The sequence below is a fragment of the Phaseolus vulgaris genome, chromosome 3, assembly GCF_051622355.1.
Source record: "Phaseolus vulgaris cultivar YP4 chromosome 3, ASM5162235v1, whole genome shotgun sequence".
NCBI classification, from domain to species: Eukaryota; Viridiplantae; Streptophyta; class Magnoliopsida; order Fabales; family Fabaceae; genus Phaseolus; species Phaseolus vulgaris.
In genome coordinates this window covers 43,239,344-43,311,432 of record NC_143500.1, presented here as the reverse complement: position 1 = coordinate 43,311,432, position 72,089 = coordinate 43,239,344, and the positions used below count along the sequence as shown (strand labels likewise).

General features: G+C 32.2%; 6 protein-coding genes and 1 pseudogene across 10 annotated transcripts; 4 read left to right on the top strand and 3 right to left on the bottom strand.

Moving 5' to 3' along the window:
* The first annotated feature begins 5,541 nt into the window (after positions 1-5,541).
* On the top strand, positions 5,542-9,636 carry LOC137807814 (hydroxyproline O-galactosyltransferase GALT6). 4 transcript variants are annotated; one of them, XM_068608625.2, is made up of 7 exons: positions 5,542-6,374; positions 7,117-7,355; positions 7,432-7,722; positions 7,802-7,930; positions 8,013-8,186; positions 8,876-8,983; positions 9,104-9,636. In XM_068608625.2, the coding sequence occupies exons 1-7, from the start codon at positions 5,714-5,716 to the stop codon at positions 9,311-9,313; spliced, it is 1,812 nt and encodes a 603-aa protein (XP_068464726.2). In that variant the 5' UTR covers positions 5,542-5,713; the 3' UTR covers positions 9,314-9,636. The 4 variants fall into 4 exon arrangements, with proteins under 4 accessions (XP_068464726.2, XP_068464727.2, XP_090155656.1 ...); XM_090299530.1 differs by having other exon boundaries at positions 5,604-6,384; XM_068608626.2 differs by lacking the exon at positions 8,876-8,983 and having other exon boundaries at positions 5,587-6,374.
* An 8,395-nt stretch (positions 9,637-18,031) lies between these two features.
* Positions 18,032-20,065, top strand: LOC137807816 (AAA-ATPase ASD, mitochondrial). Its single transcript, XM_068608627.2, has one exon. The coding sequence runs from the start codon at positions 18,238-18,240 to the stop codon at positions 19,759-19,761; it is 1,524 nt and encodes a 507-aa protein (XP_068464728.2). The 5' UTR covers positions 18,032-18,237; the 3' UTR covers positions 19,762-20,065.
* A 7,058-nt stretch (positions 20,066-27,123) lies between these two features.
* On the bottom strand, positions 27,124-34,791 carry LOC137807813 (DDT domain-containing protein DDR4). The gene is made up of 12 exons (XM_068608624.2): positions 34,086-34,791; positions 33,892-34,002; positions 32,257-32,343; positions 32,125-32,162; positions 31,964-32,045; positions 31,221-31,327; positions 30,952-31,117; positions 30,084-30,176; positions 29,819-29,942; positions 28,600-28,642; positions 28,292-28,477; positions 27,124-28,208 (listed from the first exon to the last, which is right to left on the bottom strand). The coding sequence occupies exons 1-12, from the start codon at positions 34,416-34,418 to the stop codon at positions 27,467-27,469; spliced, it is 2,112 nt and encodes a 703-aa protein (XP_068464725.2). The 5' UTR covers positions 34,419-34,791; the 3' UTR covers positions 27,124-27,466.
* A 2,649-nt stretch (positions 34,792-37,440) lies between these two features.
* Positions 37,441-41,216, bottom strand: LOC137807812 (HIPL1 protein). 2 transcript variants are annotated; one of them, XM_068608623.2, is made up of 7 exons: positions 40,924-41,216; positions 40,670-40,827; positions 39,490-40,296; positions 39,199-39,412; positions 38,757-38,935; positions 38,256-38,497; positions 37,441-37,976 (listed from the first exon to the last, which is right to left on the bottom strand). In XM_068608623.2, exons 1-7 carry the CDS (start codon positions 41,012-41,014, stop codon positions 37,580-37,582), a joined length of 2,088 nt encoding a protein of 695 aa, XP_068464724.2. In that variant the 5' UTR covers positions 41,015-41,216; the 3' UTR covers positions 37,441-37,579. The 2 variants fall into 2 exon arrangements, with proteins under 2 accessions (XP_068464724.2, XP_090155658.1); XM_090299532.1 differs by having other exon boundaries at positions 39,513-40,296; positions 40,924-41,159.
* A 5,445-nt stretch (positions 41,217-46,661) lies between these two features.
* ELF5 (proline-rich family protein) lies at positions 46,662-52,397 on the bottom strand. The gene is made up of 9 exons (XM_068608622.2): positions 51,975-52,397; positions 51,513-51,606; positions 50,711-50,796; positions 49,729-49,778; positions 49,572-49,641; positions 49,369-49,450; positions 48,847-49,259; positions 47,677-48,210; positions 46,662-47,011 (listed from the first exon to the last, which is right to left on the bottom strand). Exons 1-9 carry the CDS (start codon positions 52,053-52,055, stop codon positions 46,793-46,795), a joined length of 1,629 nt encoding a protein of 542 aa, XP_068464723.1. The 5' UTR covers positions 52,056-52,397; the 3' UTR covers positions 46,662-46,792.
* Positions 52,398-56,208: 3,811 nt separating this feature from the next.
* On the top strand, positions 56,209-66,994 carry LOC137807810 (zinc finger protein BRUTUS-like At1g18910). The gene is made up of 13 exons (XM_068608621.2): positions 56,209-56,260; positions 56,367-56,740; positions 58,537-58,755; positions 60,368-60,562; positions 60,638-60,969; positions 61,130-61,361; positions 61,757-63,444; positions 64,143-64,361; positions 64,485-64,619; positions 66,089-66,323; positions 66,405-66,464; positions 66,601-66,672; positions 66,761-66,994. Exons 2-13 carry the CDS (start codon positions 56,459-56,461, stop codon positions 66,860-66,862), a joined length of 3,771 nt encoding a protein of 1,256 aa, XP_068464722.2. The 5' UTR covers positions 56,209-56,260; positions 56,367-56,458; the 3' UTR covers positions 66,863-66,994.
* A 1,592-nt stretch (positions 66,995-68,586) lies between these two features.
* LOC150028856 (uncharacterized) lies at positions 68,587-69,220 on the top strand (annotated as a pseudogene).
* Positions 69,221-72,089: the final 2,869 nt, after the last annotated feature.

The following is a 72,089-nucleotide window of genomic DNA, read 5'->3' as shown; positions in this document are numbered from 1 at the left end:
GAAGAGAATGTGTGTGCTTTGACTAATTTAAGATTTATTAATAGATAATCTTTTTATTTGTATAATAGACTACCATCTAGTTTTTTTTTATAATTTTTATGAATAAGTATAATCTACCTATGTATCGTTTTTGTTAACATATGAGTTTTGGTCTAGTCTCCATATTTTTGTATTTTTTTTAATAATACTTTTAACATTATAGTTAAGTCTAACAAAAAATATAAACATTTATAAATTCAAACTTTAAAATATTATTCAATTGTTAAAAATTTTATATCAATTATTTTATTTTGTTCATTTGATTTGAAAAAAATACCTTAAACAAAAAGAACTAATAATTAGTATAAAGGTATTATTATTTTTCAAATAGTCATAACCCTACCATGAATGGAGAAAGCTGAAAATAATAGTAACTTATCCTAGAATAATTTAAACTCTTTTTATTTAACCTACTATTCAGAAGAATTTAAGTAAGATCAATTCAAGAGTTTAGTGTGAATCTGTTTTTAAAAATAATAATTATAATTAAAATATTATTATTTTAATTAAAAAATATATTAATTTATTGAAGAGCATATGTTTTGTAACATCTGGCAATCATATTACATTACACTTTAAAAAAAATTAAAATTTATCAAATTAATATATATATATATATTTTTTCTCAACCTATTTTTATTGAGAAATTTCTTACAACAATCACATAAACACACTAAAAATAAAAATAGTAAGCTAATATTTTAAAATTTCACATATATACATATATTAAATTATATACTTAAAAATTCATAATTTATACAAATCATTCAAATTTGATTCATTAAACATATATTAAAATTAGGTGTCTAACTCTCAACTCAATTGGTTATCTCTCATATAATAAATAAATCACAGACATTTGATTCATTTGATTTTAGTATTGGAAAACATGTGCATTGAATTAAACTCAAATATTTGCACATGTTATACTACTTTCATTAAGTTGTCATCATGATAAGATTACATAGTAAAAACACAATCTAATACAAATTCATAAGACCTACAAGACACAATTTCTTTTCACACTATAGACTAGGTCATAGGAATATTTTTCGACTCTCACCACATAATATTTTTCTCTATATGAGTCCAATATCAGTAGAGTCAGAATATCTTATACAAAATTTTAATTTAATACGCAACCTAAAAATTTCACACATAATATTCCATCATTGAAAATAACAATATTAATAATTCATCATATGAAACTCATCACACAAACATAACTCTTAAATATATATATAATTAATATTAATATTCCATTTACAAATATAATTAACATCACATTCAAATTAATTAAAGAGATAAATAAATAAACAAAATAAATTTTCTTCCTTGAGAGAAAAAATCTTAGCTTGAGCAAAATTGAAGTAGGGAGCAAATATTGATTTTATGCTTTATTTTTCTTGAGTGAAAAACTGTCGTTTGAGAAAAAATTAACAAAAATATCCTTCAAACTTTTACAAAATACAACTTAAAAGATACTATAATTTACACAAATGTAAGTTGCACTCCATATTAACTAGGGAAAAATGACTATTCTCATAAAATTTGATATTTAAAACACAGTTTAACAATCTTTATAATTTAACATGTAAACATTTATTCCCCATCTCAATATCTCAACCATGAATATTGAATCCAAAGTAATATAAAAAAATATCTATTAACCAAAAACTCAAATAAGATTATACTCTGTTGAATATATTTTTAAACAAAAACATAAATCCAGCATATAAATTAAAATAATTGTGATACATTCACATCCATATTATATACCCTACCTAATATCAAAACATAAATAACTCATCTTACTTATTAAAACTTAAAACTTGTTTAGATTTAATATCAAATTTCCAACTTCTTCTATCACACAAAAGCTTCAAATTCTAAAACAAAATACTTGTTATCACAAACTCTGATATATGTAAGGATGAACAAAATTTTAAAAAATCTAAAAAGAAGATAGAAAAGAGAAAGAGGAAGTAGTACTGGTGTCATGATTTTTATAAAACAAAATTTAAATAATTAATTTTATTTATTTATAAATTTCATACTTAAATGATAAAATATTTATAAATCTCAGTTATACTGTAACACCCCCATAATTTACATATAACTATTAAAAGTTCTACCAGTTTCTATACAAACTTAGAAGTTTTTCAAAACATTCCCAATACATGATTAGGATTTATAGAAATACAAATATTTACATATCCACAACTCAAAATAAAACTTTGAAACCTCTAAAGCTTTCGTGTACATAGTACAGTCATCGCAGTTCAAACACAAAAAAAAAACAAGAGTAAGGTAGTAAAAATATAATTTTATAATATACACAATTAAATCAAAAGAGAAAACTAAATTACATGATCAATTTCTCAAATTTCTTCAAATCTCAACAATAAACCATCACATAAATTTCACATGGATCTACACATCCAGAATATTCAACAAACAACGTCTTTCGGAAGACCCGTATTAAGTAAGTCCTACCAGAGACTAACACCTGATCCAAAGATTACCAGTGAATCCAACAGAAAGGATCAGAGTAAGTTCAATACAACCCAAGCCGTGCATCTCATATGTCACGGTGTGCATGAACTCCCCAATCAGCTTCTCACCACCTGATATCTTAGTCTATGTGACTTAGATCATCAGTGAAGCTCGGAGATCTCTGTTACCACATAGACATCAATAGTTAATACACAGCAAACATCAGTCCATACATTATCCCAAATGTATGAATTCAATTTCATACCATTCTGTCATACAATGTCATTCAAAAAGTGATTCATAATATTCAAAAGTCTATTTGACATAAAAAAATAACACTTTAATACTAAATCATCAAAATATAATATTTTTACAAACTTAAATAATATACAAACAAACAATCCAATATATAAACACACAACATCCCTCCAAGAAAAATTGAATATTGGTACCACGTCCCTTCCGCATTAAGATCTTCTATCTTAGGGTGCTATTAAAAAATAAATTTAGCTTCCCTTATCTCAATTGCTTGCTTTTCAAGCAACTTTTAGAATTTTATTCCCCACAGTCTGGATAAACTTCAAGATTTACGGGCCTAATGCAAATTATCCAAACAGAACAAAAATTCAGTATATAGTAGAATAAGTTGAGAGGGTTAAACTTCTCAACTGAACCCACCAATATTGATGACTAAATTCTAAGGAAAAACAGATAACAAAAGAGATTTAGAGTAAAAATGAACTTACTCTGTTTAAAAATATGATCGGGTATAAATGTTCCTTAACTCGCCAGCTACAACGTGGTATAATGAGATTCTAAAATAGATGAAATATGAAGTGAGAAATTAAGAGAGAAGGGAGATGAGAGAAGTTGGTAGAACGAGAGAAAGTGATTTTGAAAAAAGAAGAAGAAAGAACGTGTGGGGTGTGGGGAAAAATGCTTTCTGTTTTTTTTAAAAAAAAGTGTTGTTACATATACCACTTATTCGCTTAAATTGAGAAGTTTACTTTTTTTTCCAATAGTTTTACCTATTTAAGAAATACCATTACTAAAATAAATTATTAAATATTCACAAATTAATTATTATTTTTTGATAGAGATGATAAGCCACTTCCTTTAAGTATTTAATGCATTAAAACTTCAAATGAATAATTAAGATGAACTAACTTTATGTTAATTGATTTACACGCGTGGTAATTAAAAAAATACGTGGTTGATAAAAGTTGAACACGAAGTATACTATACTCCTTCCAAATTCGCAGTTAAATATCAAAATTACAATTAAGAGTCTAACTTTTGTGCATGATCAATGTGATATTTTCTTATTGTTAGTTTACAGAAAACGTAATAGTTTTTTAAGAAATTATTAGAAAATCATTATTATTGTTTTGTTTTTATGTCCTTGTATAATCTAAAACTGATATAAAATAATTGGTTGAATATATGCTTTAAGTTAATATAATCATTGTATTTTCTCATTTTAGTCCAATAAATGTTGTGCTACTTTTAAATCTTTGTCAGTATTTTCTTTTTCTATCATATTATTAACTATAAATAATTTGATTAAAAATAGAAAATGGTAATTGAAACAATTAGTTTACTTTTAAGTACATTATTCAACAAGGCAATATAATTACTATTTTTATAAATAAGATAAATATTTATAACCTTTTTAATTTTTAATTTATTATGAACTATAATTTTTATAGTTACTTTAAGAATAATGATATATATATATATTATTTTAAAATATTATTTAATAAGATTATTATATATATATAAATATTTTATTTTGTAATAACATATTTATTATTTTACACCTATAGAAAGATTAGTGATCAAATATATTAGCACATTATGAATACAATTATTTATATTGACTTTAAATTATATAAAGATAAAAAAGTCATGATTATTTTCAACATAAATTTTAATATTTATTATAAAAATATATTTTATTTTTTGAAGATAAAATCTTTGTTTATGACATCATAAAATAAATAATTTTACAATCATTTGAAAATTTTAATATCAAAATTAATATAGAGAAAATGAATTATAAGCATATAAATAATTATAATTATTTTAAATAAAAATCAATATAAAATATCGAATAAACATATAAATAATATATATATATATATATATATATATATATATATATATATATAATCATCTTATTTATATTAAATAAATAATGTATTACTTAATAAAAATATATACTTAAAAAGTTATTTCAATATTTTTACTAGATTAATTAATATTTTTAATTTTACCGTTAAAATAATTATGATTTATGATATGGAGTAAAAACTAAAAATTATAATTAAATCAACGAATAGTTTTGTGAAGAACTTAAAAGAATCGAAGTCATCTTTCCATAGCTAAAAATATATTTAAGCATATTATATAATATAAACTATAATTTATAAATATATAATAATTAAAAATAGAAATACTAATAAAATATTCTAGTAGTAATGAGTATTATATACAAATAATAGTGAATGATTTTTAGTGTGTTATGGTGTTGAAATATTTAAGTAATTTATTGTGTGTTGGCGTAATAAGGTATGTTAAATTATTTTTAGTATATAAATAATTTATATATGCATTTTTAACTTTTTAATTTAAAAATATAATTAAAAATAAAATAAAATATGAAATATATATATAAGAATATTATTATTATATTGCATAAAATGCATTATTTATTAAAAATAATAAAGCTAAGAGAATTGAGTTAGTGAGATATTTCTTTTTGCATTTATTAAATTATAATTATTACTTTAAAGTCATACATATTATTTGTTAGTTAAAAGTATAAAAATAATTTATGTAATAATTTAATCATAAACTGTTATATGCACTGAAATTATTAACTTTATAATAATTATTTTAATATTACGCCAATACAAATTATTTTAATATTTATATTTGTTTTTTATTTGTATAAACAGTTTAAATAAAAATGAAGTAATTAATTTCTATTATTTGTAGATTAACAGCGGATTTATTGCGAAGGAGAGAAGATTTCGTTAAATCTCATGGAAAGTGGCCTGAAAATGTGGCAGGAAAATACTAAAGTTCAGATTATGATATTGTAATGCCAAGAATAGGAAGAACGACGTCGTCGTCACCAATCTGAAATCGATCATCTCAGGCGCCAAAACCAGAGATGAAAAGAGGGAGAATAGGCAAGTTAGATACTTTTTTCACATTCACCAGACAACGATCCACTCAGATTCTCATCGTTCTTGCGCTCTTCTACGCTCTCTTCGTCTCCGTCGAGATCCCCTTCGTCTTCAGAACCGTTCAAGAACAACCGTCTCGCCTCCCGCCACTCGTTCGCCACCCAAACGGCGTCGTCTCCGGTTTGATCCTAAACGACGCCACATTCGATTCCTTCCTCTACCAATCCGCCTGCCGCGTCGGCAGGGAGCTTTGGGCCGAACTTAAATCAGGCAACGCGCAGGCCCCCGTTTCCAAGCCCGACAACAGATCCAGGCCCTGCCCCGAGTCCATATGGGTATCCGGGCCCGAGTTTTTGGGCCGAGGGAGTTCGATGGTGATTCCCTGTGGGCTCACGTTAGGGTCCCATGTAACGGTGGTTGGGGAGCCGTTAAGAGCGCAACGGAAGGCGTGTCAGTTTGTGATGGAGTTGCAGGGGCTGAAGACGGTGGAGGGTGAAGAACCACCTAGGGTCTTACATCTGAATCCTAGGTTGAGAGGGGATTGGAGTGGGAAGCCTGTGATTGAACTCAACACGTGTTACCGCATGCAATGGGGTACTGCAATACGCTGTGATGGTTGGAAATCCAGAGCTGGTGAAGATACTGGTAAGAAAAAGTATGTTTTATTCATTATGGTTGTGATGTATGAAACACTTTACTTTAATTTGCTTTCTATACATGGATACTTTACCAACACGTATATATGAAGTATTTAGTTTATTGAAAATCCAATGTTGCTTCATTTGAGACTATAAGCATGTAATTTTCCGGACTTAAATATAAACAAAAAAGTACCTAGTTTTACATTAATTAAGAATGCTAGTTAAATTCATATAATTTCTTGATTTCATATAAAAAGCAATTGCCTATAATCATATTTAAATTAATTGAAACTTACTTATATTTCAATTCACCAAACCGGAACATTTTGCTTATATTTGTGTCAAGGGAGTATATATTTTACAGATATAGGAGCATTGTCCCATCCAAGAATGAAAATTGCTCTCATTATGAGTGATTAGAACATTAAGTCTGATACTATTCTTGACTATATACAGTAGGAACTGATTTATAATCACAATGATTTTTAATTTTGTTTTTGAGTAATGTCGAAGATGTTCTTTATTTGAATTAGATATTTGCAATTATATGTTTATTATGTTTTATGAATTTTTATACATAGAGAGAGACACACACACAGATATGTTATATGTGTCGTATGATCGTATCCCATAATTTTTTAGAACTATTGTTGTATTTGATACTATTGTACCTGATACATTTATTGTAAATATGCATCATAGGTTGTGATTGTGCTGAATTGAGTTGTTACATGTGTTTGATACAGTTGATGGGTTGGTGAAATGTGACAAGTGGATTAGGGCTGATGATGATGACAGGCATGCAGTGGAGACCAAGGTACAGTGGTGGCTGAAGAGATTGATTGGTCGGACAAAACGAGTAACAGTTGATTGGCCATTTCCATTTTCTGTGAACAAGCTATTTGTTCTTACTGTCAGTGCTGGGTTGGAGGGCTACCATGTTAATGTTGATGGGAGGCATGTCACCTCTTTTCCTTATCGCACTGTGGGTAATCAATGTCCTTCAACTTCGTAGTTTGAAGTGGGTTTTACATAATGATGATCTGTTTTGATATGAACAGGGCTTTACTCTTGAGGATGCCACTGGTCTTACTTTGAGCGGGGACATTAATGTCCATTCTGTATTTGCTGCTTCTTTGCCTTCGGTGCATCCCAACATTTCCCCGCAGCAGCAGCTTGAATTTTCAACCAGATGGCGTGCCCCAAATCTTCCTCCGTTTGGCGTGGAATTGTTCGTTGGGATACTTTCAGCTGGAAACCATTTTGCTGAGCGGATGGCTGTGAGGAAGTCATGGATGCAGCATAGCTTTATCAAATCTTCGAAAGTGGTTGCTCGCTTCTTTGTAGCACTGGTACTGTGAACAAATTTGTCAATTTTTTGGTCATTTTGTTGGTTCTTGAGATTTCTTAACAGTTGAATGGTTTTAACAGCACCCGAAGAAGGAAATTAACGTGGAGTTGAAGAAGGAAGCAGAATATTTTGGTGATATTGTTATAGTTCCTTACATGGATAACTATGACCTTGTTGTGCTGAAAACGGTGGCCATATGTGAGTACGGGGTAAGTTGATTGTTTAAAAAGCTTCCTGTTTAAAAGCGAAATAGTTGAAGTTAATGTATGAGACGGCTTGTACTGTTCACAGGTTCGCACAGTTTCTGCGGAGTATATCATGAAGGGAGATGATGACACTTTTGTAAAAGTTGATGATGTTATGACTCAAGCCAGGAATGTTCCATATTCTACGAGCTTTTATATAGGGAACATCAATTACCGCCACACACCCTTGCGCCGTGGTAAATGGGCCGTAACATATGAGGTAAGCAAAAACCTGTTGGCTGCTGCACTGCTTTTACCTTAGTTGAGGAGTGAGCATTGTATGGGAATTTTTTTTATGAATTAGTTTGTTATAATACAGCAAAGTGTCTGTATTTGATCCAAAGAGTGTATGATCTGTGCTTGAGCATTGGTTTCTTAAGGCACAATTAAGCAAAAGCTCAATACGAAATTAAGAGTATGTTTGGATACAAAGTTTGAAGTGTTTTTAAGAGTTTGTTCATCGGAAAAAGCTTTCCAACTATTGTGGATAAGCTCTCAAAGGCACTTTTAGTTTGTATTCCAACAGACTCTAAAATAACTTCATTTAGTATTGGCTCCACTTATTATTATTTAAATATTGTGCAACCTTTTGATTGGTTGTGCTTACACAATAATTATTTCATGAAGATTGCTATTCTTCCCTCTCTCCAGTCAGTCATCAGGTCTCCATAGCATATAGTTAAGCACCTAGTTGCAGCACCATATTGTCAGTTATCTTAATTTTATGGGTTGGAGGCCACGATCCCTAACTGAACATAACATACACAGCATTCAGCGAAAAGCTTTATTGTGTATTCCGAGCTCTTACTGTAATAGGCTGTGATTGATTTAACAATGGTTCTTACTTCCTCATTGTTTTGTCATATCTAGCTTCTTGCTGGTGATAATTTTGTTGTCTTCTGCTTTTAGGAGTGGCCAGAAGAGGAATACCCCCCGTATGCTAACGGACCGGGTTATATTTTGTCTTCTGATATTGCAAGCTACATTTTATCTGAATTTGAGGTGCATAAATTAAGGGTTAGTATTCTAATATCATTGCACATTTTCTGCGTTGTCCTGTAATGTCTCGAGTGTCTTCATGGTAGGCATTTGCTGTGTGTAGTGGTTGAAGTTGTCAGTGTTTACTTTTTTGTGCAGTTGTTTAAAATGGAAGATGTGAGTATGGGAATGTGGGTACAACAATTTAACAGAACAAAACCAGTGTACTATTTGCATAGCTTGATGTTCTGCCAGTTTGGTTGTGTGGAAGGCTATATCACAGCCCATTACCAATCGCCTAGGCAGATGATGTGCCTGTGGGATAAATTGCAGATGCAGAGATTTCCTGAGTGCTGCAACATGAGATAACGTTGACGTATAGGTGGGCCATCTTTGAATTCTGCGAGGAGGAACAAAGAAAAGTTTTGCAGTCATAGCTTAGATTCAATATTGTATATATAGTGTTTTGGTTAGTTAACTGTAGTCCTGTATAAATGTGGCATTTTAAATTTCATTATTTATTTGGGCGAATTCCATTCTTTAGGTTACTCGATTTTATCATCTTCCCTTTCGAGTTGTTTCAGCATGGGATTGGATTGGAAGATCAACGTGAGGTTGAGTGAGTGGGGATATCATTTTTAGGAGTGCGGGAACAAGTTCTCACATTTTTTATATCTTACTTTTTTTTCACATTTTTTTGTTTATTATTAGAATATTTCATCTTTCTCATACTCGGAGTTGCTCCAGGGGTATTTATGTAAAGCAGGTCTTAATATCTTCATTGTTCTTAAAACGACTTGTAAAATAAAATTAGATGTATATTAGTAATATTAATTTCTCAATAAAAAATACACTTCAAAACCTTTTTGGATACGGATTTACTAAATTAAACAGCAATTGTAGAACATTTGCGTTTGCATTAACTGATAGCAGCTAAATATTATTTCCCTAGTTTATTTTACATAAAGAACATTTGAATTTTTTCCTTCTAACTATAAAAGCATAACACCACGTTAAGCATATTTATTGTTAAAATTTTTATATATTTAATTCATTGTTTAATTCATTAAATAGTAATAATATTATTACTATTAATCATATATATGTTTAATATTATTACTAAATAGTAATAATACTTTAACGGTACATCTACGCATGACCTGTTTATTAAACTATTAATCATATAAGTCAGATTCCTAGTCTTAAGTTAAAAAAATGATTCATTAAATTATGAATAATATTATTAGATATAATCACTTAAATAGTTTAATTCGATGACTATTTTTAGAGTAGAATTTAAATGATGATGTTCTTGATTAAAATTAAGTAATTTAGGTAGGTATTGAAGAAATATGTATTTGCTTTTTATATATGGAAATGGAGGTAGTGCTTAACATAAAGGTATTTGGCATATAATAAAATAAATTGTTTAGGATGAGGCAATGATGGAGGGGTTTGAGTGGTATGGTCATGTTTTAAGATTGTCATTAACCCATGAGAATTTTGTGACACGATAGTTTAGCCTAGCAACAGTCATATAAACACTCATCTTTGTCCACCATCATCTTTTTTATTCACAATTTTCTTGTCTTCTTTCCAATTTTTTATGGTTCCAGTTACTAGTCACTTACTAACGTTTCCATGTCCTCCATATCCACTCTTCATCATGGCTCTCATGACGTTGATAACATTTAAGATGGATTTTTTTTAGATAACTAAAAAGTCCTACCTCTCCAGTAATCCCAATTCTGATATTTAGTAAAATATAAATCGTTGTCTAATTATAATATTTTCAAAAAATTTAAATTATTAAATTCGAGGGACTATATAAAATATACTGTTAAAAAAATTAAATATGAATCTAAGTCTCACATTGATTAAAAATTAAAAAATTAGATGCAGTATAAAAATAAGACTTACAAATCTATTACTTTAAGGTTTTGAATTGGGGTGGATGTGAATCTCATATTGTGAGTTTGGATGTTACGAGAGATTTTGATTTGTATTGGTTAACAAAGAGTAGACCAATGAGATACTCAAATGCTTATAAACCTCTTTTGTGTATGATTGTGAAGGAACAAGTAATACTTTCCTATTTCTGTAATTATTAGATTTAAAGAAGAAATTGGTTTGAGTGTGACATATAGTGGAATAAGGTGGTAGAACAACACATTTCACATTTCAAAAACTAATAAATATTAATGAAGATTCTATTACAACATAAAATAAGGTAGTCTTTTAAGTTATCTTATTATAAGGGGTTAAACTTATGGTTTGGGACGAAACCTCAATGACTTATATACATTGTTTTCAAGTTGGTAATAGAATATTGAAGGATATATTCTTCGATTTTCAAACATGATGATTCATGTGAGGACATTTTTGTGTGTGTTAATGAGTGTGTAAAATAATTGATAAATTATAAATAAATAAGTATGTTGAAACTTTAACTTACTATATATTTTAAACAGTGTATGTATTGAAATGATTGGTGTAGTTAGTAAAAAGTACTTGGACTTGAGTTGTTGAGATTTTAATTTTTGGGTCAAGAGTAGTTAAGAATAAAAAAGAAACAGATCAAGGAGTGGACTTAGGAAAGGGTGGTGTGTCTTTAGCAATCTGGAAGAGGCTCTCTTCTACATAAAAAGAAAAACTGAATTGTCCCTTTATAGTCTCACTCTTTGTCGATCTGATTATTTCTTAGGCACATTCTCCCTGCACCCAACATATTTTAACTGGCACCCAATCACCTATTAGTAAAAGATAAATTTATCCTTAATAAATTTCAGAATAGTTTAATTGTGATATGCACCCAATTTCCTGCCCCAACCCTATTCTTCTCTTCTTCCATTCCATTGTGCATGAAGCAGTGCCGCAACCACCGTGAGCCACCTTCTTCTCCATTCTTCTGCAACCACCGTGACCTTCATTATCGCAGGCAGAGCAACAGAGCTTCTGAAGTTGAAGGTACGACATGCCTACGGATATTTTGATTCGTAATTTTGTATTGCATTCTGCATAAATTTATCTGTAACCCATTACTGCATTCCAGATATTTTTATCCGTAGGTGATTAGTGGCTTCCGAATTTTTTTATCCGTAAGTAAGTTGTGACTTGTGGATATTTTTATCCATAAGTGAGTTGTGACTTGCGGATATTTTTATCCGTAAGTGAGCTGTGAGGTTTTTTTGCAACTCAAAGCAAAGCTTCACACATCCTCTTTTGCAGCTCTAAGCAAAGCTTCACACATCCATGAACTTCCTCTTCCTCACCATTCAATGTTTCCATAAGTGAAGAAGACAAGGGCATTGTAGGATTTTTAAAAATATGTCAGGTGCCAGTCACAATTGATCAGGTGCAGGAAGCAATTGCCTATTTCTTATTGTTGTCGCTATTGTCGTTGTTGTTATCCTTGTTTTTCTGTTGTGTCATAGATGGATTTAAGAAAAAAAAATGTTTTAAATTGTGTTATCTATAATTCATATCTTACATAGAAAAAGAACTTCAAGATTGTGTAATTCAGATGATTCTTCTAAATTACACAAACTAAAAATCAAAATATGACTTATAAATTATACAATTTAAAAAACTCTCAAATTACACAATAATATTTTTATGAAAAATGACTTTAGATTGAACCATCCATACTTTTTTTTATTTTGGATGGTATAATTTAAAAATTAAAAAAATTATAGATTTCAAAAATGAAAAATGATTTCTATATTATACAAGTTGAAAACTCTTTCTTCTCATTAAATTTTTTTCTCGATTTTACAATTTTTATTTATTTTTGAATTGCACAACATTAAAAAAAAATTATATATAAAAAAAAATATTTTTACTTGTATAGATTGTATCATCCAAAAGTCATTCTTAATTAACTAAAAAAATTAAGAATTTTCATAGGTGCATACGACCCTTTCTCTTTTCCCTAGGGTCCCTAAAACCACTTCATATCCTTCCTGATGGAGATTTTGTGGTTCTGAATTCATTTCTTATGATTTGATGGTTATGTTTTAGGCATGCCCTCCCTCATTCCACTGTTCTGAGATTATTTGATGGCCTGAATATCGAGGATGCACGTTCGTGACCTTTTTACTAATAATAACTGATTAGTTATCAAATAGCAAAAATCAATTAGTTATAATCAATTATAACTGATTATAACTCTGTTTCGATCTTCTCAATGCCACACTTGTATCATTCAAATTCAATTATCAATTAGTTATTCTCTTCTGAAAATCTCTAAACCCTAAAACTTCAACTAAATTTATTTTTTTAATTTATTATATCATAATTTTTTTTCTAAAAAACTGATTTAAAAAAGAAAAGAAAAACGGGTCAGAATTGGGGTGATTGCAGTTTGTAACTCTGTTTTGGTCTGACAAAAAAAATGTTTTTACGAAATAAGCTATAAATAGAAAAATGTGTGTAATTGTATTTTAGGGTTTACAGAGAAAATATTTGATTGAAGAAGTTTGAGAAAGAGAAGTTTGCAACAGTGGCCAGAAATAGGAGTTCACCACGCCTCTGATAATGAGTGCACCTTTGTTTGTTTAACTTGTTGGAGCCTTTCCAGCTAAGGAAACTGCAGAAGTGGGACCATAGTTCATGTTACACTCCGATATTATAACAATCTTTCACATCACATCACTATCAACTGGAAATTCATTTGAAATCATTTAGGTGATATATGAGGATTTATGATGATTTCTAGGAAAAGTTTTCAAAAAAAAAAGGAAAAACCTCACATGAACGGTGTCTTTGTATCCCACGGCAAAATTTTATTGTTAGTAAAGAAAGTATTTAAAATAAGAAAATAAACACAAAAATCAACAAGTTTTTTTCATCTCAAACTCACTTCTTATCAAAATGTGAAGAAAGTTTTAAATATATATATTTAATTATTTGTAATTTATTTTTTTTATTTTTTTCTAAAATTAAAAAATAAAATTTTTATTGATTAAAACCTCATAATTCAATTGAAAATTACAAAAGAATAAACCAAAATAATTTAACACATAATTTAGCACATAAACAAAAATACAAATATAAAAATAAACAAAGGAATCAACTTTGCACTCAGAGATATTGATCTATCCTTTTTTATTTTAATCTCAAATAATTTTAAAATAAAATAAAATTACATAACTAAATATAATATAAAAAAAATGTTAAATGTTAAATATATTTATATTTATGTTATAAAAAGATATAATAATTAATATTTATTATAAAATTATAATTATAAATAATAATAATAAAAAATAAAAAATAAATTATATTAATTATAAAAATAAAAATAATAATGTTATTTAATATAAAAATAATTTTATATTAAATATTTAATGTTTTATATCAAATTTTATATTGTTTTGTATTTTTTCAAGTTAGTTCTAATATATTACCAAAAATAATATTTCAAAATCACTTAAAATAATATTTTAATTAAAAATAATTATAAGTTATATATAAATTTATCAAATTATTTTAATTTTTTTTAAATAGAAGGGTAATTTTGTAAACTTACATCTTTATCAATTTAAAAAATATAACTTTAATTATATCCATCACATCATCCACAAATTTTTAAAAACTTTTCCTACACTTTCTACTCTATTTACCTTAATATAAACAACCTCACTTTCTTCACACTTTTTCTACACATTATCTCAAATCAACTTTCTCAAATCTATTTCCTAATCCAAATAAATCAGAAGTAAGAATGGTGAATTTAGGGAGATTGTTTGGTAAATTATTAATTCACCCATATATTAATATTTGTATTTTTAATTTATTTATAATTATTGTTAGAAATTAATACTTAATATTTTAAGAAATATTTTTTTCATTTTCTTGGCTATTTAAAAAAAATATTTATATTTTAAAAAATACACTTAAAGATAATTTTAACACAACAATAAAAATAATCTATCAACCATCATTAATTCAATCAAATCATATATAACAGTAATCTTTCTACTCAAATATCGTATCTTTCCATAAAACAAAACCACTTCACTTTTCACACTTATAACAAATTGTTATATAAGTTTTAAGTGGATAACTATCAAGCTAATCAATTAAGTTTTAGACAAATATTTTTTAAAATATTTAATTATTTATAAGTGTATTGATTGGTATGAGATGAAATCCAGAAATTTCGAAATACAATTCTATTTGACATATTTAAAATATATTAAAATTATAATAAGATTCATTAGTTTAAATAGTACAAAAATATTAGGTAATACATTTTTAATCATAATACAAACGCTAATCTGATCTAACAATAATGATCTATGATAAATATGGAAATAGTCCCAATTATTGAGAGAAAAGTACATCATTATCGCACATTAATTACAACAGATACCTCAGATACTTACTTGAACGTCAGATTACTTTTTGCAGGTGTCTTCCCGATCGAGAACACACGAAATAAAGAAGAGTTTGACAAGGGAAGGAACGAAGGTAGAGAAAAAGAGAGTGAAACAGTTTGATCTCTTTAAGACAAAAAGAAAGTTTCATCAATGGACCAAAATACAATCAACAAATAAAGATTCTCTCAATCCATAAAATTTTGTAAGAGAAGAATAATTATGTCAATTAGTTAGTGTTGTGTTAAAATTTAATCTCATTTTCTATTTGTGTCACTAGTAACTAATTGACATAATAATTAATGTCATTATGATTATTATTTTTAAATTTTAATTAATAAAAAATTGTTTCAAAGTATTTTCAAATGATTTTTCTTTAACAAAATGAAAACCTGGTTTATATAAAAAAAAGGGAAAAATCAGGCGAATTTTGACCTGTTGACTATGTAACATAGATACGGATACGAACACTGACACGACACGAATACGAACATGGAGATACGTATAATCTCTAAAATGTAGGATACGGGACACGGATCTATATATTATATAATTTTAAATTATATAAATTGAAAATAAATATTTATGTGTAAAAGTATGTTCCAAATTCTTTTGGAAGCAGGAAGATATTTTTTATGACTGGTTCAAAAGAATTTGTTCTTATTTTTATAATCATAATAAAAATTTATATAATAAATTTGAGTTTTTAGAGATTTATTGTATTTATACCTTTTAAAATTGTGTTAGAACCGTGCTAGAATTTTCAAAAATCCAACAAATATTTTTTTGAATTGAACACTTCACCGATAAGTATCTTACGAGTGTCGACACGGATACGTGTGTAGAGACTTGGACACTCTTCTTAAATAGTGTGTATATGTCAGATACACGTATCGGATATCGAGACTCGTATGACAACACTCGTACAACACGTATATGTGAAATATCTTATTCAAAAATTATTTGTTGAATTTATGATAATTCTAACACGGTTCTAATACAATGTTAAAAAAATACATTATTTTTCTAAAAACTCAAACTTATTCTATAATTTTTTATTGTAATTATAAAAATAAGAAATAAATCATTTTGAACTAGTCATGAAAAACATTTTTCTGCTCCAATTTTTTTTTTGAAACATACTTGTGTACATAAATCTTTATTATCAATTTATATAATTTATAATTATATAATATATAAATCCGTGTTTTCGCGTGTCCTATATTTTAGAGGTTATGTATCTCCATATTAGTGTCTTTGCTACATAGAGTAGATATTTTGACCAATGTATTTTTTTTTTACAATAAGTTTATTTAAGAAAATAATAAATTATATTTATATCATTATTTTATTTTGAGCAAAATTATTTTTGAAAATATAATAAATGTATATAAACAAAGAAAAAAAACCGAATAAATAGTGTCCGATTTGTTTGGCGTATGGTTTCAGGGTTTTCAATAATTCTAAGTTCCGCATACCAAATTCCGCGTCCCATCATCTCTATCCATAGCCGATTAGTGTTGGAAAAACAAAATCTAGGTAACGTAAAAAGCTAACAAAATATATTCATAGTGAACAGTTTAATAATGAAAAGTTTAATCAAAACTTCAATCTTGTTTTTTTTTTTTTAAATAATAAATAAATATAAAAAAGCTAAAGTATAATTTCATATTGTTTTCAATGGAAGTCATCATAACCCAAAAAGGCCTATACCCATTCTCCACTGGCAACGTGAGTTTTTGGATGCTTTATCTATAATGGAGAATTGAATTAGAAACAGGGAGTTTCTTTTGTTGTGTACCATCTTCCATTCTCTTAAATATAAAATATAAATTCCAAAAAAACTATTTCCAAAGGAATGAGATGTGATGGAGGTACTTTTTATTTTATGCTCAAACAATTCATTTGGTAAAGTGTCTTAAAATTTCAAAGGTGGCGGCAGGTATGATGCATCACATGGGCACTAGTATGAATGAAGTGTGAAGAGAATATGTTGTAAGTGTACAATTTTTGTTTTTGAAACACAAAATTAGTGTGATTCTGTACTATCCAGTTGAAGTCTGAGAATGTGGCTTATGTTATAGATGAAACCGGATGAAAATGTTAAGCCAGAAAAAGTATTGAACCAAAAAAATTTACTCTTCAGACATCAATTTGATGACCTCAAGGTTCTTTGCGTCATTATAATAAGTGAATAAAATCTCATAAAATGCTTAGTGGAAAATTTGTAAAACTGGATAAGAAACAAACATCTAACATGCATCTAATTTGGAAAACATTAGTGGTGTAACTTTATTAACTTGGAATTGTGCTTGTGTTTGTGCTATGTTTCAACAACTTGAGGAAAATGACAAGAACTGGATCAAACAATGAGAAATAGACACAAGTACTTGAAATTTAAGTATTGTGAGCATGAGAAGGACCCCATTATGTGTTTTATTGAGAATGTGGTCGTCATCTCCATTGACAGCCAAGTAGCAGCCTCAATAGAGAGAGTTTGTTTCACTAGGCCACATTTGTTTTGTTTTTTTTGCAAGGTATTTGCTCAGTTTCAGAGCTTTCTTTCCCTGCAGTGTCCAATAAGACACAACATACCATGAATGAGTTCATAATTTAAAGCTTTTGGACCACCTTGCACATAGTCCCACCAAATCAAAAAACTTAGTGGAACCTAATATTGTATTTCACTTGTACTTTTCCCATTTTAAAAGTACTCCACATTGCTTTGGTAGTGTCATTTGACTCATTTTGGTTATAAACACTGGCTGGCCCTTCTATTCCTTCTCAATTCTCATCCCCACCCACCCACTCTCACCACTTTTTAGTTTTCTTTTCCCTCACCTTTTGACACACCAATTTGACACTCACCCCCTCAAAGTGTTTATCAAAATCAACTCCAAGAGAAGCGGCACCATGAAGATGAGTGAGATGTGGACAACAATGGGGTCAACCTTAGCCAGCTTCATGTTCTTGTGGACGATCATGAGGCAGTACTGTCCCTACGGGGTTCAACGGTTCTTTGAGAAGTGCACACATAGGATCGTGAGTTACTTTTCCCCTTACATTCGAATCTCCTTCCATGAATACATGGGAGACAGGCTAAAGCGCAGTGAGGCCTATGCGGCTGTGGAGGCATACCTCAGTGCCAACACATCAAAGAGTGCTAAAAGGCTCAAAGCTGAAATGGGTAAGGATAGCAGCAACTTGGTGTTGACTATGGATGAGTATGAAAGGGTAACGGATGAGTACGAGGGTGTCAAAGTTTGGTGGGTCTCTAGCAAAGTTATGTCACCAACGAGGTCTCCAATGTCTTATTATCCAGAACAGGAGAAAAGGTTCTATAAGCTCACTTTTCACAACAAGTATAGGGACATAATAACCGAGTCCTATTTGGAGCATGTGATGAGGGAGGGGAAGGAGATTCGTTTGAGAAACAGGCAGAGGAAGTTGTACACTAATAGCCCTGGCTATAAGTGGCCAAGTTACAAGCAAACCATGTGGAGCCACATTGTGTTTGAGCACCCTGCTACTTTTGAAACAATGGCCTTGGAGCCTGAGAAGAAAAAGGAGATCATTGAGGATTTGGTCACTTTCAGCAAGAGCAAGGATTTCTATGCAAGGATTGGGAAGGCATGGAAGAGGGGGTACCTTCTTCATGGCCCTCCTGGAACAGGAAAGTCCACTATGATTGCTGCAATGGCCAATTTGTTGGCCTATGATGTCTATGACTTGGAGCTCACTGCAGTAAAGGACAACACAGAGTTGAGGAAGCTTCTGATTGAGACAACCAGTAAGTCTATAATTGTTATTGAAGACATCGATTGCTCTCTTGATCTTACAGGGCAGAGGAAGAAGAAGGCAGATAAGTTTTCGGACGAGGAGACGGATAAGGATGTTGTTGGAAGGAAAGAGGGCAAGGAAGAAGGAGGGAGTGGCAGCAAAGTCACACTCTCAGGGCTGTTGAATTTCATTGATGGGATTTGGTCTGCTTGTGGAGGGGAGAGGTTGATTGTGTTCACAACCAATTATGTGGAGAAACTTGATCCTGCACTCATTAGAAGGGGGAGAATGGACAAACACATTCAGCTCTCCTATTGCACTTTTGATGGCTTTAAAGTGCTTGCAAATAATTACTTGAAGCTAGAAACTCATCCTTTGTTTCTCACTATCAAGAGGCTAATAGGGGAGGCCAACATCACCCCAGCTGATGTTGCAGAAAACCTCATGCCCAAGTCCCCACTGGATGATCCTCACAAGTGTCTCTCAAACTTGATTGAGGCACTTGAGGAAGCTGTAAAAGCTGAGGAGCTGGAGCAGAGTTGTCCCATTGAACATGAGGAACTTCTGCAACAAAATGGGTCCATTAAGGAAAATGGTGAGCTTCCAGCTGACCAAGCAATGAATCAATGCCAGCTACGGCTGTGTAATGGTACATAATGTTGTGTAAAAGAAATTGTGGCATGAGAGCAGGCACATTTCTTATTATACTATGTATCTATGTTAGTCAACTCGATGAGATGATTAAAAAAGGAGGGATTATATGCTTCAACAATGAAGGGTTTGCTAAATGCTCCTACTTTTGGGATTAATTTTGAACTTGTATTAGAGAGTTGATAAAATTTATTGTTATTGGGATAGGTCCCTCCCCTGTTGTTCTTTTCTCTCTTTAAATAATACCTTGCTGTTAAGGTGGCTCCAAAGTGCAACATAATCATAATATGAAGGTTATTGTTTCTCATAATGGAACCTTATATTGTGTGGGCGATTGCTGAATATTGTTATAATGCACTGATATAAACAATAGGAATCATGAATAAGGGAAGTGTTGAGAGGCAAGAGCACAGGCTAAGGGAGTAGATGTGTGTTTGGTTGCATGTAAATAGAAAAGCAATTTTTGTCATGTGCTTTTAAGTAAGTAGGTTGCACAAACGGAAAAACAAACTTGCTCTGAATGATCACTGAGAGTGGAGGAGGGAAGGGTATTGGGATGTCTCATTTTTGGTAAAACTATGCCCAAATTATTCTTTATGAGATCTGCACAATCATACTTTCTTGAGCTACTTTTAAAAAATGAGCTGTAATCGATTTGTCTTTTATGAAAACAAAACAAGGTTGCATGAAAGTTCTATGCATGTATCAGTAATTTTTTTAGTAGAGTAATATTTTAAACCATTAATTTATAAGATAAAATTATAAGAAACATACATCCAATAAATATAAAGATATAATATCTTCATAGAAACAACATGCCATTTTACTATTTAAAAAGGAATCATTTATATTTGTTGAGATATTTTAGGAAATTTCATATTTTATTCTTAGTAGTTTTAATTATGTATATTTTGTTGTATATTGTTTTTATATATAGTATAACCGTCTCACAATTTAAGGGATATTGTTTATGAGAGGCCCTGTCTATTTTTTAAAATTCCCAACTCATTATAAATATAATAATAATATATGTAATGAGAAATAAAAAGAAACATTTATCCTTTTTTAATGCAAAGATTATGAATACAAAGGTGGTCCTCCAGAGGTCAATCCTAATAGTTAACTCAAATCCTAAACTCTTATAAATCATAAATTTTAAATCTTACATCCTCTATAAATCCTAAATCTAAACCATAAACCTACGTATTATTTTATAATATTTTCATTTTTAACCTACATTTTATTTTCTAATTATTGACATATATAAAATAATCAAATATTTATAATTTATCTTACCATAGTTTTTTAACACAAATTTGTTGTTTATAAGTAAACAAAAATGAAAATTAAAAAAATATATGCACAACTTTTATGTAAATTTTTTACACATAAGTTATCACAGACTTCAGTTGAAATATATAAAATAATAATCAGTGTTAATTTAAGTCGAGCTCGTGAAAACCATTTTTTTACTTAAATTTTCAAAACGAAAGTTGTATGGGCTGCTAATAATTTTAGTGTATTTTTTTTTTATTCATACAAAATTGTCACTGTGTATAACGACGTCATAACAATGAAATTCTCGTGTTCTGAGTATGATTTGACCATTTTGATAATAAATTATAAATTTACCATTATCATAATATACTCAAAAAAAATTAGACTATTTACGTAAAAAAATCCTACCACATCAAATTAATATTATGATATTGAAACGATATAAAGTGTAAAAATAAATAAATAGAATGATCTATTTCATTTGTTTATTCCCAAATGATACAAGTGACTTGCACAAATAATCTCGACCCTGTAAATATGGTCTTGATTGTTATCCACATGTTTGTGTTACAAGTGTCTCATCCCCATCACTTGAACAAAGTTAATATAAATTGAGTAGAAAAAAATACATTGACTAATTTTAACTAAAATGTGAATTAAATTGATAACCTTAATTATGATTACATTAATGAAAGAAAACAAATATTAAAAAAGCTTATTTAGTATATTTAGTTTAAATTACACCTTAGTGGAATTTTTGACAAAATTTAATTGGATGTTAATACTCTAAACTTAGCTACGAGAATCATAAAGATGTTATGTAGTAGAAGGGATCATATTTACTAATTTTAACTAAAATAGAAATTAAATTGATAACTTTAAATAGGATTACGTCAAAGAAAGAGAACAAATATTAAAATCAACTTATCTAACCTATTTAGTTTAGATTATAGCTTAGTGGGATGTTAATACTCTAACCTTAACTATGACAATATTTAAGATTTTATTTAGTAATTATGAAAATTTAAATTTGTTGTTTAGGTCTATTTTTATCCTTTTTATTGAGATTAAATGTGCTTAAAGATAGGAGTTTCTACTCCTATATCTTGAGTGTGCTTATAGATAGGAGTTTCTACTCCTATTTCTTGTGTGTCCAACTACTATTCCTTCTATACTATAGATGTTATGGGTAAACCCAATCCATAATTAACTTTCCAACCTATTTGAGCACATAATATGTTACATGTTGTATTGGATTGAGCCATAAAATTTTGAAAAAAATTATAAAAATTAATTAACTCATAAATTTTTATGTTTTGGTAAAATAACTAACAAAAAATCTGTTGGATATATACGTGTTATAAGGATCTAGAAAATAATTTTCCAGTAGAAGTGATATATTTTAAATGACACATGAATATTTTATTATTAAAATGAAAAAAATATATAAATAGAAAATTCAGTTTTTCAGGTTTCATCTTAAAATAACCATCATCTCTCTAAAAGTTTCATTTTACCTTTCTCTACCTTTTCTCTAAGATTCTGACATCCTCGCTCATCAGTTTGATAATCGGAGTGCGCCATTAGACTCCTGGAAGTGAATACAAGACTGCTCAATCAGAATCTTTGATAGAGTAAGTTCATTTTTGCTCTTCTCCTTAAGTCAAATTTTGATCTTGTTAGGTTTGTATCTGTCTATGATTCTTTTAGTTTCAGGGTTAATATCTGTTAACTCAGGGTTATATAGTTAGATTTTTTTTATTCGGACTCTATGGTGCAGGTTAATTACCTCTAAGTTTTTGGTAGATTTGGAGTTCTTAGTGAGCATCTACTAAAGTTCAAGTAAGGAAAACTAGTCTTATTATTTTCAATAGAATCCTAGGTTAGAAGATTTGGATGTGGGGGTGACGTGGTCACCAACTCCATTTTTTGCTTGCAGGATTGTCTCTTTTAAGAGTAAAGTAATATATTGATGGAAATGGTTGAAATTGAACCACTTTATGTAAGTCATGTGAGAATATGTTTACATTTTTTTTTGAAATGAATCTTTGCATTCATGACATCATTTATTGCATATTATTTAACATTTTATTTTGCAAAGATAAATTTTAAACATCACCATATAGGTGGTAAACCCTAAACCCTAAACCCTAAACCCTAAACCCTAAACCCTAAACCCATCTAAGTGCTCCGTTTGGGAGCTTGTTCTATCCAAAATCAGAAAGAAACTTTCGGTGTGGCAGGGAGGAACTTATCCTTCGTAAGAAGAGTATATCTTATAAAATCGGTTATTAATGCCATACATATGTTCTTCTTATCCTTTTTTGAAGCCCCTATAGGAGTGTGCAAGGAAATCACAAAATTAAAGAGTAACTTCTTATGGGGTTGGGGTGCAGAAGGAAGGAAAATAGCTTGGTCTAGCTGGGAGAACATTTGTAGACCAAAAGAGGAGGGTGACCCTGTCATCAGACACTTTGAACTGTTTAATAAGGCACTTTGGCAAAATGGTTATGAAGAATGAGATCCAATGAGATTGGCCTTTGGAAAGAGGTCTTAGAATCGAAGTATGGATCATGGAGGAAGGTAAACTCAGTTACACAGACTTAATAAGTATAAATATAGACGATGGGTTGATTTATCCAAACTAAGCCTATCAGATTAGGGTACTAGTTAGTTCAATTCAAATGTGGTTTGGCAAGTAGGATCTGGGGGCCAAGTTCAAATTTTGGGAAGATGACTGGTTAGTCAATTGTCAACTCAAAGAGAGATATCCCAGAATCTACAATAATTCTTTGCTTAAAAATGAACCTATTGATAGATTCAGAAGATGGTCTGAAGAGGGGTGCGAGTGGGCTTTTTGAAGGGGTATATGAGATTTTGCGTATTTTAGTTTTTGAAAATTATCTGTAAATCAATCTTCTGTAGTGTTTATCGTTTTATGATCGATCATTTTCTTTATAACTTGTAGTAGACGGTCTCACAACTTTTCAGATTGAAAGAAAACATCAAAGAAAATCTCCTTGTTCTAGAAGATCGGAAAAAGTATACGAGATTCTGCTTATTTTGTTTTTCCAAATTATCAACAAATCAATCTTTTGTAGTCTTTATCTATTTCTAATCGATAAAATCAATCTCTTGCAGTGTTTATCTATTTCTTGATCGACTATTTTCTTGATAATTGTAGGGGACAATCTCACAACTTTTTAGATTGAAAGAAAGCATCAAAGAAAATCTCTTTGTTCTAGAAGATCGGAAAAAGTATACGAGATTCTACTTACTTTGTTTTTCCAAATTATCAACAAATCAATCTTTTGTAGTCTTTATCTATTTTTGATCGATTATTTTCTTTATAATTGCAGGGGACAATCACACAACTTTTCAGAGTGAGTGAAAGCATAAAAGAAAATTTCTTTGGTCTAGAAGATTGGAAGAGGTATACGAGATTATGCGTCTTTGTTTTTGTAAATTATCTGCAAATCAATCTTCTGCAGTGATTATCTTTTTCTGACCGATCATTTTCTCTATAATTGTAGGGGACAGTCTCACAACCTTTCAGATTGAAAGAAAGTATGAAAGAAAATATCTTTAGTCTAGAATATTGGAAGAGGTATACGACATTGTGTTTCTTCTATTTTTACAAATTATCTGTAAATAAATGTTTTACAATGTTTATTTACTTCTGATTTAGAATTTTCTTTATAAATGTAGGGCAATCTCATAACTTTTAAGATTGAAATGAAACATCAAAGAAAATCTCTTTGGTCTAGAAGATTGGAAGAGGTATACGAGATTGTGCTTCTTTTGTTTTGCAAATTATCTGCAAATCAATCTTTTTCTGTGTTTATCTATTTCTGATAGGTTATTTTCAATACACAAGTCTTTCAAAAATAAAGTCAAATGTTTGAATATGTGGGTCAGTAGAAGTCTGACACGAGTAATGTGAGTGATGAATTTGATAGATACTTGAGGTGATAAAGCTCCTTAGTGTGTGTGTGTGTGTTTAGGGTGACAATGGCTCAGAATCACCTAATAGTCATGCATTAATGTGAGACGACTAGATCTGCTACAACAACTCCCTATGCCAGTCAACCTCAGAAGCATATGGGGGTAAATGAGTTCATGAGGTACAACCTTCCAAAGTTCTAAGAGAATGCCACTTCTGACCAAGTAGATAAATGGATCAAGGAGTTGGAAAAGATCTTAAGGGAAACCTCCTGCCCATAGGATAAGAAGCTTGTGTCTGTTGTGTATCCGTTTTCTGGAGAAGAAGAGTTTTGGTGGATGGAAGCTCAATGGATGATGGAAGCTCAATGAATGATGGAAGCTAGAGCTGAAGTGATAGACTAGGAGAGCTTCAGGGTGAGGTTTCTGGAAAAATATTTTCTAGATAGTGCAAAGTTTGCCAAGGAAGTTTAATTCCTCAAATTGGAGCAGGGAAAGATGTCAATGAATGCCTATGACACTAGGTTTGAGTACCTAGCCATATTATACCCAAGCTACCTTTGAGGCTTGGAGGTGTAGAAACTTTTAAGAGGGTTTGAGGCATGAATTGAAGAAGATTGTGGCTCCTATGTGCATTAGAGAGTTTCATGCTTTGGTAGGGAAGGCTAAGATGGTGGAGACCCTAGAAAATGGTGATAGCATGGTGATCAAATCACATCCTGAAGGGTCTTCAAGTGGGAAGGCCAAGACTCATCAACAACATAAACCTCCATAATATAGGGCTGAAGTAGTGATGACTCTTTTTACGGCAAGTGTACCGAGTCAGAAGTAATAATTTGTCCCTAAGGACAAATATCAAATCCACAAGGAACAATTATTTAAAATCCTAATAGTAACATTCAGTAAGTATAAGAATATGTACAATAATTTGATTTAAAAGATATTGACATAAGTTTGTGTGAAAATTAAATGAAAATAAAATAAATGAGTAAAATAATTCAATTAAGAAAATTGGGAATGAGGTTAATCTTTCTCATTCATCTGTAATTTTAAACATATAACATTTCATCTTCTTTGACATTGATGCACTTATAAAAAATAATCTAAATATGATAATAGTTTCTTTTATAAAACTCATGTTAAGCAACATGTGTCATCACGTGAAAAATATCATAAAATAAAATAAAAACAAAAACATAGGGATTAGACCTAACTCATGTAAAAAAATAATTAAATAAAGACAATAAGACAAACAAAAAAAATATTCTCTAATGCGTAACTCTAGTGAAAACAACAAAGAAGAATGATTGAATTCGAAAATCCAACTAGATTAATACTCGTTTGCATTCAGCAACAATAATAAAATTATATGATATTGATGCAATCGTAATAAAATTTTATGATATTGATGCATGTTATTATAGTTAATTTTTTTTTATCTATTTTGGAAGCATCTTATTGACTTTCACTCCAATACCTTCTAAAAATTTGAATTGGTTCATCTCCACTTAATAGTTATTCCTTATATTACGTGGGCTATTAGTGCATATTGTTTCTATTGCACTCCGATGTAAACCATGACTAAGGAAGATCAGATAGCGCAGAGAAAGAGCTCGAACAACGTGGAAAAGGAATATTTAGACTGTGTTTGGATTAAAATTAGAAAATTAAATTTTCAAATTTAAATATACAAAACGAACAAGGAAAGAAAAATTGAAATAAGAATACTTTGAAGCTCCCCCGTTAGAAGGGAAAAAAATTGTTTTAGAAATAAAAATACCTTTAATCTTTCCCAACTGATGAACAAACCTGCTGTTTGCTTGCATGCAAACGGAAAAACACTTTTTTTTATTTAGATGCTTCTAAACAAAAGCAATTGTGTGTTAGGAGTTGCACGATTGGAAAACAAGCATGTTATGATTGATAATTGAACGGGGAGAAGGAACTAAAAATTAACGTTAAATCAGTTAAACTTTATGAGTATACAAGGATGCAATTTCTCAAAAACGATCATTTGTCTGCACCAGTCAAATTCAGTGTCATTAATCCAGTTTCGTATTGGATCACGATATTACAAACAAAACTAAAAGCTCTAACTTAATTCAAATAAGTATAAATTAAATAAAAAGGAGAAAGTACAGGGCTTAATAATCTGAAAACCACATCTTTTTAAAGTTACAGTACCTGTTAACAGTTATTGTACATGGATTGGATAGGCTAAATAACGCCCAACAATTTCTCATTCATTTTGGAGGACCCTTTGAATGTAAAAATATTAAAAAAAAAAGTGACTACCTAATCTGCATAACTGCGTATCACGCTGCTTCTGGTGGCAAATCATGCACCAAGAGCTGCTAGACTGTGCCTCAAGAAGAAACCTGATCGTAACTTTTTTCTGGGGCTTATAACAAAATTTATAGTTCTATTATCATACACATTGGCTTCCCTGATAGAAAACTACAATTCCTGCTCTCGAGCAGGATGAGAAGCTTCAGTAATCATTGCCTTCATCTTTCATTATTGTGTTTGGACCATCATCAAAACCAGTGGTAGGGGCAAGCTCATTCAAATCAAGGAAGCGTCTCTTTCCTGTGCTCTCAACTTCCTCCTGACCAGGACTACTTAATTTTTCAGGAGCCTGGTTTTGTTCATTCTGTTCTACTGCAGGATAAGTAACAGGCTCAGCTACTTTCATTTCTTGTTCTTCATCATCACTGCCACCTGAATCTTCACTTTCCATCATGTATTCACCATTCTCACTGGGTTCTGAGTGATCAGCTGATGTATCAGACTTCTCAGATTTGATGAACTCAGTTTCTGATTCTGAGGCCTCATACTGCCTGTAATTTACAGAATTTCTAGTTGCCCTCTTGCTGCGTCTTAGACTTGATTGAATCTCACCCACAGATCTGAGTTTGGTTTGTCTCCTAGTCCGGCCTGGTAACTGTTTGACCTTGCGGGGTTTGTCACTATCCTCACTTATGCTCAAGGAATCATCATCATCATCATCATCTTCATCATCTTCAACATTGTATTCGTCCCATTCATATTCTTCTTCTCCTTCAGAACTACTAGAAGACTTCTGTTTATGCTTGCGTTTCTCCAGATATTCTTCATCATATACAGCTTCGCCAACAATATCATCATCACTATCGAAGTCTGCCTCATTGTACGATACTTCTTCAACAAACTCTCTTTCTGAATACCGATTAGGTCTCCGTCTTTGACGATTGCTAATGTGAAATGAAATTATTAGTGAAAATTATATTTGAGAAGAAACATCTCAACATATTTGAAAGAAACAAAAAATACACACCTTCGATCCAAGTTGTCATTTTCATGGTCTTCCTTGTCATCATAAGAGTCAGCTGATTCTGAAGATGGTATACCAAAATTCACATCTTGTGTGGCATGCAGAGGACCATATTTACCATTAGTCAAAGCTTCAGGTTTTGCTACCGATTCTCTCTTGGGCATACGTTCTGGAGATGGCTGTTTCTGCCTGAATGGAATAAATATATATATACATGACATGAGTAAATGGCACAAGTTAATGCATATGACTGACCTATCTCCCTCCTCATATATATACCAAACAAAGCGGGAAAGGATATAAGCACATACTTGGTTACTTTAATTGCCTCATTGATTGACCGGTCATAATCATCTGCAATAACAGTAATTTCAGGTTAGGTTTAAAACAAGCACAGTGGTTTCTGAGGGTAAGCTGATTCAAGTTCAATCAAAAACAAAATCGGGAAATTCAAGCATAGGAATTTGAACATAACCAATAGGAATGGGTTAGAAGTGAGTGTTTTGGGTAATTTGCATGTATGAAATTGCATCTTGCTGACAATGAAAAATCTACAGGTGAAGATGCAAACAATGTAAGTTGTTTTTTTGGATCTTGAAGCACCGTGGTTTGAAAAAAGAAAAATCTACAATCATTGGAGAGGGTCACATATGCAGTTTTACCCTCATGAGATGAAGGGAGTTGTTTCCAAGCCTAAAACCGGGGACCACCAAATCACAAGGTTTATCTTACAATTGCGAAAGGACTTACCCTCTTAAAATTACTCAAGAACTGAGAATGAAACAGAATGTAAGATTTTTATAAAAGAAGTCTACCATGTTGAAACAGGCTGACTGGGTAAAAAGGAAAATTTCAATATGACATTACATATTAGATACTCATTGGATTATACAAAAACAAGGAGCCGGAATCAGACATTTCCACCGCAGTATCCCTATGGTAGCACTGACAATCCCAGGCAATCGGTTACTGCTAAAACCAGATATTCCCCAAATATAATACAGATATGGGTCAATGGATCCAGCCTAAATGCTTAAAAAAATAGGAGGTGCCTGGGGCCAGTGCACAATCACAGAAACTCATTTTGTTCAAATATATTATTTAGGTTGGAAAAGGAGGAGAGGATACTAATATATTACATCAAATTGTGTTGCAATCATGTGTTATAAAATATTCAAAGTTCCTAGTTATCCTGACAGGTAGGTAGAATTAATAGACAAGCCCAAGCTCACTAATACAATAAAATTATTAATACTAATTGAATAAAACAAGCAGGAAATATTGGAAACAACTCCCCAGATTACTTCCCCAGGTGTAGAGATCATATATGTTGCTCTAAAACTTTCAACAATAGAATCCAGATGTCTATGAGATATATTTTATATATCCTAACATTCATACAGAAGGAGCCGGGACTAGTAAACAAACTGCAGTTGTTAAAACAAAATCCAAATCAACCAATTGTAGGCATCAGCTACCAATACCATGAAAATGATGACTCCAGTTATAATTAAACTTTCTTGCTCTTACCAAAAGTGTAGGTAACAGGTTTTCTGTCACGGAGAGAACGCCCTGGACCAAGCCCATCAACAACCAAGTAATTATCAAGCAGAAGAGCTTGTTTGTGTTGCTTTTTCAGCAATTTCTCCTTTTTCTGTGCCAACCAAATCAATTTGGTATCAGTTGAATAAAAATGCAACTAAGATCCTTCAAGGACCATAAATCAATATTTAAAAAAAAATTGACATAATTTTAAAAACACCAGTTGTTCTCAAATTTCTCGACCCTAAAGTACCTTATGAGCTTTCTCGACTTCAGGAAGCATGTCTATCTTCATCTTTTTCCCCACAGAAGTCTCTGTTCTGTTTTTACTTGAGAAAAGCTTCTCCTGTGTGAGCAGATGAAAGAATTGATTAAATTCATATATGATACGGCTCATGTAAAGAAAAAGATGCAATTCATAAAAGGAGCAGGATACACGATTCTGTTTTCTGTTCTTTACTGAAACTGAAAAAAGAAAAATAAGGGTAAAACCAATCATCTCGCTGGATAGTTATGTACTAAATAACATTGACTAAAGTGCAAAATCATCAAAAAGTTGAACAAGGCAAATGCTTCCCCAATTAACATCAGATCTCATGAAATAATCGCTAACATTGACCTCTGGATCGCATCATGTATTACACTGCAGTGTGTATAGTTCACCAAAGGCCTAGCTACAAACATTTAGGATGTTTGCTTGTGAGATAAAATAACTTTCAAACTAGTTTAGAACCAGGTTATTATGAAACCTACACAAAACTATGAAAGTGTCTTTGACTTTTGAGAACCACCCACAACATGCAAGTTTTCATTTGATTTATAATTAGATTCTGATAAATAAGTTTTGAACCTAACATCAGATTTCACGGAGAACCCTAATTTGGAGACTATTTGGGTTAAAAACGCAATAAAGTAGATTTATTGTGTTTTACAACACGACAAACTATTGTGTAGTTTACATTTAAAGTTATCAAGTGATTTATTATCAAAATCACAAATCTATAACACCAGAGTCCCAACTCCAATCAAGACAACTACAACAAACGTTAGTTGTTCCATGTTTAAGTGATAAGTAACTCATTAAAATGAATGTAGATCAACCACCAACTTTAGTAACTTACAGAAACATCTTGAAATTCATCAAAATTGGTAGCAACTGCTTCCCACTGGTATGATGTGCTAGAAAGAACCTGGGAGCCTCTTGCTTTCCCTTTCTTCATTTGAATCACTTCAGTTTTCCTTATTTCTCGATACAACCTATGTCCAATAATGGGATCGTCTTCATACCTGCACCAGTCAAATTTCAAATGAATAAAACCATAATGCACAATACTTTCTAATATAAGATTTCAAAATTTGGCCATGACAACCGAAAACAAAAGTTTATTACCAATAAGAAATTCCGTGTGAGTCACCTCCAATACGCTCTTTACGGAATGTTGAAAGTTGAACACCGTGTTTAATTGAGTTGTCAATATAACTTCGGATGTCTTCTTGCTGTAAAATAATCGCTCAAATTTGTTCATCACCACTTGTATAATCCGCAAAGGGATAACAGAGTAACAACATTTGGGGAATTGTGGATGCACCCAGTAGGTTTTGATCTAGGGTTCCCCCTGACCCTACCCATTAAAAAATCCTAGGAGGTTGACTAGAACTTAGATATTAAAGGATGCCTATGTCTTACATTGAGTAGTATGGGATGCTTGATCAAGTTTTAAGTGTTCGGTTCTTTCATGTTAATAGCTAGCTTTTACAAGTGGGTTACCCAAATGCTTCAGTGCTTATCCAATGGTATCAGACTTGTTGTTAGTGTCTTGAAAAGGGCTATCTATGGAGGGTTCCAAACCAACGATAGAGTTGAGTAAAGTGTCACCAATTGATTTTTAGGATGCTAGGTCATTGGTCCTCAAATCAGACACAAAAGTCATTGGTCCTCAAAAACAGAAAACATAACAACATCTATCCAGATTGTATGACATGACAATACACAAGCATAAAGGAGTCGTTTATGTGAAAGATACAAGGAGCATGCCAAATAAAAGACAATGCCATTCTAGAACATGAACAGCTGTATATAGCATGAATGTATACAACCATCCATTAAGAGAAAAAGATATTGATAGATTATACCTCAACACGAATGTCACAGATTGCTTTTAAGATGACAACACGGATCCCTGGATCAAGTGATTTATACACTTCAATCTCCACCCTGTCACATTAGCATAACCTGAGCCTGTGATATTTGAAGATTAAGATTCTAGGGTTACAAAAATTGCATGAGCACTTACCCATGGGAAGCAACAACTGGAAGATCCCCATCAGCAACCTACATTTGGATTCCATCCTCCTATTAACTCCAGAAATTGTAAAATAGACATTATTATAAAATATCAGCTTGCTGATTGAAAGTAACTTATTACCCAATGCCACCAATCTCTCAATTTCCTGCACAATACGGTTATCCAAGTATCGCGTGTGAGTGCCATTCGGGTAATCGGAGGGATTGCCTATCAAAACGTTTAATATATTACGTTATTATCAAATGAGTAGCAGCTCTGCAAACACATGGAGAAGAAAGTACTGATTCTCTAAGGAATAAACTTTGAGAAAGATAATTGCAGAAGAATTACCGCTAAACCACAACTTCAAAGTTCAAACAACTAATATTAGATTTGAAACTGTATGATTACTCAATTGACAGCCTTCACTTTCCCTCACTAATATATTCTAAAGCAAGGTTGATGTTTTTTTATAACAAGTCAAAAACAAAAGTTATATAAGCACAGGTAGATGATTCATTAGATCAAGGACTGGTTGAGTACCTTGCCTTCAACATACATTTATAAGCAGCAATACAAAATAAAGGGCTAAATCTTCAACCTATTCTCACAAGTCAGACAATTTAAATCTTGTACGAAACTGTTGTTCATGTCAGAAAACTTCCAATAATAATTAGGTATGTAGATGTCCCTTGTACCCAAAATTTAGAAAAAACTTCTAATTCGGTATGGTATCCAAGGTACATATATATTACTCATTTCAACAGCACCTTTGAGATTGATTTGCATCCAGAACATCAAGAGCGGGGTCAAAGTCAACACAGGGATAAATGCAGACAAAGCTTTTAACTTACTCAGACTGTTTTGGATATTGTAACCTTCTCATTTAGAAAACACTGTCATTTTCGTTCTTAAAAGTGACAACTGCATGGAATAAACAAACTTCACGGTTGGATTCAATGCTTCAGCAGGGAAATGGGCCTTCAGATTTGCTTATCACAATCCCCACATGCTCCCAACTTAACACTCATGCAGATGAAAAGAACAATGCAAGTTCATATTTATCTTTTAGCTACCGAATAAAGGGCTTTTCATACTTCTAATAAAAATCTCCGAATCAAGTACCTTCTTTCTACTTTACAAACCTCTGTCAACCCCGAGAATGCAATCAGTCAAAAGCAATTATATCCATCTCAGAATATTAAATTGGTCAAATTCATTGCTAAGTAATCAATCATTAATGTAATTTGAAAACTAAAATAACAAGCCTTCTTCCATCCATCAAATCCAGCAATACAGAAGCCACCTACATAAAAACACTCCCAATTTCCCAAAACACATAGCTAAACTTATATCTGAACTAAAACTAAATAAAACCAATGCAAAATGTTTGTCTAATCCACTCTTTCAACCACAGAAGCTTTCCCTGAACAAATAATAATAACAAAGATCCACTTAATAACTCTAAAATCTCTCTTACAGTCAAGCATTCAACTCGACCAGGTTACAAAACTATATTCTGCAATTGAAGGTGTAAACTTGAAGCAAAAACATTCAAAATAAGTAAATTCAGCACAGAACAGGAAGAAACATGATGATCGAATCTTATTAGACACGTGCAGAGTAAACACAAGAAGAAGAAGCAGTAAACAAACTCAATCCGCAAATATTAAGACCTACATCCACATGAGAAAAAAATGCCATAAACATGAACCAAGGACCAAAACACAAACTAAAAGAAAAACTAAACAAAAATCAGTAATAAAACCAACCAACCTTTAGCAAAGGCATATGAATATGAAACAAAGTATCGTTGGGGGTAAGAAGGGCTGTCTCCAATTCTTCCGCGGAAAATTCCAGCGAGATATTCAAAAGAGGCATAAACAGCTGCAACAAGGCACAACTTTTCACACACAGAAAACACTAACAAGAGCAATCCAAAGACAAAGATTGCACACTTCCCAACTCACATGCAAGAAATTCAGCACGGAAGCAAACTCCCACATCGTCCGCAGGTTCCACCGTGGCAACTGTGACGGCGACGGCGGCTCCACCAGCGGAGTCACGATCTTGCCGCATTGCGGCGCCGGCGGCGGAGAATCCTCCCTCTTCGCCGCCGCCGACGAGGAAAGGAATCGAGAGGCGGCTCGCATGGTGCACGCCCGAGAAGGGCGGGTACTCCTGGTGGTTGGTGGAGGAGCCGCGGCGGTTTCCTCCTTGGAATGGGAAACATGGTTTGAGGGGTTGGGTTCCGGCGGCAAGGACCGTTCGCTGGTCAGCGGAGGAGGGGATCCGTTGGACATGAGAAGGGATATTGAATTAGGGTTTAGGGAAGTGAGTGTGAGATTAGAGTTGGAGAATCATGGTTGATGAGTTAGCATTAGATTGTGGAAACTAGAAAGCGCAAGAGAAGAATAAAAAGAGAAAATTGAAAAGACAAAAAAGAGAGGGGAGATGGGAAGGACCAAAGGGTCCAATCCAAACCCTCAAATCCAAAGGTGAGTGTATCCTATGAGAAACTCAAGTCCATGAATGAAACTGCAAAAATAGGAAAACCACAGACTCAAGAAAGAGAAAGAGTGGTGACTGGCAGTGATGATAGAGAGGGACAGTACCTCAAATTTGGAGCTATGAGGTTAGATTTCGTTTCACCTTTGGTCAAATGTAAGAAAAATTAAATCTACTGTTTTCTTCCCTTTTAGATTTAACTGCTGATGGGGTTTACTTTGGATTTTTTTTTCTTTTGCCTTTCCTCTATCTTTAAAATTCAGAAAAAAAAATCTACTTTTTTTTCTTCCCTTTTGGATGAGACTGTTGGTTTAGTTTAGTGTGAAACCTGAACATAATCTGAAGTAATTCTTATTTATTTCTGTTATTTAATACATTTCAACATGGATTTAACCATGATCAAGTGTGCGAGTTCAAGCAATTCTTACTTGTTGTTAGTATGCTATTTGAGAAATTTTGATGGAAACACATGAGTCTAATCAAGATTGGTTTTGTTTTTCAAAATCTAAAATTATAGTTTCTTACAATTTGCTCAAACAATGATTTTCAACTTCTCAAAAGCTAAACCTGACATGTTAAGTTAACAAACGGGAAACTCTAACTTGTCTAACAGAAATGTTGAAACTGAAGAATTTCGACATTGCTGATTTTATTCCCCCCTTTGCCTTAAAAAGGTAGGTAGCATTTTTGCAAATTCATTAGTGGAACAAAAGTTTAAAGCTTGATCCACAATGAAAACAAGTAGAACTTCCTTTTCGATGTAAAGTAATACACAATATTAGATTCATATATACAGATAGATATTGTTAAGTTTATTAGATGTAAAAAAGAAGTGTTTGAGGAATGTGAGGAAGTTTTTCTTAACTATCAATGTTTTGTTTACAATAATTGCAGAGGGAGGGAGAGATACAAAACAATAATTAATACTAGGTTTTCTCCTGTGCATGTGGGACATAATTTGTTCATCATCATGCACGTATACAAAGCTAGATTCACTTGTCTACTGTTGTTTAATACGAGATTTCACATTTATATTTATGAAGATAAGCATGATTGAAAGTTTCAAACCTTTTTAATAAGTTTAATAGCTTCTTACATTCAATATTGTGTTGAAAGGTGTGGAAGAGGTTCCATGAATGAAAAGGAGAAAGTAGAAAAAGAACTAGTGATTAAAGCTATGATTCGTACTAGCCTACTCAATGAATTGGGTGAAGTCAAATATTCCACTATGGATTATATGTAATGGAACATGACTGAACTTGACTGGGTCGATCTTCCAAAGATTCTGATAGGGTCACATGGCTTGCTTAATTCAACAAATTCTTCTTGCTCAAAACAATCCTACCCCAGATGATAAGAATAGGAAATTAATGCATAGAGTGTTGGATATATTACAAAAAATAACTCCTTAAATTGGTCAAAAATATGGCAATGTAATTATTGTAACTCTTTTCGTTGTAATAATTGCACTAAAATTTCATTATAGAGAACACCAATGTTCTTAATTATTTCACTTTTTTAGATTTACTAACGTGATTTAGAACTCCGCATTTGGATTTGATTTTCATAATGATCTTTTGTACTTCTTTCCTTCTGTTGCTTCTGTCATCTTTAACTCTGCTTTCACTTGTATGAACTGTGTGAAAAAAAAAACCTGAGGGTAAAGAGAAAGAAAGTGAAAAATAAGGTACTTTGAATTAATGGAAGAGACAGTAAAAAATGAAAAAAAGAGAGTTTACAATGGTTTGATTGATAACATAATATCTTTTTTACATTTTTGTTTGTTTTATATTTGAAGGTAAATGCGTAATTGTTCATTTTTCACATTGGCTTTTTTCATTTTTTTTAATGTAAGAATGCATTTTTGTCTTTGCTATAGGTTATCCTTTATCTATTGAGAAAAATATTGATGATGAAAAAGTTTAATACTATAATGACGTGATTTTGGTGGTATAATTAAATAGTCTGGACAATATATAAATACAAAATATCTAATCATTAACTCAACACTTCCGTATTTTGGCAAGAATCATCTTGAAGAAAGTGAATGATGAAAAAAATGTGTATTCTACTATTAATTGTCCTATACTGAAGATAAAAAAAAAAACCCCATTTTAGCATTTTGATTGATGATTGGTTTTGATTGGTGTATAGATGAAATTAAGTATTGATTTCCTTGTGTTGTCCCCTTTCTCTGATTAATTAAGGACATCAATTGATGAAAGCAATTCAGTGTCAGGTTGAACAGTATTCTTTTGCAGTGAGTTGTCAATTCTTGAATGTTCAACCTGATTTCACCTCTACAAGTAGTAATTGCTTATCCAGCTGTACCAAACCGTCCCAAACTATTAGGTCACTCCAAAACTGACACTTGTATGGACCAGATTGTCAACATTTGTTAATTGCTGCCCACTCCAATTGCTGCAAACACCTTAGTTGCTCAACCTCAGTTCAATGATGTCTTTTCAAGAATAGTAACACTATTGAGTTGTTGGACTATGGCATAAAACAGCTAAGACGCGTAAAACACCTTTCAAGGTTTGCACTTCACCAAGCTCATAATTATTGATGAAAGTATGAAGAATTGGCCAAAATTGGGAACTTGTAAGCTGCAGCTGGAGTAGCACATTATGTGCCACATTTAATCAACTAGTCCTACTAAACATAAGTAATATCCTGCATATTTAGACTCTAGATTATATTTTGCATACTTCAAACCTTCAAGAAATTTCATCCACAGATAATATATTTTTAGCATAATTTGGAGTTTTCAGATCATAGCAAGTTTTAGAAATGTGCCCTTCAGCTCTTCTTTCAAAATACGTGAATCCTAAACTAGAACGTTATTATTTCATGCCAGAGTGATTCAATAGCTGCAATGCATGTAGATATACATGTGTAACTAACATGTGAAAACTAACTTCCTATTGCAATGTGAATTATTCACAAGGCAACACTACACAAAATCTATGTAAAGCAACAAAAAGGATGAAAGATGCAGAAACAGATATCCGGAGAAGAAGTTACTACAACAGCTTGAATGAGATGGAGAAGGGGAAGAAGGAGGAGTGGTCGTTGCCTTTTCCAGTGAACAAGTGTAACTGCAACGGCTTGGACGAGCAACACGGTAAACACCAGTGCTTGCAAGAATATAAACATCTTTGTTGTTGTCTTCACCGAATGAAAAAATGTAGCCCAGTGCTGGAAGGGAGCTTCCAGGGACTGAGTCACATTGGATAGGAGAGTCATGTGCACAACTGAAAGGTATTCTGGTGGTGCTGAAATTTCCACTGTTTTGGGGATCTTCAATGGCTGTCCATATTGCACCAGCATAGAGATCAGTGTACAAGTACCTGAAAAAACACTGATTAATGATAAACAATGTGGATTCTTCAAAGTTCTATAAAAGGTATTTAATGTCACTATCATTTTAATTTCTATAATTAAGTAATCAATGAATACACATGTTTCTAATTTGAAATAGACATATTATAATTATTCTTTAGTAGGAAACATTAAATATCGATACTCATTGAACTAAAAATATGTGTCTTGATAAATTATAATTTGATATATTCCTCAACAGAGAGTTTCTGATTTTCCTTACAAACTTAAGAAAAGTTTGTTTTTACCTTCCATACATGCAAGGATCAGTCCTAGACCGATAGACATATCCACCAGTGACAGATGCAGATTCTTCATTCTTGTTTACTTCAGAATGGTTGTATCCAGATATTGGGAGAATTGGATTGATGGAGTTGAGGGAGGTGTTGCCACCAGGTGACTCTGTAGGAGTGAAAAGATAGGGTCCCTCATAAACACGCCAACCATAGTTTCCACCCTTTGTGATGAGATCCACCTCCTCATAAAGATCCTACGAATCAATTATGTAATATATTCCACTTAATTTTTTTCTGTGGCTCTAGTCATGTCAGATTGTGGAGTTCTGATTTCTCAAATGCTCAGTCTATTGTGGCTTGAAGTGCATCAACACTTTCAATATATGCAGGCTAGTTAATAGTAATACTTAACAGCATGGTACTCACACTAGAAGAGTTAAATTACAGATTGCATTACAGTGCTGTATAAATTTAACTACCATAAGATTTATTTTAGGATTAGCACTGACAAACCTGTCCAGCATCTGCACAAAAAAAGTAGGAAGGTCTTTCTGAATCAAAACTGCATCGCCATGGATTTCTTAATCCCAAGGCCCATATTTCAGGTTGCAGATCTTTATCTTCACTGAACGCATTATCCTTAGGAATGGAGTAGCTACCCCAAAGGCCAAGTTTGCTGATTTCTGATGCACCTGAACATTTGTTAGATGTCATTCTCAAGAGTGAGGGAACAAATGATATTTAGCATTCAATAACTTTACAATGTGTGTAGAAACAGAGAAATGAAAAAAGAATAAACTTCACATTTTCTATTTATCAAATCACCGTGCTACAAGATTCCCTAGGAATCCATTCTACTTTATGGCCACTATTTAATTAATTAAATGGTAGAATATTTCACAAGAAGTCATCAAGCTTCTAATGCATGGTAAATGCTTTATGATGTATAACTCACTTGGAATGTTGTTTATATCAAGCCTCATAATCTTTCCAAGCAATGATTTCTTGTTTTGGGCAAAGTTGTATGGATCACCTGAGCCTCCACCATCTCCCATCATGAAGTATAAATATCCATCATTAGGTCCGAAGAGTATTTGGCCTCCATGTTGAGATATAAAAGGGAGGCCCATGGTAAATATCCTTCTCACTTCTACTGGTTTAGCACTTAACTGAAAAATCAAGAACAACTTGGTCCCTGAGTTAAACTTATTATAGAAACTACTTTTATGAGTATAGAGATGTGTACCGATGATGGCGGAGATGCAGTACCATTTGCAGTATATTCTGCAATAACAGCTTGATACTGGCATGGTTGAACACCATTCTCATTTCCCATCTTTGATGGATCACAATCAACATTTGAATTACAAGAACATACTCCGTTACATCCAGACCACTGATCCTTATCACAGTTAAATGAAGCAAAGAATCGACCATTGTTTGTAAAGTTTGGATGAAATGCCATTCCCATCATTCCAAGTTGAGTATCAGAATAAACTTGGTCGGTTAGATCAACAAAGGGACTTGACACATCAAGTTCCAATTGTCCTCCTGATCCCTCATCAGGAATAGTTGCCAGCCAAACCTTACCCATTTGACTAGAGAAGAATGCGCGATTAGAGCCATCAGGGTGAGCAACCATATTGAGATAAGATCCATCCCCAACTTTCTCAAGGCACAAACCATGAGGGGTGTTCATAGGAGTTCGAGTGTTATTTAGTTCAACAGGTTCCCCCTCAAAGCAAACTGATTCACTATTGGAGGCTCCACCAAATGCATTACAAAAATCTGTTTTTGATTGCCATAATTCAGTTAGTTTGGTTGCATTGGCGTTATTACCCGGTGTTCCTCCTGCTTGGCCCTGTAATGAAGGGGAAAATGGTGAGTTTATAATTGACACAGCTTGGCATGTGTCCCATACTTCAGAGCAGAAGTCCTGCACTGCTGCTTTTGACTGAGAGGAATTTCCAGGGATGGTCGAATTGCAAAGCACGGGAACTGATCTGGGAGTGGATTGAACAGTAAATAGCTCCGCCGAAAAAGGGTCGCATCTCTACAAACAAAAGAAAGTTAGACAACACAGAACTGCAGCATGCAGGGCAGAACTTGTTGGTTGGTTTTGAAATATAAAACAGTGGTTGACAACATCTGAAAAGCTCACGCGACAATTTAGTCACTTCGTATGACAAGAAAAAATTAACTTTGAAAGTATCGAGTGAAATTGAGCATACTTTTGAGCCTCGATATGAACACGTGTCCAGATATTTATGACGTAAAAATCATTGATAGCAGTGAGTCAACCATGCAGACCTTGAAATATGCTGCTATGGCCCCTACGAGAGCGACAAAGAAAAAAACGCTTTTATTCATTTTTTTCCCTCTACATACTATATGGTTTTGTTTGAGTAAACCAGAACCTTACTTACCGCACAAAGTATAGATTTCAAAATGGAGGCACAGCCAGGATCAGATGCATTCATCAGTTGGAATTGCTTCTGTATCCCTTCATCTTCTGTGGAATGGCAACACGTGCTGCCATTGTAAGGGCAAAACCCGATCGTGGTATTGAGGGTAAATGGTCGCTCTACAAAAAAAGTAATAAAGAAAACAAAACCATGTACATTCATAATGAAAACAAAGCTCAAAAAATTAATGGCAAAGGAAGAAAAAGTATGCAGACCTGAATCAAGGCATAGAGGAAGTGCAGTTGAAGAATCCAAAAGCAGCAGGAAGCAAGAAAGCATGAAGCTGATGGGAAAAACACCCTTCATGGCAGAAAAACCAGTTGAAAGCGTCTGTACTTTAGTTCACATACATCTCAGAACATATTACAAGCATTAGTGGTTGCCTTGTGAGTTGACAAACGAAGGAGGAAAATAGTGTTTAGATGAAAAGAGCTTCATTTTTTGACTTTCTGCCTCTTACGTCTTGTTTCCCCTCCAAATCCATTTTTTTTAATGAAATGGTCTCTTTCAATCTGTCTTCTTTAATTCAACCCTCTTAATAATATGAAATAAAAAAAATGGTTTTGCTTGATTTTCTGTGTGGCTGTGCCTTCACTTGTTGAAGAGGAATTGAGGCATGAAGTAGGTGGTATCTACTCTCTGAAGCAATTGACATTTTGACCAATGACTACTTAAAATATGAGAGACGGCTAAGAGATATACTGAGCACTGGTAGAGAAAGTGGTTAATTTACTTAAGAGGGGTGAGTCTTCTACATGTTAAGATCGTGTCAAGCTATAAAAAAAAGCTAAAACTAGTTTGCATAAATGAAGATGAAGTTGTGTATTCTTAATATAACTTTTACTAGATAATAAAATTTTATAACTTTAATTAATATTTTAATAGAAGTCGTGGTACTCAATTTATAACGAAATCGTTGAAGTTTACCACGAATTTATATTATATAATAGAGGTGCCTTATATTCATGAAATTGAAATGTAAGATGATTTGGAATATATATATATATATATATATATATATATATATATCACCTGAAATTAATTTTATTATTTAATAAAACTAATAATTGTTGATTGTGTGTTATAAATTAAGAGAAAAAATAAATTATTAAATAATATAGTGAAACAGTTGAAAGAAGGAAAAGAAAAACAAAACAAAAAATTGTAGGATTTCTTTTTAACTAACGTGGAAATGAAAATATTTTTTATTAACTAATTGAATCTGTATCTTGAACATTGCTGAATGTTGTTTATAACAATAGCAATTTCTTCTGAGAAACATCCACCCTGCCAAATTGTTATAACCCAAGCTAAGCTTCCACGACTTCGTTATAAAATGAAGTCAGGTGACAAATTGTATTAAAATATTAATTGAAATTGTTTTAATTACTTATCTATATGTATATGTATGTAGAAGAGTATTCTCTTTATTATTTTTGAAATATATAATAAAATACTTTTTGTCATTTTCTTTTGGTTTAATTACCTTTTTCGTCTTTATATTTATAGCCAATAGTCAATTTGGTATAGTGGTTTTTAAAAAATTCAATTTGGTCTCTAAGTTTTTTAAAATATATTCAAAATGGTTCTTTCTGTTAAATATCACCAAACGGCGTTACATGGTGCTTATGTAGCAGACACGTGTAAGTTACGAGGATTGTGCTTACATTTACTTTGGTGAATACTGAATTAGGGTTTAGGTTATTCAAATCGGGTTTCGAATTTCTGATTTAGGGTTTCTGATACGAGGATTGCTCCCCTGGTTGGATTCTGTGGTGCGCTTCCCTGCTTCGATTCCATTCGAAGGTGTGCTCCCCTCATTCGATTTTGTGGTGCGATCGTGAGTTACGATGGTGAGCTGCGTTCCCATGGTCGATTTGGAGGAGCGATTATGTGGTGCGGTCCAGAGGTGGTGAAGGGGCAGCGATTGCGATCCAGACCGTGGTGTCATTTTGTGGTTGCTCCTTTATAAGGTTAGTAATTTTTAACTTAGTTTCAGAGTGGTTCTGTTTTTTATTACTTTTAGAGAACATATACAGAGTAGTTTATGATGTAGGGTCCACCATGTGCAACATTTTTTTATGTGTGGTCCAACATTTGGTCTCTGACATAATTTTGTGATGTGTGGTCCAACATTTAAGTGAAGGTTTGGTTTGTAATTTGTTTGTTATTTGTGGTCATATGTATATTTATATTTCACAGGAATACCTTTTATAAAGTCCATATCATGAAAGAAGGTTATTTTCAACTTGTGGTCCACCATAGTGGGATATTTTGTGATGCGAGATATGTTGGTGGTGATACATCAACATGGTCATGTGACAGTGATAGATGGAGTTACTTTGAAATAGTTGGCATCCTAAAGGAGATGAGGTTTATATCAGTACGGGAGATGTGGTATTCACGTGGAGGTTGTGAAGAGTTAGAAAATACATTGGAGGTTCTGGTTGATGATGGTGGTGCAATAGAAATGTTGAAAATTGCAAATACACATGGTGAAGTTCATTTATTTTTAGTGCATGTTGTTTCAGATGCAGAAGTGATGTTGGTTTTAGGTGATGGAGTGGAAGCCAAAGGTGTGAAGCTGATGTTGAGGATGGTGGTGGTCCCGAAGGTCTTGAACATGATGTTGAGTATGGTGGTGGTGTGGAACCCGAAGGTGTTGAACCTAATGTTGAAGATGGTGGTGGTGTGGACATTGGTGAGCATCATGGTACGAAGTGGGTGAGGAAGATGATGAGGAGGATGAAGGTCATGGTGGTGGGCATGCTTCAGAAGATTCTTCTTGGTTAAGGGAAGTTGAATTTATTGAAGGTGAAATTGAAGTTCAGAGTGAGGGTACTAGAGATAAGGGTGAGGTTGACGGTGAGGGTGAGGGTGAGGGTTCTACAGATAAGGGTGAGGGTACTACAATTAAAGGCGATGTTAGGCATAGACGCCGAAGTAAAAGGCGGGTCAATAATCCTATTGAAGGTTTAGAACCAAATTGTACAGATGATTTGCATGATTTGGGTGTTGATGACGATGAAAGTGAAGGAACCTTTGTGAATGATAGAGGGTTGTCAGATACAGCAAGGTTTATTACAACAACAACACACAACCCTACTAACAACATCTTTATCCACTTTCTTGACATCTTCAAACGCTTTTCCAAGCTACAAATCTTGTTTCTTTGTCTAGCAATAGTTTCATCTTTGTCATCCCCAATGTCTTCAATGCACTTGCACCATCTAAAAAAATTGCATCCCATGTTTACGCCACTCCTACTCTGTATTAGACAAAACCATAAGCAAAAAGTCAATACCAATGCATTTTTTTTTCATAAGCCATAGTTTAATACATCTCACCTTATACTTTGGACACCCCCAAAATTGCCTCCCACAATTTTTGACCGTTGTTGCGGTTCTCAAAACCGCAAATTCCCCACAATCGCAAATGGGAGCAACAAAAGTCGTCCTACTCCCACCACCATGACTAGAGTTCGATCGTTGTTGTTGCACTTCCATTCGGTTACAGCTACATGATGATACAGATGCAGATTTATATGCACAAATTTCCACCACAAACGGAACTACACCCACGAACGAATCACAAACCACAAGATCGCACCTCCGAATTCACTCGCACCATAGAATCGAATGACGGGAGCACACCTCCGAATGGAATCGAAGCAGGGAAGCGCACCACAAAATCCAACCAGGGGAGCAATCCTCGTATTAGAAACCCTAAATCAGAAATTTGAAATCCCCAATTTGAATAACCTAAACCCTAATTCAGTATTCACTAAAGTAATGTAAGCACCATCCACGTAACTTACACGTGTCTGCCACATAAGCACCACTTAACGCCGTTTGAGGACCATTTTAAATACATTTTAAAAAACTTAGGGACCAAATTGAATTTTTTAAAAACCACTATACCGAATTGACTATTGGCTATAAATATAGAAACGAAAAAGGTAATTAAACCTTTTCTTTTTTAGTATTCATTTCTCATTTTTTTTAATTTTATTATTTGAAAATCAAAAGTAACTTTTTTAACAACTTCTTACTTCACTCTCTATAAAAAAAAAGCTTCTCACTTTTCTCTTTATAAAAAACTTATCACTTTTCTCTCTATCAAAAACTTCTCACTTCTCTCTCTTTCTCTTAATTGACCTTAAGTTACAATATTAATGTATTTGAAACTTCATTCTCTTCTCTCACATTCTTGAAGAGAGAGACATTCGTTTCTGCATATACTTACTCTCACCCTCATTTTTTTTTGTCTATTTTTTCTGGTTTTGTTCTAATTGTTTCACATTCTTTACATGCAGTGCATTTTTGTGTATAGTTTTTATATTGGTTTGCAGTTGTTGTTATTAAAAGTATAAAGTTTAGACCCTTGATTAAATTAAGATGAGTGACTATTCGTCCAATGCACTCTTTACTCCACTCCCCCTCACTTGTTTTGTTTCCTTCACTCACAAATGAGTAAGTTTTTCAAAAAAAAAAATCATAAAACACTACAATCCTAAACCTAACACATTTTGTTTTATGCATTTTAGACATCCACATGTTGTTGTTTATTTTTTCACTATTTTTTCCTTAAATTCTTTTTTTTATTAAAGACTCAAATATTATCTTTTTTTTTCTTATCAAAATCACTAAAATGATTGTTTTATAAACATTAATTATTCACTACTTCCTTTTTCTATCTTCAAAGATAATTTTGTTAAACCTTTAAAACTTAAAATAAGATAAATATTTTATTAAACTTATTTGTATATTTTTATTTTACTCTCAAACTTCTTTAATAATCATTAATACAGAGAGTCTCTATGTTTCCTCCGTTAGTATTGATAATACATTTTTCTTTTACTTATTTTTGTAATAACTAAATCAAATTATCCTCTTACGTATTTAACCAGATAAAGCGTGTGAGGGAACTTCTTGGGATTTCCTTATAAAGTAAAAACAGGTCAAACTATCTGGTAGTACGGTTTAGGGTTAGTCAAATATAAAATTTGTTACTGTGTAGTACGGTGTTTACAGGCAGCACTGATTTCTGATTCAGTGACTTCTAAATTCGATGGATAATAGACCGCAAGCAGTTGGGATTAACAGTTGTCGGATAATTAAAATAATGAAGAGAAGAGAGAAAACCATTGTAAAAAAAGCTGTGGTATCATTAGATTAGCACATTTTATTGGCCAAGTTGTCATATCATGTCATGTTGTATTGCAGTAAGTGGTGAACTCACTCATTTAAGTGCCTGCTGTTCAGTTTATCCCTCTAATTCAGGATTCACAAAATAATGAAATATACTTCTTCCAGCTTGACCTCAAGTAAATTATAGGAAGCTGCATTATTGTTCATCAATAAACTAATTGGAATTTTTACATCATTAGCCACACAATAATTGCCCTGATTGGATACTGTAGCAAAATTTGTTTAGTTTTCTGTTCATACTCTCCCAGATAACTTCTCTTAACAGAAAAACAACCTCCCCTTTTTATTCTTATTACGTGCATCCATGGCAATAGTTTTATGTTTTGTTGCGTCCCATCTATCGCGTAAGATTTAAATCATGTTGTTATAACCTAGGTTAGATTATAGTGCAAATTCAACATAAAAAATCCATGCCCATTATACTTCCAATATATGAATGCATTTAATAAACAATAGTCTACTAATACTATAAATTTTATAAATAAAAAATAATTTGTAATATTTTGTAATTCACTTTTGCAGATTTAAAAAACTTATACTAGTTTACTTTAAAATGTGTTGCTAGCTAAATCTTCACCTCTTTTTTTTCTAAATTTAAATCTGTTTTATATACATATATATAATGTAAGTTTTTTTAAGTATCTAGACAACATTGGTTAATAATGAACATTATTTTATTAACTAAAAACGACAGTCTAATTTAAACTAGAGTAACAAAGGAGAAAAGTTAGAAGTCACAAGAGTGTACAAGATCTGGATTAACTTTCATCAAGAATAAAAAATTGAGTGAGGTCATGACAGTGAATATTTGAACATATGCAAATTCCATTGAACACATACTTCACCATTAACCGCACCGCCACTTGTGGTGATCTCAACCATCAAGTGCACCAAGGGCTTTCATGTCCTCCAAGAAAGCCGTGTATGAGTCATCAATGCTTGGTGCTTTTGGAGCTGATGACGAGCTCACCGCCTCTGACTTTACAATAGTTGGCCCTGATGTCCCAGAGACAGTCCTAGAGGTTGACACTGCCGGTTTCGGTTTTGTTTTACTCATTGCAGTTTCTCTTCTCACTCGCACAGATGCAGGAACCTAGTAAAAAACAAGATAAAGCCGCAATTAGAGGAATACACGAGATATTGAAATATAACAAAGTGATTCAACTTTAAAGTTCTCAGTTATTAAGAGTTCGGGATAATGTTATACTGACAACTACTAACTAAATAACCAGTTCACAATCACTTATTTAAAATCTTGTCATAACATCATTGAGTAACCAAGATATTATTATATTATTATTCTTATAAAAGAGTTCTTAATTGGTTATATATAGAAAAGGAATTAGGAAAATATTTTGTTTTGTTAACTTATTTAGCAGCTATTCCTTCCTCAGAGGCTCAGACATAAATTCAAACACACAGGTAACATTTCTTCTCATTAAGAAAAGCTGTTCCGTATGAGTATGAGCAAATGCACATATAAATCATTTAGTTGTTATTACTTCGGTTACATGATAAGATATCAAAATCACTAAATGCAGTAGCAAAAAAAAAGATACCGCCAGACTTAATTACAGTATGATGGCATTAACATTGTTAGAAATCAAGAAAGCTTATCATCAAAACACAACAGAAATAAATTTACTCAAAAACTTGGTATAAAATTAAGGTATAAATAAAAAATATAGATCAGGAAAATCCAAAAGCACAAAATTCAAGAGCCAATACAAAAGAAAGCCAAAAAGTCCCTGAACTTACCATAGCAGTGAGTTCTGGAGTGTGTTGCGCTAATGGCCTTTTAACAACAGTAGAAGCAGCAGATTTAACATATGATGGTTTCGGAGGAGGGGGAGGCGGCCTAATTGCCATATGATCCTCTTCCTGGAAGTTTGGAGGAGGACCAGGTGGAAGTGGAGGCCTCATCATTGGAGGAGGACCAGGTGGAGGGCCATATGGTGGTGCCATAGGAATTATGGGAAGCATCATTCCAGGAGGTGGTGCCTGACCAGGGAGTCCTGCCACAGGTAAAGGAGGCCTCATGTCAGGTGGTGGTGGGGGTGGTGGGAAACGGGATATTCCTGGGGGTAATACATCAGGCTGTAAACTTGGGATTAAATTGGGTCCTGGAACAGAAGGTTGTTGCCTTGGAGGAGGATGCCCGGCAACCATTTTTGGAATTTCCTGGTTTGAAAGTGAATTCTTACTCTCCGTAGAAAGCACGGCACCATCAGACTGAACCATACCAATTTTTGGTGGCACCTGATTAGGTGGAGGAGGTGGAGGGAGCTGCACCTGCATTTTAGTAATTGTTACTGTCCAAGAAGCTTTTGTTTTGGAGAATCATACCATGATAAATGTATATACTACCTCCCATCTATTAAGCATGAATATCCAAAAACCTACCCATCAAAAAAGCATGAATTACCAAAAAGCCAGAGGCACGACTGAACCCAAGACCAGAACACATACAAGAAAAAACAACAAATCCAGTTCCTTTTTGGGTCTTAACCATAACCATTACAAAATGTCTCTAATGTGTCCAAAATCCAAAATATGCTTCGCAATGTTTCAAAACAAAGAAAATAGGTTCTGAATAAAGCTAAAGCATGATAAAATAGACTGAAAAATTTAGACAACCTTATCCACCCTTTACAATCAATCTTTGATACTTTCAAAAATTGAAAATATGTCTATATTTTCTGTAAAGCATATCAGATATGATTTTAGTATTTTATTCAATATTGCCTGTCATCCCCATCCTACATTTTGAAAAATCACTGTATCTGAATACTTAATCATTTTAGATACTACTACAGCACCAGTGAATGCTTTCAATATATCTATAATTTCATGTCCTTCAATGCCTTTACAATCAGGTCATGTCTTTACAGATAAAACAAAGTCATTTATTTAGTAAGACAAATCTACCTGACTAGGATCCTTGGAAGGTGAATCATCTGTTAATGCAGACTGATTTCTCCCTTCACCTCCACTGGTGCCAGGTGGAGGCGGTTGAGACTGTTGTAAGGGAGGAGGTGGAGGCGGAATAGGACGATTTGCAACTTGATCTTTAGGTGGGGGACCAGGAGGTGGAGGCGGCAAAGGGGGTGGTGGTAATGATGTGGACACAGCACTAGCAGGCTTTGGAGGCATGGGAGGGGGAGGAGGCAATGGTAAAGATGCAGGTAAAACAGTGCCATCTGCTGAACTTGCATTGCTACCATCAGGCAATGGAGGCGGTGGGGGAGGTGGAGGTACAGCTAATACATCATCCTCTGTCTCCATTTCCATGGATGATGCTGCACCACTAGATGAAGCACCAGACAAAGGAATTCTTGGTCCTGCATTCAAGCACAATAGTTGACTGATTAGTGTAGAAGATGTCAAACCAACATTATTTATAGATCCATGATTTTACAACATAAAATATGAAAAACAAGCTCAGCATACCTATAGATGATTTAAACATAGGAGGTTTCCCTGGTGGTGGAGCCCCAGTGGGGTTTAACGTAGGATGGTAATAAACAGAATCCTGTAGAAAAATCAGTAAGGCACCCAACCATCAATCACAGCTATGCCAGTTTAGTTTGGAAGGAAGAGAAAAGGAAAACATAAAGCATGCACGCACAAACAACTTAAATCTTAAATCCTACCTCGGGCTTTGGGTGTTTAACCCTCTCTTCTTCTTCCGCAGTTGTTCTCCTTCGAGGAGGCCCCAAATGACTGCCAAAAAGTCATCCTAGAATGTGTAAACCACAAACACAAATAGGGAATAAATCTATATTTTAAAATGACAAGAAAAATCTTCACCTGAACATGACTGGGGCCTCACCCTTCTCCCGCATTTTCTCTTCATATTCCTATGCAAGAGGGATTAGATCTAGATCATCACAATTAACAATTGGCAGAAACCATTTAACTAAATAAAGCATATACTCGTATAATATGTTCAAATTTTGAAGAATGAATTGTCAGTCTCCCACTAGCTAAACCAGACAGTTTCTACTACCAACACAATATTCAACTCAGTTCATGAAGTTTCCACTTACACTAAGCACATGTTTGGTTTGACGTTGGAGTCTTGGATCTAAGTTCTCAATGTGAAAAATGGAAGCTATTTAAAGTAGCTTCAGCTAGAATGTGGATAATGGACCACATTTGCCTTGATCTGGCGTGAAACCAAACATGCACTAAGTTTTCATTTTCCTTGTTTGTGACACTCAAGCCGTAAATTATAGTGAAAAAACAAGTGTCTCTCAAAAGACGGAGATTAACAATGACCCACAATAGTGTGTAAATAGAAACAAATTGAAGACTATAGCCATGACCACACAACCTTTACATGTGTCTAAGAAAATATCAACCTAAACTATCATTTACAGATTGAGATAAACACGGGAGGATGCTGTTTGGCTACTCTTAATGAGACTTGCCCGTGACAATAATGGTTCATAAGCCAATGTTCTTGTTAAGTGGTTTTCAAAGGCACAATTAGCAATCAATTTTGCACAAAAACAAATGGATTTTAACCACATCAGAGAAAAAGATAGTAGAGACTATAAAGAACTGAGAGATATTTTGCATCATACAAGGGCACAGTTGTCAATTCTGACCTGGACTATGAAATAATGATTATTTTCATTCATTGATTAAATATGTTTCTATATACTCCATAACAAACTAACATCCATACATAATTGTGTACAGAACACAAGAACCTGATAATCTGCAAAATAATATTGAATAATAGAAAAAAGTGATCCAACAGAAAGAACATATAATAAGTTCTTACCTTCCTCTTCTTTAGAACAAGATTAAGTGTGTCTTGTAGCTGTCTCTTCTTGTGCTTTCTTGCTTTATCCAAAGCACCATCAGCCTCTGCCAAAACAAACAAAGCACCGTGAGTTTGAATGGTAAAATCAACCTAAAAGGCACCATACTTAATTTGTAATTATACAACTACATCCCAGAAAACAACTATAGTCATCACTGCACCAGATGAGTCCATGTATATGCAGTAACATTATTTCCCTTTTCGAGTTTGCAATTATCTTGTAGAAGAAGCAAATGCATAACTGTTTATGTTTCATACCACAACATCTACATTTATAAAAATAATTGCAAATGACATAACTTTTCCATTGGACATGGACACATAGATCGTTGTCCATGTTCCATGTAGACAAAAAGGGTATCCTTCAAGGATAAAAGAAAATTTGTACAGAATTCAAAAGAAATTCCCTAAGCACTTGAATGTCATGTTTTGATTCACCGTGAGCATTTGAAAGTTCACCAAATTTAATTTGAATGTCTTGCTAGTCTGTACAAATCTAATTAACTTGCTCTCTTTCATCATCACACTTTATTTGTGAGACTAACGGAAATTTCAACAATTGTTCCTACTCCCCGAAAATGGGTTCTCACATTTACGCAGACTGAGAGATTCATTCAAACAACAACTACCAGATGCACGACCAAACAGTCCTTTATCAATGCTCAGTAATCATTTTGCCATAATAATAATAATAATGAAAAGTGAAAGAAATTATATTGCATTTTACAGCTTGCCATTGAAAAACAAAAGCACGACTTACTCATCATCTCCAAGTTCTCAATCTGCTTCTTCAACTGATCAGGATCCTTCTTCAAAATCCCCACCTCCCTCACTTTTTTTCTTTCCTTCTTATTCTATTGATCAAAACAAATAAAAAAGGTGTCAAGGATACAAAATCCGACCATGAGCTGAATTCTTCGAAAACACAAGCAATACATAACAAGAACAAACACTTTAAGGAACACAGAAATCAAGGCATATTAAGCTAAGTTCATTTGGTTGAAACTAAAACAGCTCCTTTGTTATAAAAGCCTGTTTGCATCTCTTTCGCATTATCAAATTCGAAGAAAAACTACTTGCAGTGTCAATCAATTAACAGCGGAGCATGTGAAAGGGTAAAACAGCAATTAGGGCAGGGATAAGAGAAAAAGGGGAATAACAAAAAGACATTAAAAGCGAAAGAGAAAAAAAATGGAGTGCGGATTGAGGAAGTGAAGAATACCCTCTTCAATTCTTTCTTGCGAAGCTCCTTCCGGTAAGCATCGGTGGGGTTCATGACCTTGCCACCCTTCGTCGTCTTCATTGTGGAAGACTGAACCCTCTCTCTCTCTCAGAAGCTCCTTAATATTATTATTCCTCTTCCGAAATCGAAACCCTTTCCCCCTTTTCGTTGTTTCTCTTCTGTCACGATTTCAAAAATTGGGAAAAAACACAAACAACACAGGACCCTTCACGCACCCACTAATGTTTGTAATAATTATAAGAATATTAAATAACAATGTGTTAGAATGAGGAGGAATGAAACCAGGTCCAAACAAAGCCCGGCCCACTAACACTATCGTCTGCTCTTCAGCTTATCCTTTCCGCTTCTTTCTCTAAATCCTAAGAACTCGTTTACTTGTAGATATGATAACATAATTATCCTATCAAATTCTAAGTAGATAAGATATTTATTTTTTCTATTTTTTATTTTATTTTATCACTATAATTATCATATAGATATGATAAGATAATTGTCCTATCATTATCTAATTAGTTATTTGATGTAATGGAAGATAAACATTTATATATATATATATATATATATATATATTTATTTTATTTCATCACTATAATTGACTTGGTAGAATAAAATAATTTATCTCTCTTATAATAACACAAATATACATAAATTTGTAAAAAATTAAAATGTTATAATATAAACTTATAGTTTGATTTTAACAATTTCAAAATATATATATATATATATATATATAATCATAATAAAAATAAAAAATATAGATATATTCTCATATATTGTATCATGATAGATATTATAACAACTACTATCATGAATGATACAATATTTTTATACTAACTACTTTCATTTAAAAAGAATAGTTGTATTTTTTCTATTATGATGTTACTCTTGTTATCATTATTAGTCTTAACATCACTACTATTTTTCTTCATTATTATGATGTTACTCTTAACCACTATTATCATCTTTGTCACTGTTCTTATAACTTAGAAATGTTGTCAATTTTATTGTTGTTATCTTAATATTGATTGTGTGTTTATCCTTATAATTATTCCCATCATATCATCGTTTCTATTTTTACTCGTAAGAAAATAAATAATAAAATTAAAATTTATCTTATTGACATTGCATCATACTTTTATTTTACTTTAATATTTTATTCTATGATATTGTTTCTAATAATTACTTTTGATATTTTACTTTTATATTTTATTATATGATATTGTATTTTAACCATTAAGTGGGATTAAGTTCTTCAATTAGCATTTAAGATATTGTTTTCACAGCATATGTTATTCAATTACTTAGTGAACAATAAGAGTTTTATTTTTTTATCTTTAAGATATAATAATTTTATTGGATAATGTAATTTGATTGTCTATTCAAATTTTCATCTATTTATTTTCAAAAATATTTAATTCATTGAGAAAATGTTTGATGCAAGGACAATATTTAATTTAATTCAATATTTAGATTAATCAAATATTTAACTCAGTACAATATTTGGTCTTGTTAACCCATGGAACAATAATTTTCATATTTTTTTATCATTTGAAAATTTTTGTTATGAACTCTTCCGTTCAAAATGCTTAGTTTTTAAGTTCTACAAAACTATAACTATGATAGAAATATCAACTTGTTTTACATTTTATTTATAACTTGTCTTAGAGATAAAAAATTATACGAACCAATTTGAACAGTACGTACACAAGGATCCACTCACTGTATATTTTTTTTTAAACATAAAGATTGATATAATAAAATCTCAAAATTTATTTTACTTTTATAAAAAACAGCAATCAACTCTGAAGACTGAAAATATATATATATATATATATATATATATATAACTAAGCAAAATAATACGAAGCAAGTTACTAATTTGATTACATAAAGGGTTGGTATTTATAAATAAAAAATAAAAAAAATATATATATATAGTTACAAGTATGTTTTAATGAAATAAAAATATTGTTATGTATATAGTTGCTAATTTCACAGTTGCTAATTTTTATGCATATGTATAATAAGGACCTAAGTAATTAGATGATTCAACTTACAAATATTTTATATTTTATGGTTTTAAAGGAAACTATCATATTATATTATCTTTCGATACTCATATTCTTTCATAATATTTGTGAAACTCTTATTTTTTATAAGAGTCAAGTCATTTGTCAATTGTTACCTTGTTTTTTTTATTTAAGTTTTTTTTTTTTAAATTTTAGGCGGTATAAATTACATTAACATTACTTATAATATTTGTATCCTCCATTTGTGTCTTATATACGCAGTCAAAATTTGAAATTTATTAATTTTTATGACCATCTCAAATTTAAAAAGTGAAAAATAATGAAAAAAAAATTGTTAAATAAATCAACAAAGCTTATATTGGAATGTAAGATTTTTTTAATATTAAATAACGACGACAAGCATAATTCGAGTTATTCATTATTTATGAATTTTTTTCTACAATTATTACTTATTTGTTGAATTTTCGTCTCACATTATTAAACTTGAACCATATATATATGTTTACTATTTATATTTATCTTTTTTTTCATTATATTTAGTTTATTTATTTTGTTAGTTATTTCTTGAATTTTTGTCACATTTTCTTTAAATTCGAAGATTTTATGTATTTATGTTTACTAATGTATTCATATTTATACTTTATTTTATTTTTATTATATTTAATTTATTTATTTGTATATAATTGATGTTTATTTTTTTATATTCACACTTACTTTGTATTTTTATATTTATATAAATTCTATTTTTACTTATTTGTAATTCATACTATACATATACATGCTAATTAAATTTAGAATCATTTTATCACCTTCTTTGAATTAATTCAAGTTCAATTTAACTAATTATTTTTTTAGATAAATTAATAATTAATACACTTTTTATCTAATATCTCAAATGTGTTATTTTAAAAACAATTTATTTTTAAACTTAATAAATTAAATTTCATAAAACTGGTTTAATTACATAAAGGTTTGGTATTTATAGAAAAATATAAATAATTAGAAGTATGTTTTAATGAAATAAAAAATATTTTTATGTATACGGTTGCTAAGTTTTAAAAATAAAAATGTCAATACAGTATTTTTAAAATGATTTGATATTTAAGAAATTTAAAAGTATAAAAATGGTTATACAGTAGTACTCATGTATTTATAAAAAATATACAGTATAATATTTATAACTTTATGGTTATTCATTATTATGTAAAAGAAAATTAATACATGAAACATGCCTTTAACTCATGATTTACCAATTAAGGTGAGGTATACAACAAAACGTCCATCCATTAACCGAAAAGACATAAACGTGTATAATCTTTAGACACCCAACAAATCACTTCAATAAAAATAATAAAACAAAAACAATAATAACGAGACACAGAGTTCTTCATGCCGTCTATTTCTTGAATCTTATTACATTTTTAAGAATATGAAAGTGAAAATACTTATTAAAAGGTTATAAAAAATTTTTCTTTTGGATATATTTCAGTTTCAAAAAGGTTATATATATATATATTACATTTGTATATTTTTTGTTTGGATTAAAAGGAAGTTAATTGAAAGTTTAAAAAATATCCTAAAAAATTAACCAAGCATATTTAGACATTTCTAGTAGTAGTTGACAGATAATAATATTTTTGCATATATTAAAAATTCTACCATACACATATATTAATAGCATGTTTAAGATAGATTAATTTTTTGCCAGATCAAAAAAATAAAATAAAATAATTTCACAAATTTGAACTACTTATTTAAGTAAAAACCTGTTTTAAGAAACAAGTTCTATTTTTTTATGAATTTAAAAGTTTTAATTATAAAAATTAACAAACTCAGTAATAATATTTACAATTTTTAATATATTAAGTAGTTAATTTTTGAAGATGTTATTCATTAAACCTCTTAAACTAAGGGTCGGTGACATTGTTGAATCATAGCAATTAGTGAAGTCAATTGATATCTTAGGTTACGAATTTAAAAATACCGCAGATATAATATGAATGAGTTAGAAATTAATATATTCCTCATTGTTATAATTTTTTTTTAAAAAAAAAGAGTAAGTAGAAGACAATTCTCTCCATTATTATTCAAAGCAATTCTGAGCGCGCCAAAGACATTAATAAAACGCGCGTGGCAGTAACGCGGCAATTATTATTAAACCGAGAACCGGCACTCTTCATGCCACCTCCCTCCTTATATCGCAAGACGCAAACCCTCTTGGCCGTTAGTTACGAGGTCTCTTTCCAATTGTCAGCATCAATCTCTTTTTAATTTTTAATTTTTAATTTTTAATTTTTAATTTTTAATTTTTAATTTTTTTCACATAAAAAATTACTTACAGGGAGAGATAAATCCCATGCCACTTTCCCACCAGAACCTCCCTTTGCTCTCTTTCGCCGTTGATGGTGCTTGCTGCCGGAAATTCCGCCGTGGATGGACGACGGCGATCCTTCCCTGTCCGATAAAGAGGAGGAGAACGATGAGGAAGACGTGGCGGGCATTCTGTTGCGAATTCCGATCGTCGATGCTCCCATACTCATCTTCGTTTGCTTCCACAAGGCTTTTCGCTCTGAACTCGATCACCTTCGTCGCTTGGCGGAAACGGCGTCGTTGGAGGACGAGCCTCGCCGTTGCCGGCAAATGATTCTTCAGCTTCAACGCAGGTTCCAGTTTCTGAAACTAGCACATAAGTATCACTGTGCTGCGGAAGACGAGGTCAGTTTCAGTCCACGCTCTGTTTCGTTGCTAACGAATATATACTGTTGAGAATATACATGTTATTACTTGTGAAAGTAGTTTAGTTTGTAAATAACAAGTAAAATGGTAAAGTATTGAGTGCTATTGTTTCAGCTATGATTTCCAGCTTTGCGATTGCAAACGCAGAAAAAAGAGTACAGATAATTATAATTTGTTTGTGTGCCAAGATTCTCTTGTTAGTTTGAGGAATTTGATAAACGTACCCTTGATTTCAAACTTCATTTATATTTATTTCTTAACCTGCTTGTTTCTTATCTGCTAAATCCCTTACTCTTTTTCTGGGTAAATTTTAATTTATTTTATTTTTGTCAATTTTATGTTTTATGATGAACTGTAGGATAGAGACATGAGACCAAAAAAATGCATACCTACCCAAGCGATAGAGAAAAATGTTGGTATATAGGTGATAGGAAGAGACATGAGAGCATAACGAGAGTTCATGGGGATATTGGATGTGTAGTAATGTCTGGGGAATTAACCCTGCTTTTGGTTCTCTTTTAATAGAATTTAGCTACTTTTAAATTAGTTTAATGGAATTTATGCTATTTTTAAATTAATTTATATATACAAAGAAATGGTTTACTCGATGATAGTACGGATTTGATTATACTCGTTATTTCAAAATAAATAAATAAATAATTTTAAAATATAAATTTGAATAAGTATATAATTTGTGTCTTAACCTCATTCATCTTAGATAATATGTATAGCTTTTTTTTTTAAATATAAAAAATTTAATATAAAAAGACATTTTTCTCTTTAATATCAAATAACAACAAAAAAGTTATAATTCTAAACTTTAAAAATAAAATAAAAACAATAAAGAATGTTTTAATCATTTAAAATGAAAATAAATATAAAAATAAAAACGAAATAATTATTTAGATACTCATCTTTGTTTATACATTCAATTTTGAAAATTATTCGTAACAAATATACATATTCAATTTATTCAAGTATTAGTAGTCAATTTCTAAACAAATTCGAATAATATTCATAGATATTTTATTTGTCATTTTTAAGCACACAATTATGATATTGGGATGCAATAACAATATTTTTTACGAGTTCTATTGGTGTTTCTGTAGTTTTCAGTATTTTTTTTTACAAGGAAAATTAAATAAGAAATGTCAATTCCTTAAATCAATTGTGATAAAGTGAACTTATTTGACTTTTTACGTTATTGACTACCTATCAACTAATGTTTGATGGTACACTTGGCTTGCCTCTAGTTGAGTAAATAATCAATAAAATTCTTTACAAATAAAAACATTATTTTAATATAAAATTCACTTTTTTTTTTTTTCATTTTCTCTCTAAACATATGCTATTATTATAAGTTAAGCTTCCCGATCAGGAACTAAAGTAAAAAAAAAAGAGTGAATTTCAAAGATTTAAATGAAACTCTAAATAATTTCAGGGACTTATTTGATTTTTTCTTAGTTTAAGGGGATTAGTATGATAGTGAGATGCAATTTTATTAACCAAATTGACCTTTTCTCATTCTATTCCTACTCAATCATCACTTAATACTAACAAGAGTATGGAAAGAACTAGAAATATGATTGATGCATTGAAACTACACTGCCTTCTTTTCTCGCTCGATAAGTTTCTCAAATATTTGTCTTCATGTCTGCAAGTGCATGTTTGGAGCTGAAATGCCTGTCCTTGACAACTGACGAGGAGCATGAATTGTGATTGTTATCTAGTCAAGGTTGGCACTTCTGATATCACTTTCAAACTTTTTTTGACAGGTTATCTTTCATGCACTGGATGCTCATGTGAAAAATGTCGTTTGTACATATTCGCTTGAACATAAAAGCACCTCAGACCTTTTTGGATCTGTTTTTCACTCCTTGGAAGAGCTGATGGTTCCTAAAGAGAATATTTCGAAGCTGTTCCAAGAACTTGTGTACAGTATTGGTATCTTGCAAACCTACATCTACAAACATATGCTGAAAGAAGAAAAGCAGGTGGCTGTTTGCAATTTTTGTGATTTATGAAAATATACTCTAGTTGCATGAAATGTTCTTTCCTCATTAAAGCAGGTGATCGACACAAATGCATTCATTTGGTTAATTTTTTTCGCTTTTGTTGGTTTATATCCCATTAATCTGAACCTATCGTGGAAGATACTTGCTTCATTAAATGCAGTTTAAACACATTCCATTAATTTGTTTACATCAACATTGTATTATTGCATATAATACATCTTTTATATCCTCTCATTCTTAATGTAAGACATTTTTAATATAAACACACTACCAGTGAAAAAAAAAATTTAGTTCAATTTTTAATATATCAAATTAACTTTTGTTATTAATGACTTTTAATAATTTTTTTCTTACTATTCGTTAATACAAAAACACAAATACTTATAATACTAGTAAATGAGAAAAAAAATATAAATTGTATAGAAATTATAAAGTAAAAGGGATCAATAATTTCTTCTAAAATATGTCTTATAATAAGAATCGGAGGAAATATTTTATTTTTTGCTTCCATTTTTCTTATGGGATACAGATGATGTTGAAAGCAACTATACTAGGTAGTTAGCGATATCTTGTAAGGAATGTGTGGGTAAGCATTTTTATCTTGTTAAAAAAATCAACTGTCCTGTGAAGCCCTTTACTGCATTAATGCGAAAGCTACCTCTATTAGTTATCATGACTACTCTTTTTAAGTTTTTTATAGGTGGATTTTATAGTGATATAGTGTATGTTATTAGAAATAAGGAGCATTTAGGAGAAACACTATACATTGCTCGTACCTTCTAATTAACTTGTATAGTGAATGTTCAAGTAGAGAAGCTAATAAAGGACTGACTAGGCAGCTAATTATTTTTCGTAATTATAAATGATTAATATTATAGCATGTGCTGTATAAGATAACAAATCTATATTAATATGCTAACTAATCTTGATGAGTATTATGACATTCTCTTAACTTGGAGCTTACTCAGATCACAGCTTGTTATGAATAGATTCACTTGAATAAAAAATATAAGGTAAAATGCAAAAAAGCCTGCTTTCGACTTTAGGCATGTACAATTTATGAAGTGGTCAAACCCTGACCATCTTTACGTAGTGCTAAGAGTTCAATAAAATACCTCGCCCAGACAACCTTAATCTGAGACTAATGGGTAAATCACTGAAGACCTCTTAATTGAGTGATCGAGTTAAGGCCACTTTTGCCCACTTTTGAAAAGGATGAAAACTCATTCTTTCTTTATTGAATGTGCAAGAAAAACCTATATTGTACAAGACGTTAATCTAACTAATGAAAGTGTTCACGTGGGTGTCAATTATGGCTTGCTACCTTTATCTTAGATGCTTGGTTAAAATTTAGTTTTGCAGCAATTAATTTCTTGTTCGTATGTTTGTTAATTGCAATTATCTTGACCATTAACTTCATTCTAGGATAAGGAAACGTATGATAGGGGCAAAACAAGACAACACGCTACTTATAAATTACATTTGTCGCATTTAAATTATGACCATATTATCTAATGTTATTTGCATGAGCAAGTATACATGCATTCTGGAATTCTGAAACTCACATTATCAAATTTCTGAACTACTGCAGGTTTTCCCCCTATTGATGCAGAAATTATCTACTGAAGAACAGGCCTCACTTGTGTGGCTATTCATATGTAGTGTTCCTATAATGTTTCTGGAGGAACTTTTTCCATGGATGGTATCCTTCCTTTCTGCAAGTAAGCAGTCAGAAGTTACCCAGTGCATAAATGAAATTGCACCAATGGAAACAGCACTGCAAGAGGTAGGCCACACAGTTCAGTAATTAATATATTTTAACAAACTTCCATTTTATACTAATTCAGATACCATTATGAAGGTTTTGGTTTCTTGGCTTAGAAGCAACAAACAAACCTTTACTGAGACCAGTTTTCAGAGTGGAGAATTTCAAGGTGTTGATGGTTTCCTGCATATAGAAAGATCATATAGGAAAACCGAAGAAGTTTCAAGTCTAATGGAAGTGAATGGCCAAGAAATAGAAGATGGGGTCAACCAGGTTAATGTCCTTCATCTTTGGCATAATGCCATCCAGAAAGATTTGAAAGAAATTCTGAAAGAACTTTACCTACTAAGAAAATCAGGCTGTTTTCAGAATTTAGACTCAATACTTATCCAAGTGAAATTCTTTGCCGATGTCCTCATCTTCTACAGGTAGTGCTTCTGACAATATGTTTTTTGGCGTGAGTGGAATCTGACTAATTTGTTTAATGTTATTTGCTAAAGTTCCTGACGGCCCATTCTTCTCTGCTATCTGAAATACTTATTGTGGTTCTCAATTGTCTAATTACAAAATGTATTTTTCTTACTACAGCAATGCTCTGAAGAAATTCTTTCATCCTGTACTGAGTAAATATGCTAATGTCTGGTTGTCCAAGTCTATTGAAAAATTTCTAGGTGAAAGTAACATTGAAGATATACAACAGTTGCTATTCTATAACTCAGAAAGTGGAACATCTTTGAGCAAGTTCGTAGAGAAGCTTTGCCAAAAACTGGAATCATTTGTATCAGGAGTTAACAAACAATTTGCTTTTCAAGAAAATGAGGTATTATATTTAAATCACTACTTGTTTCTTTACCAAGGAAGGCAGGTAATGAAATTAGTAATATGGAAATGGTCCTTGGTCCTTGAGTTTTACCTCACACAACAGCTTTATAAAATATCCAGATGTTGTGCTTTTGAAACTATTCTAAACTGAATAGTGTTATCGTTTTTTTTTTATCAAGATAGCAAGTAGTTGTACCTATCACTTATTCAAAAACATTGATGTAATGTTCTCAGATGAAAATTTTCTTACTCTCAGAGAATAGAACAAATATCTATTTGTTTTAGAAAATCAATTTATAGACTTGCAACAAATTGAATATCCTACACGAGAGGGATGCTCCATGCTAACATATAAAAAATTTACCAATTTGGAACCCTTACTTTTTTTGTCAGGTATTTCCTATCTTTAGAAAGAACTGCAGAAATGGAATGCAAGAGGGACTTCTAAGCTTGAGCCTACATATGATGCCTCTGGGGTTACTAAAATGTGTTATAACTTGGTTTTCAGTTAGATTGTCTGAAAAAGAGTCCAGGTCCATTCTCTATTGCATAAAGAAAGGAAACAATTCTGTCTGTAAAGCTTTTTCATCATTATTACATGAGTGGTTCCGCATTGGCTATTCAGGTAAAGCCTCTATTGAAAAATTCAGACTAGACTTGCAACATATGTTCAAAAGAAGATGCTTTATTTCACCTGAAGAAATTAAGGAAGCTCATAGATTTTCTTTCATAAATTCTGAGAAGCAGCCTCATAAAGTCTCTGACCAGAATTCTTTGTCCTGTTCTTCCTCATCTGGATCCAGTAATGTAAACAAGTATGAGATACCATACTCTACAGGAATTAATCTGCACATATTTTTTCCTGCTACAGTTGGGAAGTTACATCAGTATCCTGCATTACATGCAGCAGAACGATCTTCTATTTCCTTTCTTGATGATCCGAAACCAATTGACCTAATATTTTTCTTTCACAAAGCTATCAAGAAAGATTTGGAGTTCCTAGTTCTTGGCTCAGCCGAGCTAGAAAAAAATGATAAGTTGCTTACGGATTTCCAGAAACGATTCCATCTCATATATTTTCTTCATCAGATCCATAGTGATGCAGAGGATGAGATAGTTTTTCCAGCCTTGGAGGCAAGAGGAAAACTAAAAAACATTAGCCATGCTTACACTTTTGATCACAACCATGAAGTTGAACACTTCAATGAAATATCTCACATCCTTGATAAGATGTCTAGATTACATCTTTCAATTTCTACAATTGATTCAAATATAAAGGAGATGGGACTGCTAAGGTATCAGCATTTATGCAGGAAGCTGCAAGAAATGTGCAAATCAATGTATACATCGCTTTCCAATCATATAGACCGTGAGGAAATAGAAATTTGGCCTATAATTAGAAAATTCTTCACAAACCAGGAGCAAGGGAAGATCATGGGATGCATGCTTGGAAGAATAAAGGCAGAAATATTACAAGATATGATACCTTGGCTAATGGCATCTTTGACACAGGATGAACAACATGTTTCAATGTTCTTATGGTCCATGGCTACTAAAAATACAATGTTTGCTGAATGGTTAGGTGAATGGTGGGATGGGTACAGTTTAGCAAAGGTAACAGAGGGCTCAAAAGATGTCCCTCTTCAGCCTGTTGAGCCACTGGAGATTATATCCAAATATTTATCTGAAGAAATTCTAAATGAATTACAAGAATCATCATCTGCCAACAAAAGCATAATTTTTTTGGAGAAGGATCGTATTGGTGATAATGTTGAGCTGTCTAACTACAACCACAATGATAAAGTTAAGGTTCATAATGCAGAAAAAAATAATAATGAATGTTCAAAACGCACAAATCAATTTCTCAATGATGACAAACATGTTTGCAATGAGGTAGCAGATATCAAAAATCCGGTAGCCAATGAAGGTAAGTCGTCTAAACTTTGTGACGAGTCTGGGCGTTATGAACGACTTTTGAAATTGAGCCAAGATGATTTGGAGACGGTGATAAGAAGGGTGTCTCGGGACTCATGCTTAGATCCTCAGAAAAGGTCGTACATAATACAGAACCTACTGATGAGGTTGGTTTTATTTTCTTGTGTTTTTTTTTCTTTTATAGATGTAAGTTAAAAATCCATTCACATGCCTTCACCTAACATCTGAAGCTTATGGGAGAGTTGGTAAAACTTAAACTTTTGAGAGAGTTGATTTGAAACTAAAGTTTCATCTTCAATTTTTGGCGTAACAATTTATTAGTATCCCAGACGGTTTTCTTTGTCAGTTTTAGTGCCGATAAACAATATAATATCAATGATACTTAGATAGTTTTGTTGCATGTTTTGATTCACTTATTTTGCTATTTTTTGAAAAGATTATCAAAATGTGGGGACTTTTACTTTGCAGGATTTTTTCAACTTGTAAAATAATCCAATTCTAACATTCAGTAATGACAAGGTTATGCAATTTAGCCTGATTTTTCTTACCATTAATTTTTGGAATGGAGTAAACCTATGCTAGTCCTTGTGAATCTAACGTTGCCTTGGATAGTTGATTCTGAATGCCTGTGAATTTTAAGTGAGAGATTGTAACAAGCATTATAGAATATTGATATTTATACTGGACAGAAGTTTGCGTACAAATTTCTAAGCAGGCTGTATTCTCCTACATAAGTGAATACACTGAAATATGATACGGGGAGCTGATTGCAACTTTCAGTAATTTATTTCACGCAATAGATCCGGTCTTGTGTAGTTTAACGTTACTTTCCACATAATTTCAGCCGTTGGATTATTAAACAGCAGATCTCTTCTACTGAAGTCAATGTAAAAAATGATAATCTGGAATTTTCTGGAAAGCATCCATCATACAGGGATCCTCTAAAACTAAGCTACGGCTGTAAACACTACAAGAGGAATTGTAAGCTTTTGGCTCCATGTTGCAACCAACTTCATACCTGCATACACTGTCATAACGACGAATCAGATCATTCAATTGATAGGTAACAATACTGTGTTTAATTAATTTTTTTTATTTATGTTTAAAAATAAATAAATGTTTTATTTTTTTGAATTGATAACTTCTATTTTGATCTTTGACACATTTTCTAAATATATATACATAGAAAATCTATTACAAAGATGATGTGTATGAAGTGCTTGATGATTCAACCAATCAGTGCCACATGCTCAACAGTTTCTTGCAATTTATCGATGGCAAAATATTACTGCAGAATCTGCAAATTATTTGATGATGAAAGGTAAAGTAGCATTATGGTCATTTTTTATACTTAACCTTAAGGGAAACTTTCATTTTTTTTGTTACTTTTAATCCATTGGCGGGTTCTATGAAAATAAACATACTATAGAACATGTAACAGTTTTTGAGAATAGTGTGTCCAGGATTACACACTAATCACTTATTTTATGGTATAAATCCCATTAGTTAAAAGAGATCATTGGAGCCAAGGAAGGAGCTAATAAATAATTCATTGACGTCAACAACATAACATACTATCAGCTAGCAAATATGTGAATGCCTATTTTTAAAATTTGGGTTTTGGACTTAATTCAACCTCAATAAATAGGATTGTTAAGGTGAGAACTACCAAACTTTATAAAAAATAGACTAAACAATATATTTAGAATAATAGATTCTAATATAATTTTAGAATATAAGTTTAGAGTTTAACTCAAATAAAAAAAGACTTGTAAAATAAGGACTGGACAAACTTTAAAGGATTACATTTATAGTAAACGTTGAATATCCACTTAAAGCTCATATATTGATGGTTCCACTCTATGACAACCTTCATTTTATCTTAGTCCAAAAAACAGAGTGCAGTGATTTCTTTCACTCGAGGACACCACACCACAAAAACCTGTCTCTACATGAAATAGAACACTCTTGATCCATAAGTTTGTAGAATGCTACCATACTCCCCTTGTTTTTAATCAAAAAGAAATAATGCTCTTACATTTGCAGTAGTTGTTGATTTTGGATACATAGTTATTAGTTCGCCCGGTAGGTGTTATTATAGTTGCTAGTTTACTATCTGTTGACATGATATCATATTTCAAATTTGTGATATTTTGAATGTTGGAAAGTGATTCTTTCCTCGATAAAATTGGATCCTTATCAGAAGTGGAAAAGCATTCCCATTACAATTTATTACCAGAAACACATAGGTTGACCCCTGAGTGTGTTTACAATTCTAGTTGTATCTGGATTGAAATTGAATATTTATTAATGTGTGCATTAAGTTTGGATGTAACCCACCATTGAAGATAAATAAAACAGTGTGTGCCTTAGTTTAGAAAATGTGATAGTTTTCTGGATGCAACTGTTTCTCTAAGCAGAAACACTATTTAAAATATTAATATTTATTAAAGGTAAAACAAATACATAAAATATATACACTAAATAAAGATATCTCACTAATAGATATACAATCAAATATAATTTGATTCAAATAATTCATAATAAAAAAGACATTAATTTAAACCCATGGAAGTTATAAAAAAACAATACTAATGATATCCATAATCCTTTAGAGGTCTTTGGGCCGTAGCTGTACCATAATCCAAGTTCTCAATGAAAATGGTCACGTGCACGAAGGTCATGCTTGTTTGTCACTTATGATGCTAAACTTGCATATTTTTGTTAGCGCTTCTTTTATCATTTATTTTAGCCATTGTTAATGAAAACCTCTTTTGAAATGCTCAACAGGGAAATTTACCATTGTCCTTACTGTAACCTGTGCCGAGTTGGAAAGGGTTTGGGTGTAGACTACTTTCACTGTATGAGTTGCAATGCGTGTATGTCCCGTTCTCTTATGACGCATACATGCAGGGAGAAACATTTAGAGGACAACTGTCCAATTTGTCATGAATATATCTTCACATCCTGCTCTCCTGTAAAAGCCCTCCCATGTGGTCACGTGATGCACTCAACATGTTTTCAGGTACTTCCTTGCATTTTTTTTCCCTCTCCAACATCCACGGACTACAGAAACAACTTTATTAGCATTTGATGGTACTTCCAGGAATATACAAGATTTAATTACATCTGCCCCATATGTAGCAAGTCCCTCGGAGACATGCAGGTCAGTTTTTATTCAATGTTATCACGTATCCTATAATAACATATATTGATCATATTGTTGAAAACACGTTTGCCATTGAATTTCACATACTATTCATATAATCCATATGAAGATATATTGTTTGTTGAAAACTCAGGTATATTTTAGGATGTTAGATGCGTTATTGGCTGAAGAGAGTATTTCCGATCAGATGTCATGTCAAACTCAGGTTTGTCAGCTATTTTTCTTATTTATGGTGCCTTATATTCTATGGTTTCTCAAAATGCATACTCTGATGGATCCTACAAAAGCTGCAGGTTATATTATGTAATGACTGTGAAAAGAGAGGAGAGACCCCCTTCCACTGGCTCTACCACAAATGCCCTAGCTGTGGTTCCTACAACACTAGAGTTCTGTGACTCTTCTCCATCGGGAGCTGCTTCTCCTCCCTTACTCTCTGTATTTAAACAATAGATTGTAAAATATTTAATGGTTATCTGCATTGCCTGTGCCTAAATAATCATCTGTTATTGTCTAAGACATTTAATTGATCTCTCTTTGCGAAACACAAGAATCGCCATTCCATCTTTAGTTTGAAAAACATGAAATGTGTCATTAGCGACAACTTTCTACAAGGAGACACTTGCTGTTCACTTTGTTTCTGTAAGCAATAGTAACTAGATTCTAAATAAGAATAAACACGCACATAACGATGTGATTGTTTTTAGGATGATGATATTTTTACATCCACTGAACAAAAAACATTCATTTAACTTATTTCATTATATTATTAAAGTGAGTTGTGGGTGGATGTAAATTTGTAAAGAAATGTTATTATTATTTTCCTTGTTTTTATTATTGAATAAGCAAACATGGTTACCTGACCTCCCCACACAAAATATAAAATTATTAAAAATTTAGCATAAGAAGAAAAATAAGTCCGATAGGTCAATTTATAATTTCTTTCTTTTATTTTTCTAAATTCTTCAAAGACTATTTGTATTAGAACTATTATATTTTCATATAGTCTATTTGTAAGAATTATTATATTTTTCATATAAATCTATATAAAAAGTGTGTTAATCTATAATAAACGTGATAAAAACAAGACAATAGTTTGATGTAGTTGTTCATTGATAGACATAACATATATATTAGCAAATTAGATGGAGCATATCTCTCGAATTTGATCGTATATGAACAATAAACATGAGTTGAATGAATATGCAGAAACATCATTTTCATAATATTTGATATGGTATCAAAGTCATTTAAAATCTATCATAACGAGAGTTTGTTGAGTTTATCATGTCACCCGCTATCGGACCACTTCGAACCACCCATAAATGTGTACATGAGTTGTCACTCTCAGCATGATGGAGTGTGTTGGAGATCCTACATCGTCTAGAGATTAAGACATTTTACCTATCCTAACGAGAGTTTGTTGGATTTATCAGGTCACTCATTATCGGTCACTAGCGAACCATCCATAAATATATAGTCTCACGCACGATTTATCACTCTCGACGTGAGATGATGTGTTGGAGATCCCACATCGACTGGATATTAAGACATTTCATAGTATATAAGTGAGTACTGTTGACGTGAGTCCTTAGAATCACAAGAAAATAGGAGGATTAATTGTAAACAACTATCAAATCCTTGTGATCAAGGATTTAAATTACTGAGTATTGTGTATAGGTTAGATAATTCATAAACTTTCTCCTTTTTGTTATCTATTTATACTCTCTAAATAACTCAAAAGGGATACACATGAATAAAATACCTTATGTATTGACATGGTATCAGAGCATAATCTTGAGACCTAAACAGTCTTGAATAGATGGATGCCTCCGCTGTCGAGTCCATTATGGAAAATCTTACAGCCAAAATGACGAAGATTTTGGCAACTGCCTAGTCAACATCACAATCACTGATCTTTGAGCCCTCGACGGTACCGATCAACATCAAGTTGGATGGTTCCAACTACGGCCTGTGGTCCCAAGTGGTTGAGATGTACATCTCAGGCAAAGACAAACTGGGATATATTGACAGATCATTCCCACAGCCTTCAGAAACTGATTCGACGTTCCGTAAATGGCAAACTGAGAACGCCATAGTGAAAGGATGGTTGATCAACTCAATGGATCCCTCGTTAGTGGGGAATTTCATCCGCTTCCCAACAACAAAAGGGGTTTGGGACGCCATTGCTACGACATACTTTGACGGATCTGATACTTCACAGGTTTATGACCTGCGACAAAAGTTAACTCGGATGCGGCAAAAAGGAGGATCGATTGAAAAATATTACAATGATCTACAAGGGTTGTGGTGTGAGATAGACTTCTGGCGCCCTAATCCCATGGAGTGCCTAAGAGATATACAAAAATACAATTCTCTCTTGCAGGAGGAAAGAGTTTATATCTTTCTCGATGGATTGGATGACTGACTTGATAACATTCAGAGTGACATACTCCAACTAAAGCCATTCCCCACAATCGAGCAAGCTTACGCACACGTTCAAAAGGAGGACACTTGTCAGACTGTGATGACATCTGAGGCAAAAATATAACAAATGGTGTTGTTATGGCCACTAAAGGCTCAAAATGTGGCCAATTGCCAACATTAGGGGTTGGAAACACAACTCAATCTTGAAGTCGAAGGATCCATCCAATGGAGGAAAGTGCACATATTGTGGAAATGCCAGATACACTAGTAATACCTATTTCAAGTTACATGGGTATCCAGAGTGGTGGCATGAGCTGCAAGCTAAGTAGAAAGAGGACACCACTACACTTGAGAACGACATTGGTAAAGCTACTGTAGTCACTGTCGACTCTTGCTTGTTCCTGTGTGTTCTCAGTCAAATATAAATTTGATGGATCCATTGATCGACACAAGGCAAAGCTAGTGGCTAAAGGGTTCAACCAGACGTGCGGTATAGATTTTATAGAAACTTTTTCACCGATGGCCAAACTAAATACTATTAGAGTCCTATTATCTCTTGCAGTAAATTTGGATTAGTCACTACTCCTACTCTAGCTCGACGTGAAGAACGTTTTTCTCCATGGAGATCTTGAAAAAGAGGTTTGTATGGATATCCCACCAGGCTATATGCCCTCTTCTAGAACCAAGGTGGTATGTAAGTTAGAGCAGACATTATATGGATTAAAACAAACACCTCGAGCATGGTTTAGAAGGTTTAGCTCAGTTATGAGAAAATATGTTTTTAACCAAAGTAATGCATATCACACCCTATTCTTAAAGCATCGACAAGGAAATGTGACATCTCCAATTATTAATTACGTAGATGACATGATTATTACTGGAGATGATACTAAAGAAATTTCAAGACTATAAGAGCAATTGGCAGATGAGTTTGAGATGAAGAAATTGGATGGACTCAACTTCTTCTTGGGAATAGAGGTGACGAGGTCACAAAGAGAAATTTTATTGTCTCAAAGAAAGTATGTGTTGACCTATTGGCTGAAGTGGGGTTGTTGGACTGTAATCCACCAGATACTCCAATAGTCGAAAATCACAAACTCTCACAACACACAAACCAAGTACCTACAGATAAAGGAAGATACAAAAAGTTAGTGGGAAAACTTATCTATTTGTTGTGTACTCGCCCTGATATTGCCTATGTTGTAAGTGTTGTGAGTCAATTTATGCATAATCCAAGTGAAGAACATATGGATGCAGTAAACCAAATACTTCGTTATTTAAAAGCATCACCAGGAAAGGGGTTGATGTTCTCTAAGAATAATCACTTGAATGTTGAAGGGTACACTGATGCAAATTGGGCATGGAATGTTTTAGACAGAAAATCTACATCAAGATACTTCACATTTGTGGAGGGAATTTAGTTACACGGAAAAGTAAAAAGCAAAAGGTAGTGACTTTGTCTAGTGTTGAAGCTGAGTTTAGGGGCATGACAAAAGGACTTTGTGAACTATTATGGCTTAGAAGGTTACTGATGGAGATTGGCTTTGGTCCTAACATGGAAACGAACCTATTTCGTGACAACAAAGCTGCAATTGATATCTCACAAAATCCTGTTCAACATGATCGAACAAAGCATGGGGAAGTAGATAGACATTTCATCAAGCAAAACCTTAAGGAGAAAATTATTGGATTTTCTTTTATCAAGTCGGAAGACCAGTTGGCAGATATTCTTACGTCCGGTAAGAACTTCCATGACTCCCTTAACAAGTTGGACATTAAGGACATTTATGCACCAACTTGAGGGGGAGTGTTGGCGCGAGTCATTAGAATCACAAGAAAATAGGAACATTAATTGTAAGTAGCTATCAAATCCCTGTGATCAAGGATTTAATTACCGAGTATCTTGTATAGGCTAGATAATTCCTAAACTTTCTCTTTTTTTTTTATCTATTTATACATGTACACTACAAGAAAATCATCAAATAGAAACCAATTTTTAGAGACCAAAACAATTAGTTGCAATAGTAACAAAATTAGAGACCACTTTAGAAACTAAAAAAAAAAGTTTCTATTATTGTGAAATAGTTTCTAAATTGGTATCTAATTAGCTACCAAGTTTTAACTACCAATTATTTAGATTCTAAATTTGGTAGCAAAAACCTTAGTTGCTAATTGGATACTAATTTAGAAACAATTTAACAATAATAGAAACTAATTTAGAAACCAAAAATTTATTTAGTCCCTAAAATGGTCTCTAATTTAATCACTATAACAACTAATTATTTTTTGTCTCTAAAATTGGTTTCTATTTCATGATTTTCTTGTAGTGGTAAATAACTCAAAGGAGATACACATGAATAAAATACCTTATGTATTGACAGGTAGAAACCTCACCTTATAAGTTGGTTTTATGAGGTTGAGTTAGGCTTAAAGTTTACTTCTTAATATACCTTAACAAGGATTCAACCAAAATAAAATACAAGTCTAACTGAGGCAAAATTGGAGAAGTTTATCATAGAGAAAATTTTAAAATTCACTCTTAATGATGATCATTTATTACATGACCCAACTAAATATCACAGGTTAGTTGGAAGACTCATTTACCACATAGTCACAAGGCCAAATATTGTCTACTCAGTTAGAACTTTAAGCTAGTTTATGCAAGAGTCTCATAAAACACATTGGATGCAACATTACGGGTCCAGAAGTACATTAAGGGGACACCTGGACAAGGATTATTACTTCCCTTTGATAATGATCTTAAGATGAAAGTCTATTGGATTCAGATTGGGGAGGATGTTGTATTACTCGAAGATCAGTCAACGACTATTTCATTTTTCTGGGAAATTCATTGGTATCCTGGAAGTCAAGGTCATCAAGCGAAGCAGAATATTGGATCATGGCAAATGCTTGTCTGAAACTAACATGGTTATATCCTATGAGACCTCAAGGTTCCAATTAGCATGTATACACCTTTGTATTGTGACAACCAAACAACACTCCATATAGATAGGCATAATACACTACAAGAAAATCATGAAATAAAAACTAATTTTTAATGACAAAAATTAATTAGTTGCTATAGTGACTAAATTAGAGACCATTTTAGAGACTAAATTACCATTTTAGAGACTAAATTCTTTTTTGTTTCTAAATTAGTTTCTATTATTGTTAAATGGTTTCTAAATTGGTATCTAA

Coding starts and splice junctions, on each gene's coding strand:
- LOC137807814 (XM_068608625.2), top strand. CDS start 5,714: ATGAAAAGAGGGAGAATAGGCAAGTTAGATACTTTTTTCACATTCACC. Junction 7,931..8,012: donor TGGCCATATGTGAGTACGGG/GTAAGTTGATTG, acceptor TACTGTTCACAG/GTTCGCACAGTTTCTGCGGA. Junction 8,187..8,875: donor AATGGGCCGTAACATATGAG/GTAAGCAAAAAC, acceptor TTCTGCTTTTAG/GAGTGGCCAGAAGAGGAATA.
- LOC137807816 (XM_068608627.2), top strand. CDS start 18,238: ATGAAGATGAGTGAGATGTGGACAACAATGGGGTCAACCTTAGCCAGC.
- LOC137807813 (XM_068608624.2), bottom strand. CDS start 34,418: ATGTCCAACGGATCCCCTCCTCCGCTGACCAGCGAACGGTCCTTGCCG. Junction 28,643..29,818: donor ACCTGTTACCTACACTTTTG/GTAAGAGCAAGA, acceptor CTGTTATTGCAG/ATGATTATGACCGGTCAATC. Junction 28,209..28,291: donor AATGACAACTTGGATCGAAG/GTGTGTATTTTT, acceptor ATTTCACATTAG/CAATCGTCAAAGACGGAGAC.
- LOC137807812 (XM_068608623.2), bottom strand. CDS start 41,014: ATGAAGGGTGTTTTTCCCATCAGCTTCATGCTTTCTTGCTTCCTGCTG. Junction 39,413..39,489: donor CTGCATCTCCGCCATCATCG/GTACACATCTCT, acceptor TTGATTTTTCAG/TTAAGTGCTAAACCAGTAGA. Junction 38,936..39,198: donor TGATATAAACAACATTCCAA/GTGAGTTATACA, acceptor ACAAATGTTCAG/GTGCATCAGAAATCAGCAAA.
- ELF5 (XM_068608622.2), bottom strand. CDS start 52,055: ATGAAGACGACGAAGGGTGGCAAGGTCATGAACCCCACCGATGCTTAC. Junction 50,797..51,512: donor TGAGAACTTGGAGATGATGA/GTAAGTCGTGCT, acceptor TTGTTTTGGCAG/AGGCTGATGGTGCTTTGGAT. Junction 48,211..48,846: donor CTTCCAAGGATCCTAGTCAG/GTAGATTTGTCT, acceptor ACTAAAATGCAG/GTGCAGCTCCCTCCACCTCC.
- LOC137807810 (XM_068608621.2), top strand. CDS start 56,459: ATGGACGACGGCGATCCTTCCCTGTCCGATAAAGAGGAGGAGAACGAT. Junction 60,970..61,129: donor GATGTCCTCATCTTCTACAG/GTAGTGCTTCTG, acceptor TTCTTACTACAG/CAATGCTCTGAAGAAATTCT. Junction 66,465..66,600: donor AGTCCCTCGGAGACATGCAG/GTCAGTTTTTAT, acceptor TTGAAAACTCAG/GTATATTTTAGGATGTTAGA.